Source organism: Camelus ferus, chromosome 16 (assembly GCF_009834535.1).
Source record: "Camelus ferus isolate YT-003-E chromosome 16, BCGSAC_Cfer_1.0, whole genome shotgun sequence".
Taxonomy (NCBI): domain Eukaryota; kingdom Metazoa; phylum Chordata; class Mammalia; order Artiodactyla; family Camelidae; genus Camelus; species Camelus ferus.
In genome coordinates this window covers 51,945,306-52,017,394 of record NC_045711.1, presented here as the reverse complement: position 1 = coordinate 52,017,394, position 72,089 = coordinate 51,945,306, and the positions used below count along the sequence as shown (strand labels likewise).

The window sequence follows — 72,089 nt, the reverse complement described above, 5'->3', positions numbered from 1 at the left end:
GAAGAAAAAGAATGAAGCTGCAGGAATAACCCTCCCAGACATCAGACAATACTACAGAGCTGCCATAATCAAAACAGCATGGCATTGTTTAAAAAAAAAAAGACATATGGATCAATGGAATAGAATAGAGAGTCCAGAAATGAACCCAAAAACTTTTGGTCAATTAATATTAGATAAAGGAGACAAGAATGTACAATGGAATAACGACAATCTCATCAGCAAATCATACCAGGAAACCTGGATAGCAGCATGTAAATCAATGAAGTTAGAATACTCCCTCACACCATACACAAAAATAAACTCAAAATGGATTTAAGACTTAAACATAAAACAAGACACAATAAACCTCCCAGAAGATAACATAAGCAAAACATAATCTCACATACATCTCAAAAATATTCTCCTAGTGCAGTCTACTCAAGCAATAGAAATAAAATCAAAAATAAACAAATGGGACCTAATTAAACTTACAAGCATCTGCACAACAAAGGAAGCCAAAAGCAAAATAAAATGACAACCTACAGAATGAGAGAAAATATTTTCAAAAGGTCAAACTGACAGGGGCTTAATTTCCAGAATATATAAACAGCTCATATGACTTAATAAGAAAGTAAAAACAATCAGAAAATGGAGAAAAGACCTAAACAACCAATTCTCCAATGAAGACATACAAATGGCCATTAGGCATATAAAAAACAAAAGTGGTTAATATCGGTAATTTTCAGAGAAATGCAAATCAAAACTACAATGGGGTATCACCTCACATCAGTCAGAATGGCCATCATTCAAAAGTCCACAAGTAATAAATGCTGGAGAGGGTGTTGAGAAAAGGGATGCTCCTACTCTGTTGGTGGGAATGCAGTTTGGTGCAGTCACTGTGGAAAACAGTATGGAGATTCCTCAGAAGACTAAAAATAGACTTACCATTTGACCCAACAATCACACTCCTGTGCATATATCTGGAAGGAACCCTACTTCAAAAAGAGACCTGAACCCCAATGTTCATAGCATCACTATTTACAATAGCCAAGACATGGAAACAACCTAAATGCCCATCAACAGATGACTGGATAAAAATGTTGTGGTATATTTTTACAATGGAATACTACTCAGCCATAAAAATGACAACATAAGGCTACTTACAGCAACATGGATGTCCCTGGAGAATATCATTTTAAAGGAACGGAGCCAGAAATAGAAAGAAAAATATCATATGATATCACTCATATGTGGAATCTGAAAACAAAACTAAAAAGGAAACAAATAAACATGTAAAACAAAAACAGACTCATAGACATCAAATACAGACTTGTTATTGCCAGGGGGAGGGAGAGGGAAGGGATAAACTTGGAGTTCAAGATTTGCAGATGCTTACTGGTATATATATAAAATATATAAACAAGTTTATACTATATGCACAGGGAAATATATTTGATATCGTGTAGTAGCTTATGGTGAAAAAGAATATGAAAATAAATATATGTATAGTCAAATATGACTGAAGAATTGTTCTATACATGAGAAATTGATGCAACATTGTAAACTGACTATAACTCAATAAAAAAAGAAGAAGAAACAAAACCCATCTACATGCTGCCTACAGGAGGCTCACTTAAGACCTAAAGACACATACACTAAATGTAAAGGAATTGAAAAAGATATTATATGCAAATGGAAATGAAAAGCTGGGGTATCAGTATTCATACCAGACAAATTAGACTTTGAAAAAAGTTTATGATAAAAGACAAAGAAAGGCATTATATAATGATAAAAATATCAATCCAAGAAAAAGATATATTGTAAACATATATGCACCTAATATAGGCACACCTAAGTACATAAAGCAGATATTAATAGACATAAAGGGAGAAATTCTCAGTAATTCAATAATAGCAGGGACTTTAAACCAGCTTTACATCGATGATCATCTAGACAGAAAATAAATAAGGAAACAATGGTCTTAAAAGACACATAGGGCCAGTTGGATTTAATGGACATCAACAGACCATCCCATCCAAAAACAGCAAAATAACATTCCTTTCAAGTGCACATGGAATGTTCTTCAAGGTAGATTATGTACTACACCACAAAACAAATCTCAATTAATTTAAGGAGATTGCAATTATATCCATCATTTTCCATCCACAAAGGTATGATATTAAAAACCAATTACAGGAAGAAAAATGGAAAAAATGACACAAGCATGTGGAGAATTTCTACTGAAAAACCAATGGGCTAGTGAAGAAATCAAAAAGGAAATCAGAAAATTTTCTTGAGGCAAATGAAAATTAAAACAAAATTTCCCCAAATCTTTGCTTTTTGACACAGCAAAAATTGTTCTAAGAGGGAAATTTCTAACAATATGAAGCTACCTCAAGGAAGAAGAAAAATCTCACATAAACAGCATAACTCTCCATCTAAAGTAATAAGAAAGAGAATAAATAAAACCCAAAGTCAGCAGAAGTAAGGAAATAATAATAAGAATAAAGCAGAAATAAAGGCCAAAAAGTAGAGAAAATCAATTTAAAAAGAAACAATATTGATAAAACTTTGGCCAGATTTATTATGAAAAAAGAGATGTCCTACATAAAAGTAGAACAGAAAAAAGTACAACTGATTTCACAAAAATTCAAATAATCATAAGAGAATGCTATGAACAGTTATACATCAAGAAATTAGACAACTAAGAAAAAATGGATAAGTTTCTAGAAACGTACAATATTCCAAGACTGAATCAGAAAGAAATAGAATATCTGAAAGGCTAATTACTAGTATCATAATGGAATTAGTAAGAAAAAAACTCACAACAAACAAAAATCCAGGACAGGACAGCATCACAGGAGAATTTTGCCAAACATACAGAAAAAAGTTAATACTTATATTTCTCAAACTATTCCCAAAAGTTAAATAAAAGGGAGCACTTCAAAATTCATTCTATGTAACCAGCATTATTGTGATACAAAAACTAGACAAAAACATAACAAAAAAGAAAATTATAGGCCAATTTTGCTGCTGACCTTAGAAGAAAAAATGCCCTGTATAATATTAGCAAATCTAATTCAGCAATAGATGAGTAAATTCATGCACTGTGATGAAGAAGGATTTACTCAAGGAATGCAAGGATTTTTCAATATTCACAAGTCAATCAATGTGACACACCACATAAACAAAATGAAAGGTAAAATTCATATGATTTTCTTAATATATGTAAAAAAAGCATTTGAAAAAATTCAGCATCCTTTTGTGATGAGAAAGCTTCAACAAAGTTGATATAGAGGGAATATATCTCAACATAATAAAGGCCACTTATAACAAACCCACAGCTAACATAATGCTCAATGGTGAGAAGCGCAAAGATTTTCCTCCAAGATCAGAAACAAGACAAGAATGCACACTGTCACCATTTATATTTAACTTTGTATTAGAAGTCTTAGACATAGCAATTGGACAATAAAAGGAAATAAAAACCATTTGAATGGAAGAGAAGTAAAACTCTTCCTATTTGCAAATGACATTACTATATAAATTAACCATTAATCTCCACTAAAAAAACTATTAGAACTAATACATGAAGTCAGTAAAGCTGTAAGATGTAAGGTTAGCATACAGAAGTCTGCTGCTCTTATACATACTAATAATTTCTATCAAATAGAAATAAGATAATCCAATTTACAATCATATTAAAAATAATAAAATTCTTAGGAATAAAATTAACCATGGAGGTGAAAGACCTGTACTCTAAAATGTATAAGACTTTGATGATGGAAATTGTAGATAATACATTTAAGTGGAAAGACCTTGTTTTCATGGATTGGAAGAATTAATAGTGTTAAATGTTTATAATACCAAAAGAAATCTAGACATAATGCAATCTCCATCAAAGTATCCATGACATTTTTCATAGAACTAGAACAAATAATCCTAAAATATGGTTGGAACAACAAAAGACCTCAAATAGCTAACACAATCTTGAAAAATAAGAATAAACCTGGAGGTATCATGTTCCCTGACTTCAGACTACAAACCTATAGTAATCAAAATAGTATGGCAGTAGCAAAATATTTACAAGGCAAAGACACATGGATCCATGGAAAAAAATAGACAGCCCAGAAAAAAACACAAACACTTAACTTCAACTGATCTGTGACAAAGGATGCAAGAATATACAGTAAGAAAAAGACAGTCTTTCAAATAAGTGGTGTTGGGGAGCTGGAGAGATACATGCCACAAAATGAAAGTAAAATTTTTTCTTATACCATATACAAAAATACACTCAAAACAGATTAAAGACCTACATGCAAGATGTGGAACTATAGAGATCCTAGAAGAAAATACAGGCAGTGCATTCTTTGACATATGTCTTAGCAATATTTATTTGCATCTGTCTCCTGAAGCAAGAGAAGCAGAAACAAAAATAAACAAATGCAACCTAATCAAACTTAAAAACTTTTGCAGGAAACCACCAATAAAACAAAAAGGTGACATACTGAATTATTTGCAAATAATATGTTTGATAAAGGATTAATATCTAAAATATATAAAGACTTCCTAAACAGAATAAAAATAAAAGAAAGAACCCAATTTAAAAAAGGGCAGAAGACCTGAATAGGCATTTTTACAAAGAAGACATACAATTGGCCAACAAGCACATGAAAAGATGCTCAATGTCACCTAATAATCAGGAAAATGCAAATCAAAAACACGATATATCATCCTACACCTGTCAGAATGGCTATCATCAAAAAGACAATAAATAGCAAGTGTTCCTAAGAAAAAAGAGAAAGGGGATCCCCGTACAATGTTGGTGGGACTATAAATTGGTAAAGCTACTATGGAAAAAATAAGGAGGTTCCTCAAAAAATTAAAACTAGAACTACTATGTGATCCAGCGATTCCACTCCTGGGCATATTAAAAAAAAAAAAAAAAACCTCAAATTAGTAGTTAGAAAAAGATATAGGCACCCCAAGGTTCATAGCAGCATTATATTACAGAGACAAAGTATGTAAACAAGTTAAATGTTCATCAACAGATGAATGGATAAAGAAGATGATATATATATATATATCAATAATATTGATAATAATTGATTGATATATATATTGATATATATATATATATCAATATTATTCAGACATAAAAGAATTAAACTTTGCCATTTGCAACAAAATAAATGGGCCTGGAGGATATTATGCTTAGTGAAGTAAATCAGGCGGAGAAAGACAAATGCTGTATGTTTTCGTTTATATGTGGAATCTAAAAAACAAAACAAATTAACTAGTATAACAAAACTGAAACAAACTGATAGATACAGAGAAAAAACTAGTGGTTGCCAGTTGGGAAAGGGGTGTGGGGAGGGGCTACATAGGTGATGAGGATTAAAAGATACAATCTACCAGATATAAATAAATCAGATACAGAGATACAATGTACAGTACAGGAATATGGCAAATATTTTATAATATTTTTATATGGAGTATAATCTATAGAAACATTGAGTCATTATGTTGTACTCCTGATATTATTTTAATATTTTAGGTCAACTATACTTTTTTAAAAAGCCTCTCCTTTATCTTGATATGTATAATCAACTGATTACCAATACCTGTCTTTGCATAAATGAGCCAAGATTCCCAACTTTTCAGATAAAATCTAAATTGTTATAAGGCAAGCAGAGAGGACAATATTGATCAGGGTGGTAATGGATTTCATCATTGACTAGAGATAGAATTTCATTAATCTGTATGTCAGTAAACAGGAACATATTAACTTGGAGTGTCAATGGTTTTAGCATTTAAAAATCATATGTTGAGATAATTAGAAGTTTCAGAAGTAACAAACACTAGGAGTTAGAAGAGAGAAAAGAAAGCAAAAAGTAATGCATAATTTATCTTTGTTCATACTTTACTATAAAAAAAAGTGAAAGAAAAGATCTTGAAAGGAGATTTAATTTTCCACCCTTGTCTTTCAAGTTCTTGTTTAGAATTTTGGTTGCATTGCTTCATTCTGTAAACATAAGGGACATAATCTTATCACCTAAGCACAACTTTGGCCTCTTAGTCTGCATGATTTTCAGCTGTTGCTATATTTTTCATGGATGACAGCAAGAGAGCAAGATAATATTCTCTTTGAACTTGGAAAATAACTGTCCCAGGGATTCAAAATGTAGACTGATTCACATTGTTTTTGCTATATGGCTCCATCTCTTATGCTGGTAAACAAGGAAATTTATAAAACCAAGGATTTTTCTCTAACTTTCTGTTTTAGAGGGATTTATGAGCTGTCACCTCACTAAATTAAGAATAGGTGCCAGGAGAGGCTGGAAGCAAGATGGTGGAGTAGAAGGACACTTGTAGCTCACCCTCTCCCACAAATACACCAAAACTCACATCTACAGACCCACTCAGCCAACCAGAGAACCTGCCGAACTCTGACAGAACATTGCCCTCTTTGAAAGACAAAGACACCAAAAATCTGTTAGGAAAAAAGGGAAAAAGAAAGAAGAGGCAAAACAGTGTGGGACCAGTCCTGTGGGGAGGGAACAACAATGGAGGACTGGCGCTTGTTCGCTGGGTCTCCCTCTCCAATGGAGAGGCCAGCAGGACGGAGAGGGAGACTCCAAGGCTCAGATCTACCCCAAGCACCCCTTGACCGACAGAACTGAGTTAAATGGGCACAAAGGGACCCTGCAACACCCAGCCTGAGACCTGAGCCAGTAGCTGGGGCTGGGACAGGCCGCCCAAGCACAGGCAGAGGACTGGGGTGGCTGCACTGAGGCGGCCCTGGGGGACTGCAGGGGGCTGCGCACTGTGGCTGGGGGGGCATATGGAGCAGAACAACCTCAGTCCCCTATAAATTGTGAAAAAAGCAAAGCAACATGGCTAGTGTGCCCTGGGGGGAGGGGCATCATTGCCTTTCTCTCCTCAGACCTGTGCCATCATTACTGGTGCTTCATGTGAGAAAAGAAGTAGGGCTCAGCCACAGCCACCATATTCTCCTGTGTGCAGTGCCTGGGTGGAGATGGGGCTGAGACCTGAATCCGCACCTGGGGGCTCTGCAACCTCCTAGGCAGGAATGAGATTTTATAGCTGGAGACAGATAGGATCTTTCTGCCCTGGCACCTCTGAGAACTTGTGCCAAGACAAACAAGGAGCTGAGATTTGGCACGGAGCATAGATGGGGCCATTCCGCAGTCTTCCCCGAGCCCACCTTTGGAACACTGACCTGAGATGGAGCAGGCAGCTGCACAGAGCAATGGAGCGACTGGCGCTGGGAAAGGGCAGGCAGCAACCCACTTTCCTGGCAGGAAAGCAGCACCTGACCATGGTGCTGGGAGGGGGGGCGATCTGCTCACCTGCCTCCCCCAAGTGCAGCATCTGACTGCAGCATTGGGAGGGGGAGTGACCCGTCCACCCAGCGGATAAGAGCTCAGCACCTGATCCAGTGTTGGGGGGGTGTGATCTGCTAGCTGACAACCACTGGGAGCAGCACAGAAGAGGGTGCCAACAGAGGGCCTCTGGAAACAGCAAGCTGAGTTTGCAAAACAGGGTGAAGACACAAAGGCCTCTCAATAAAATCATTAAGAGCACAGCATCTCCAGGAGAACTAGATAACTCCTTAAGCCACAGTGCCAGATAGATATGAGCAATATGAAGAAGCAGAGGAACCACTCCCAATTAAAAGATCAAGAGAAATCCCCTGAAAGCACAATCAAAGAAATAGACATTGATGGCCTACTAGATCAGGATTTCAAAAAAGGATTGATCAAATTACTGAAGGAACTAAAAGAAATAGTGTTAAGAGATATAAAATATGTCAAAAATGAAATAGAAGCTATAAAGAAGAACCAAGTAGAACAAGTAAACTCATTTGCTGAGAAGAGAGCTGACCTTAAGGCTGTACAAAAGCAGGCTAGATGATGCAGAGGAATGAATAAGTGACCTAGAAGACAGGACAACAGAAAGCACCCAATCAGAACAGCTGAAAGAAAAACAAATAAAAAACAATGAAAACAATATAAGGGACCTATGGGGTAATATAAAGCGTGCCAATCTACACATAATAGGGGTTCCAGAAGAGGAAGAAAGAACAAAGGGAATTGAAAAGGTATTTGAAGAAATCATGACTGAAAACTTCCCAAGCCTAAAGGAATCAGATATCCAAGTACAGGAGGCTCAGAGGGTCCCAGACAGGAAGAATCTAAACAGATCCACACCAAGACATATTATAATCAAGATGGCCAGATTCAAGGATAAAGAAATGATCCTAAAGGCAGGAAGAGAAAACCAAAGAGTGAGTTACAAGGGAACCCCCATAAGGCTCTCAGCTGATTTCTCTACACAAACACTACAGGCCAGAAGGTAGTGGCAAGATATATTCAAAGTCCTGAATGAAAAAAGATGCAGCCTAGGATACTCTATCCAGCAATGTTATCCTTTAGAATAGAAGGAGAGATAAAGAACTTCACAGACAAGCAAAAACTAAAAGAGTTTAGCAACACTAAACCCATGCTAAAAGAAATATTGACAGGTCTACTCTAAATAGAAAAGAAGCAGGATGCTACAAAAATGAGAAACTCATAACTGGAAAGGAGATAACTGCCATGAATTACAAAAAGAATAAACACAAAATTGTAAAAGAAGACATCTAAATCATTAAGAGTGGGAGGGGGAACTAAGGGAAGACATTGTGGAAAACAGTATGGAGATTCTTCAAAAGACTAGGAATAGACTTACCATATGACCCAGGAATCCCACTCCTGGGCATATATCCAGAAGGAATCCTACTTCAAAATGACACCTGCGCCCCAATGTTCATAGCAGCACTATTTACAATAGCCAAGACATGGAAACAGCCTAAAGTTCCATCAACAGATGACTGAGTAAAGAAGATGTGGTATATTTATACGATGGGATACTATTCAGCCATAAAAACCAACAACATAATGCCATTTGCAGGAACATGGATGTTCCTGGAGAATGTCATTCTAAGTGAAGTAAGCCAGAGAGAGAAAGAAAAATACCATATGAGATTGCTCATATGAGGAATCTAAAAACAAAACAAAACAAAATATAAATACAAAACAGAAACACACTCATAGACACAGAATACAAACTTGTGGTTGCCAAGTTAAATATAAATGGTGGGATTTTAAAATGCAGAATAGATAAACAAGATTATACTGTATAGCACAAGGAAATATAAATAAGATCTGTGGTAGCTCGTAGTGAAAAAAAACTGTGACAAAGGATATATATATGTTCATATATAACTGAAAAAATGTGCTCTACACTAGAATTTGACACAACATTGTAAAATGACTATTACTCAATAAAAAAAGTTTAAAAAAAAGAATAGGTGCCAGGAAAAATATATTAGCTCATTGTCCCCAAATTTCCACCTCTGAGATAATTTTGAGTATAGATTCAATAAGTATTATCTTACCAGGACAATTTTTAAGTCATGAAAATAAACTTTGTCTCTCTGGGCCTCCATTTCATTTATAGAGATTTCCCAAAATGTCCCTAAGGGCCTTTCCAGTTTTAACATTCCAGGATTTATAAGAAAAAGTACAAGTAGCATTGCACAAGTGATAAGTAAGGGACAAAATCCCTAATGATTTGTAGAAATAAAGAAGAATCAAAATCCAGTATTGTTGACTTTTAAATACCAAATAGTTTCTCATTTATTTATTGGTAAGGTACAAAACTTTAATATAGAATTCTTTAAAATTCTCTAGGTCATAGCTCATTTTCCCAATTCCTACTTGAAATACACTGCCTTTTAAAAACCTGAATAAGTTGTTAAATCCACTTCTGCATTTTTATTTTTAGTACAGTCAATTGAACTTAGCTGTATTTAATCTACAAGATCTGTCGGGCTTTCTGCTCTTAAGTGCTTTGTTTTGTTTTGTTTTCTTATGAGGTGGAAGTAGTTAAGTTTTATTCATTTATTTATCTTTGGAGGAGGTACTGGGGATTGAACATGGGACCTCATGCATGTTAAGCATCCACTCTACCACTTGAGCTATACCCTCCCCTCTCAAGTGCCTGCTTTGAACACTATAACTTTTGATGAGATGATATATAGGGTATACCTTTTTATAAATATGTCAATTTGTAGAGGTAAAGAAATTAGAAATCCTAATCTCACACTGTGTGAGCCAAAGGAAATCTGGCCTGATGTGTTTCAAACAAAACCTTTTCATCTTTGCAGATGCATCTATATCTCTATCCAACACAGGTCTTTTCCAAGACATTTACTCATAATCAGATCTTTTCATGCTCCTCCAGAGTGACAATGTCTTAAGCACAATTCCAAAGACTTATTGTTTCAAATACAGTTGCTTTCTCTCATTTCCTTGTTCCCTTTTTTCCCTTAATTTTACAGACAACCAGCATAATCAGAGTGTATACCTCCTCTACTTTTTTTTTCCCCCGAAGAAAGATGTGGGACATGGGTGAATTTGTTCTACTTGAGTGTTCCTGTGTTTCTCAGTGGAACAATTTGACTTAAAATATTTTTCCTGTCTTTCACTGTACCATTTTAGGTTTCCAAAAATAAAAGTGTGGATTCTAAACCCCATTCCTCTCTCCTCTTATATCTCACCCTCATTCATATGCTGACGTTTGTAAGGGTTATGTGTCTCTATTCCTCAGCATTTTCTTGTATTTTGTTTGTCTCTTGTTCTCTGTTTCTCATTTGTTTCACCAACAAAACATTAGCTCTAATTTCAGCTCTTTCTCTGAACTCTTACTAATGAAAAACTTAATTGCAAATGTCTTTCTCAATACTTTCTCAGATCTTCACTTCTGAGAGTCAGAAGAGCCAGAAGTGGGCCTCTGTGTACCTATTCAGTTATAGTGGCTTAGACAAAATTTATCTTCTGTTTTTCATTCACCTGTGAGATAAGTTTGCTCAGTAGAAATAAGATATGATTGGGGATGGGGAATATTTCATATAAAAAGAGAGAAACCTGGAAGAATTTTTAGAAAAATTTTATAAAAGAGAGCTTCAGCAAAGACCTTGGATCCCTCTAAAATGTCTTAAGAGACCCCCCTGTCACAGGCTTACACCTTTCAAAACTTCATTATAGTCCTAATCAGAGCCAACTATCTAAATGTCAAATCTAATTGGCATATGGCTATTAATATTTTCCATGCATCCCTCCAAACCTCCAAGGTAATGCCTTGGCCTATTAGCATGACATGCAAAGCCCTCCATGATCTGACCCTTACTAGTCCTCCAGCTCCATCTCTTTCCTCCCAGCTCTTTCTCCTAACTCCAACTTATAGCCTATGCTCCAGTCACATGCAATAACCTGCAGGTTACCAAATATATCTTGCTCAAACATCTCCCTCGGCTCAGAATAGCTTTCTTAAATTAACCTGCCATTGGATATCTCTTTATTTTTAAAAACTCAACTCATAGTATGAAACCAATTCTTAACAACTGTTTTCAAGGAAAATTGAAAACTCTTTTTAGAGTACAAATTTATCTTACATAGACATCTATAAAGATATGAGCAATGCTTCTCGGACTTACAGCAAAGAATCTCTTCTTTCCCAGGAAAGCTGTAATTTCTCTAAAGGCAAGAACATGTCTGCCCTGTTTATTTCTGACTCTCCAGGGTCTAACATAGTGCCTTCCATATAATAAGTGCTTAATAAATGTTAAACAAATGGAAAACTTAAAGCATTATTTTTCTTCTTAAGTCTGTATGAAAGAACACAACATTTTATCATCTAATCCAAAGGACCACAGCACACCTGGGGAAATTCTAAGTTAAATGTATCATGCACTATTTTTTTCTTAATTATGCAAATAAAAATCTGCTCAGATACCATCTGAGATTCATTTTCTGTGTATAATTCAGGATAAATGGGAAATTAGGAAAAGAGTGTCCTACTTTGTACCCATAAAAATCTGAGTGGCATCAGATTCACTTCAAGTTATGGAAAGTCTCAATTTTAATGGTGCATCTTTTCTCTTTGGACAGAATTCTAATTCTTTTAAATTGCATTTTTAACATCTGTTGTCAAATATTAAATGTCTTTCTGATTTAAATTCTAAATATTAAATTCCAAACATCTCAATTATGTAAATGGTGAAAGAAAGGGGCAGTTTTTCCTTAATGTGTTTTACCTTCCCTTTCTTCCAATTATGGTTATTCTTTGTGCCCCCAGCAAGGCAGCTAAGTTTGCTGGATTACCCTAGAAGTTCATTTTTGGAAATGAAAAGGATGACTACATTCTGGCAATGTGTTTTCAAGAGAGCAAAAAAAAAAGTCAAACAAACTACCATTTATTCATTATATTATTTGCTGGTCACCATGCTGGATCCTTGAAGCAAATTTTTGATATATTTCAATCCTCACAATTGTACAATTTCACATATCTCTTTTAAGGAAATTGAGGCTAAGATACACAAGAAACTTGGCCTAGCTTATATAGCTAGCAAAGGGTGATTTAGAATTCAGCATAGATAAATCAGATTCTGTATAATCTCTTTACTACATTGCTTATCTCCAAACACCAATCTTAATGTTCTCTTCCAGGACACAATGTTGGAAATTTTCTGAAAAATTGAATTTAGCAAGGAACATTTTGATTAAATGGACAGAGAGACATGGAGAAGGGAGCTTTAATACAAAAAGTAAAATAATATAAAGAGTACATAATGTCTGTGGCCAGCATTTTTTTAAGTGTATTTCATGCACACCAGTATGAGATTGGTAGGAGATACAATCAGGAAACTCAGTCTATTGAAGGCCTTAAGGACCTCACCTTTCAGCTTCAGACCAGCTTCAGTGTTTCCACTCTGTTCTACCTTCCTCCAAACCTGCTCCACCTGATTCTTACATAGAATGGTTTTTACCATGGTTTAAAACTACAATTCTGTTCTTGGATGTTTCTGATTCCTTTTCTCTTTCCTCATTTGTTTCCCCTATACTCAAATATTCCCCTACCCACTGCTAAAGTGTTTCTAACAACCATAAGTAAGCATTCTACACCCTGAGCTGTCTACTCATTTTATCATGATACAGCAATTGTGTAGCAATCACATAAATATTTCTCCTTGCCAGACTGAAGCTGCATGTTTTTTTGTAAAGAATCTGCAACAGATTGTTTGTATGACCTTAGTCAGCATATTTAAGTTCTTTGGATTTCAGCTTATACATCTGTGAAATGAAAAGAGTAAAAATTTACAGTCCAAAACTCAGTGAGATTAATTAAAATAATATGTATGAGAAAGCTTGTGACACAAATCAAGTGCTCTGTGGATTGTATGTATTCACAAATGTTGAAATTGTTCTCATTTCCAGGCACTTGAATACACTGGTGAATTAGTAAAATTCTGGAGCTTTATTCTAAAATGCTGAGTCATATTATAAACAACAGAAAAATTCATAAAGTATACACTATTTTATATAGTGATAAATGTTATGGATAAAATCAAAGAGGAGGTGAAGATTAAACAGGTGCAGGAGTGCAGGAAAGAATGAGAGAGGTGTAGACTGGAATATTAAAGAGGATGATGATTGGGAGGGTATGAAACTTAGTCAAGCAGATATCTAGAAGAAGAGAGTTCTGGTCAGAAAAGACTTCACTGCCAGTGGATTCAAGAAAAAATTTAGAGGACTGTGATGTTGGAGCTGAGCTCTGGAGAGGGAGCTTGTTGAGGGCCAAGCTCAGAGAGGTGAGAGGGATCAACTATGCATACCAGGAGGCCATTGTAAGGACATGGAGTTTTACCCTGAGTGAGATTAGTTGCCTTAACTTTCATCTGAAGCTTAGTATGATGATTATTAGAAATTTTTTCCTATTCTTGTACATCATCAGTGTGATGCCTTCAGTGAACTATGGAAGTTTCTATGAGAGCAGTGAGGTGAGTCTTGCAAGATTAATAGAATTCCAACACATAGAGGTAAAGGGAACAGCTACTCTAGGCAAGAAAATCATCATATAGTTCTGAAAGGACTTGAAACATATACAGTTGAGAATAGCTCTGTCTGACTAGGTCAAAATGAACATATTTGGAGAGAGGAATAATACTGGGAAAATGGAAAGAGATAGGCTGGATGTGTTGAATAAAACCAGATTGTAAAAAGAATTTTTCTGCTGCAGATTTTAAATTTTCTACGAAGAAATAGAGAGCTACAAATATTTTAAAGAAAATATATGAGATATGCATGTTGGAGATTTTTTTTTAATTAATTTTGCCAAATAGATGAAAAGGAGAGGTAGAAACACATCTCCTGAAGTATGGCTATCTACCTTCTGTATCAGACTAATAATATTTTCCTTAGACCATGCAGTAATCACTGATTCTTCATACTTAATCATGCTTCCATGCAACAAATATTTATTAAAATTTCCTCATTGTACTAGATCTATGGGGCACAATGTTGAACAAGACAAATATATTTCTGGTTCTCATGGAGTTTACAGTCTACTGGGAAGATAAACATTAAATGCATAAAAGAGACAATTATAGCACTCACTGACACTGTTACAAAGCATAACAGAGCTCACAGAGGTCACTGATACTGTTATAAAGATTTCAGATTGGGTTCACCCTCATCATCCACATAAAATGTCTGTGGAAGTTACCTTTTTAAAAGAATAGCAGAATTATATTCTCCTTGTGAGTCATGGCATTTGTCAGTGAATTGGGAGTTAAGTAACTGGTCCATCACAAACCACTGTAGTATCTGCAAGGTTTTTAGTGTTTGTTTGTTTGTTTTTGCTACTTGAAACATTGAAAAATTACTGGAAATTTTATATTTTGCTAGAGAGTAGAAATAGTCAAGATTTAAAATGTATGATTTCACTGTTAAAAAGGTCAGATGGCTGAGATAATTTTAATAACTACAGAGGAAAAAAAATTCACTTTGACCTGAAACTTCAACAGAATTATTTCTTTATAAAATTTTGGTGACTTTTTGCTTAACGTTCTAATTATTACAAAATTGAGAGAGTAGCTAACATCAGAAACTTTCCCTAAGAATAAGAATATTGGGTCATTTCTCTACGTGTGACTTTTTGTCCACTTACTTGAAGATCTTATTTGGTCTATGGAACACTTGAAAATTTAGTTAAATGCTCATATTTAATTACAAGTATGAAGGTAAAGTTTAGCCTTAGTTAAAAAAAGTAACTGAACAATCTAATATATATTCCTATGAGATTACATTTTTCTCTAAATATTTAAATTTCTTTTTTCTTTACTTTTTATTGAAAGATAATTGATTTGTAATATTGTATTAGTTACAGGTACACAATAAAGTTATTTGATATATCTATAAATTACAATCAATCTAAAGTTATTATAAAATATTTGCTATATTCCCTGTACCATAAATTAAATTATATCCTTGTATCTTATATATGTTCTAGCTAGTAGTTTGTAACTCTTAATCACCTTCCCCTTTTGTGACTCTCCTTCATTCTTCTCCCAGTGGTAATCACTAGTTTGTTCTCTGTATCTGTTTGTGAGCCTATTTCTGTTTTTAGAAACAGAATAGGAATTAATTCAAAAAGATACATACACCCTGCTATTAACAGCAATATTCTTTATAATTGCCAAGATATGGAAACATCCTAAGTGCACATCAATAGATGAATGGGTAAAGAAGATGCAGCATATAAATGGAATACAATTCACCCACAAAAAAGGCTACCTTGCATTTGTGGCCCTTCATTCACTTTCCTTTTTTCCACTTCAAAAACCAGAAATTTATAACTGATATAAACATTTCCTTTACATCAAAACAAGATACATAGAAATAAACTTAACCAAGGAGGTTACCTATACTCTAAAAACTATAAAACATTGATGAAGTATATTGAAGATGATACAAAGAGATGGAAAGATATCTTGTGCTCTTGGATTGGTAGAATCAACATTATCAAAATGGCTATACTGCCCTAAGCAATCTACAGATCCAATGCAACCCCTTTCAAAATATTCATGACATTTTTTACAGAAGTAATATAAACAATTTTTATGGAACTGTAAATTTATATGGAACCATAAAAGACCCTGAACAACCAAAGCAACCTTTCGTAGGTCTTTTTGTTTTACTTATTTGGTGCTTTTATTTTTTAGAGTCTGCATATAGGTGAAATCATACAGTATTTGTTTTCTCTGCTTGAATTGTTTGACTAAACATATCTTTAAGGTCCAAAAATTTTGTTGCAAATGGCAAAATATTATGCTTTTATAAGACTGAGTAATTTTCCATTATATATGCATGTACATAATTATTTAATTATCAGAGAAATGCACATCAAAACTACAATGAAGTATAACCTCACACCAGTCCGAATGTGATCATTAAAAAATCTACAAATAATAAATGCTGGAGGGTGTGGAGAAAAAGGAACCCTCTCAAACTGTTGGTAGGAATGCAAACTGGTGCAACCACTGTGGTAAAGAGTATGCATGTTCCTTAGAAAACTGAAAATAGATTCAGTATATGATCCAGCAATCCCACTGCCAGGCATGTATCCAGAGAAAACCTTATTTCAAAAATATACATGCACCTCAGTGTTTATAGCAGCACTTTCTGCAATAGCCAAGACATGGAAACAACCTAAATGTCCATCAACAGATGACTGGATAAAGAATTATACAAGGATTATATTAAGAATTTTATATATATCTTAGAATACTATTTTATATATATTAAAGTACTATTCAGCCATAAAAAATTAATGAAATAACATCATTGGCAGTAACATGGCTGGACCTAGAGATTTTCATACTAAATGAAGTAAGTCAGAGACATCATTTAAAGCTGACACTGAATTTTTTGAAACCTTTTTGACCAATGAAAATAAATAAATGCACATAGAAAACTAGAAATAGATTTTCAACATAATTCAATTTAAGGAACTGGTGTCTTAGCTTTAACCTTGAAAATATCATTTGATGATTTGAATGAGAAAATGGAGACTGAATGTAGTATGTCCATCACAAAAGCCTTGGTAGCTGCAAAATTAATAGAAGGTATTGCAGATAAAATCAACTGTAGATCTTAAAATAAGGAGTCCATTGATTGTTTCAGGTAGACAGCTGTTACAAAATCACCTATCTTGCTGCCTTTGTGGCTTAAGTTAAGAACTACATAGAATACTGGAAAAAAGAAAGAGAGGGTGGAGATAGGAAGAGCTGAAATAAATATGTAGTGGACAGCTTCCACTAATTTTTTTTTTTTCATATGATTGTAGGAGTAGATAGAGTAGTTCACTGTGATTTTGTAGTCTGGTCTCAGATTTACTGCTGGAATTGATGCATATACTTTCTACTATTTTAAAAATAATTCTAATGAATTTTTGCTCTAGCTTAAATGGGAATGATAAAGAGGAGTTGATAGGCTCTGAATTTTTAGAACAACTTTCAACAAGATTAAAGCCATAAGGCATCCCAAGTCCACTCTTCTAAAAACAGAAAATAACCATCTGCTGTGACTGCAGTTATTTTACTCTAATATACTATGTAAACAAGGATTTAGTTTATAGCACATGGAAGAATATTCAATATTTTGTAATAAACTATAAGTAAAATAATAAAATATAGATAGATACATATAAATGTATAACTGAATCACTTTGCTGTATGCCTGAAACTAACACAATATTGTAAATCAATAAAAAATAAAATGCTGTGTGTTTCAATAGAGTAGACACAGCTCACAGTATACTCCGATACTAAACTGATACTTGGACAGAGTCATGGCCTTTTGCATTTTCAAGAAAATATATTTACAAGGCTTATTTAAAATATCCTTCATTTCTATTTGACAGAACTATAGAAAACAAAGAGGCCATTCTTAATTTTTCCATACCTGTAAGATGTAGATACCTGTAGTGAATTTACTAGTAATTTTATAGACTAGCTCGATAGGACCCAAGTGGGGCCAGGGAGGAAGACTGCCTTGAATGGAAAGAAGATTAAAACTATTTTAACTTTGTTCATTTTGTTTTGTTTTGTCATTGAGGATTTTGCTTTCTTCTGAGACCTCTTTCTTGTTTCTAAAACTTCTCCTGTCAACATTCGTTTTGTGTTTAGCTTTCTACACTGTACTTGTAGTGGAATCTGCATTAGAAAGCTACTTCTCAGGGATCCCCCTTCTTCCCTAACATCCTTGGTAAGCTTTTAATGAATGTATACTCTCAAAGGCAAAGTATGGAGTAAGAATAATTTTTGCCACAAAATGCAGACATTTATGATCTTTACTTAAAACATATTGATATCTGAAGGAAAGATTAGATATCTAAAGACATGCTGACCCTTAATCATCCCTAATAAGGAATTCTTCCCAACTGGAATGCTTCTTTGAGAATACAATGTGGTGTTTGTTTGCACAACAAATGATTGAAAACTGAGATGTTCAAGAAAATGTTTGATAAGTACTGTTGCCTGGCAAGCTCAACATCTACTCTCAAGCTCCTTCCTTGCCCAACTCTGTTATAAAGGCTGAGGAAGCTAAACGTTTTCCCAGTTTTTCATGCAACTTGAAGTGATCAGTTAGTTCCAAGCTGAGATGAGAGCAGAGGCTCCTGGAAAAAAGTAAGCAGAAGCTTCTAGCAGTAGCATCTGTTGGGGGCCTCTAGAAATGCTTGTATTTTCCTAATGAAAACAACAAGTGAGGCATGTGCTTCCTCTCTTATCTACTTTCTTTCTACCTTGAATGCAGATGTGTCTGTAACTGCTGCAGCCATTTTTGAAGCAAGAAGCATAAAGACAAAAGCCAATGTGCTCAAGATGATGGAATTAAAATCAGAGACAGATCTTTAGTCCCTGATGGCATTATTGCACCAGCTGAACAAATATTTTCCTTTGTATTTCTTGTTGATAAGAAAAATTGGCTTCTGTTTCTTAAGTCAATGATTTTTCTGGTTTTATTTCTTGCAATTAAAATCATTTCAAAGGATAAAGAAATTGTATTTTCAACATCTGATAAACAATTTTTCTGTGATGATCAAAGTACCTTGCATTTTGGCTATTTACATTATTTGAAATAGCCAAGACATGGAAACAGCCTAAATGTCCATCAACAATGACTGGATAAAGAAGATGTTGTATATTTATACAATGGAATACTACTCAGCCATAAAAACTGACAACATAACGCCATTTGCAGCAACATGGATGCTCATGGAGAATGTCATTCTAAGTGAAGTAAGTCAGAAAGAGAAAGAAAAATACCATATGAGATCGCTCAAAAAAAAAGCATAAATACAGAACAGAAATAGACTCATAGACATAGAATACAGACTTGTGGTTGCCAAGGGGGTGGGAGGTGGGAAGAGATAGACTGGGATTTCAAAATTGTAGAATAGATAAACAAGATTACACTGTACAGCACAGGGAAATATATACAATATCTTATGGTAGCTCACAGAGAAAGGAATGTGACAATGAATATATATATGTTCATGTATAATTGATAAATTGTGTTCTACACTGGAATTTGACACAATATTATAAAATGATTATAAATCAATAAAAAATGTTAAAATAAAAAAACCTTGCATTTTATAGCATTTCCAATTTACAAAAGTTGTTTTGTTATACATGACCTCACAATAAATTGGTAACTTAGAAATTGTTATCCTAACTTTAATAGTGAGCCAACTTAAACTCAGAGAAATAACTTACTTAAACTCAATGAAAGAAACTGTGGTAGAATCCAAGACTTCAACCCTTATCCTCTGGCTCTGATTCCCAACTGAACCAAGTTTGTTTATGTTGGAAGCCAAATTTATTGTATTCACATATTCATTACATTCTTACAACACTATGAAGAGCTTCTGTGTAACAGTCTTTAGAAAATAAGAAAGAAGAATTGGATAAAAATTACTGAACTCATAGTCTGGAGTGAATTAAGTCACTTTATTATTAACCTTGTGATTTTAAAGATTAATACTATAAGATATCCTACTCTGAGAATTTTACAGGCCACTAAGGAATACAAATGTGAAAATACCTTATTCTACATATGATACAGAGTGGGCCATAAATGCATGTATGTTCATTGTAGAAAAGGAATACTAATTCATGCTTTGAAGGAAGTTGGGGTGAAGGGTGGGTGGAGGAGAGTGCCAAGGTAATATAAATGAGTCTCAGCTGTTTTGTATGACTATACATTTGGGGGAGTTAAGATTTATGGAGCTACAAATCTGACCATATCTAGATCATAAAAGGTTTTTGTTGGTCCTGATGTTTTGTATCCATGTTTTTAAATTTTTTATTTATTTTATTTATTTATTTATTTATTTATTTATTTATTTATTTATTTATTTATTTATTTATTTAAAATATATTTTTATTGCAGTATAGTCAGTTTACAACAATGTGTTAATTTCTGGTGTACAACACTGTAATTCAGTCATATAGGAACATCCATATATTCATTTTCATATTCTTTTTAACCTACTATGTTACTTTTTAACTTAACATATGCTACTACAAGATATTGAATATAGTTCCCTGTGCTATACAGTATAAACTTATTATTTATCTGTTTTATGTATAGTATTTAGTATCTGCAAATCTAGAACTCCCAATTTATCCCTTCCCACCCATTTTCCCCCTGTTAACTATGTTTGTTTTCTATGTCTGTGAGTCTGTTTCTGTTTTGTAAATAAGTTTTTCTATTTTTTTAGACTCCACATATGAGTGATATCATATGGTATTTTTCTTTCTTTCTGTCTTGCTTCACTTGGAATGACATTCTCCAGGTCCATCCATGTTGCTGCAAATGGCATTATTTTTTTTTTCTGGCTGTGTTTTATTGCATTGTATAAATATACCACAAATTCTTTATCCAGTCATCTGTCGATGGACATTTAGGTTGTTTCCAGAATCACATTCATATTGATAGATAAGATCAATAGATTTCAAACATGGTTATAATATATATAGAATTATATTTCTGAATACTGATCTGGAAACAAGCAGTAAACTGGAAGTAAATAAGATTGGAGACAGGGTGCAAGAAGAATCCTGGGCAATTTTCCCAGCAAGATATAAATCCAATGCAAGTGATGCCTGACAATTGGGTAGGAGGAATCAGATTGCAGAGATATTTAAATGTTGACATCTATAGGAAAAAGTAATAAACTAGATATGATTGGAGATGTGGTTGGGTGCATAAGAAGGAAGAAAATATGATTCAAACCAAGTTTCTGTCTTGAGCTTCTAAAGAGGTAGTAAATGCATTCATGATAAGATGTACTAAAGGAGTGGATGGATAGAGAGGCATAACAAAGGAGATAAATTCCTCACTTCATGTATTGAGTTCAGCAGTCCTTTGGAACACCTAAGATGGAGATGCTCATTAAACAGTCAGAAATAAAACCCTATACAGACAATTCTCAACTTAAAATGATTCAACTTAATGAGTTTTCAACTTTATGATTCTGAAAAGCTATGTACACTTGATAGAAACCATATTTCTTCACATAAATAACACTTAATACTTCTTCATTTCCCTTCTTCCATTTTCCCCCATATCTTTTCCCAGCTCTCTTCCTTTCTAATTTTCATATATGTATATATGCAGGATGGTCACAAAATTTATTGTCCAATCTCTGAAACTTTATATGAAAAAGCCCATTTTTTAGGATGAAACTAGGACAACAAGTCAACCTGGGACTAATTTGGGTTAACCTGACCTCATGCTCTCACAATAAAACCAACAAAAAAATGGATGAGGAAAGAAGGCATTCAGAACAGGACCCTTTAGTTCTAGGAAGAGAGAAAATTGAGGAAAATGGAGAAAAGACTGGATATAAAAATAAAAATATGATTATTTTTACCATCAGAATTAAGAAGACACCTTTTTCAGCTTATCTAGTTAGAAGAAACCGGATCCGATCTAGTACAACCTACTTATTTTATGATTCTTCCACTTGAAGCCATATTTTTTTTCATATTTGTATACTGTTTTGTCTGCCATCAAACATTCACCATTTGTGTGAATAAGCATAAATCAAATCAAGAAGTAGCTGTGGAGAGCTTACTGTGTCAGTTACTTTGCTAAATGTTAAATACACAGAAATGAGTAAGATACAGTCTGTATCTCAAATAATTAAATTTAATAAGAGAGAGAAGTAAGCAAATCATAATGCCCAATAAATGCATCAATACAAGTATATATAGGAGACAAAATTAATCTCAAGGAGGAAGTGATTACACAAGCAATACGTTTTCAATGCTTTCAAAAAGAGATGATTACTGAAATGGATTTAAAGGATGAATAGAACTTCCCCAGGCATGATATTATGAGGAAAAAGCATTTTAGTCAGAAGCATGGAAGACATGGAAGCTATGAAAAAGCACAATTGTGGATGGATTCCATTATAAGTCATTTGGACTTAATTCTATATGCAACAAGGAGCCATAGAAGTTTTAAACAGAAGAACAATGTGATGGATGTATATTTTTGAAAGATCACTTTGATAACTGTGTGGAGAATATTTTGTATTGCTTTTTGTCAAGAGAGGTAGAAACTGGAGAAACAGCCCTAAAGTGAGTTGAGTTAACAACAAATACTATAGATTAGTGAGGGTTCAAAATTCAGCTTACAGCTCAAGAAGACATTTTTGCAGAGGGACTTCAGATTTTACAAGCAGACTTTGGGGTAAAATAAAGCTTGCACATAACGTCAAAACTATCTTCCTGTTTCAGCTCAAATTAAATACATTTACTTTTGAAAGGTTAGCAAGCTTGGGTTTTGCTGAAATATTCCTTCTCCACACTTTGTTTTAATATTACACTAACAAGCTGCCTTCACTTGGAGGATTTAGCTCCCTTTAGATGTAGTTTACCAAACAGTAGTTGTAAAGTACTGCATTTCAAGGGGGTGATTAGTGGTAATGGGTAGAGTTTGAGGGGATGGGGGAAAGATTGTGTGCAGTGCCATGTCAGGAAAAGAAAGCTTCTCAACCTCCAAGCCATCTGAAAACATCTTCAATCCAAATTTTCAAGGGATCATAAGCTCAGACTGTGGTTTCTTACACCCCTGGGGAGGGGCAGTTTGTCATGGGTTTTATTGAACTCCAAGAAGGAATCACAGGTAAGCACATTTTTCAGTAGGCCTATGGACTTCTGGCTTGGGAAACGTGGCTATACAACTTCCCTTTTAGTCCTGGAATTCTACCTCTGGCACTATTTGTTTCCTCTTCTTTTGCAAAAGGTAATCTGCTTCATTGACATAGGGCCTAGGTCTCCTTCTTCCCCGTGAAGGATTTAGGCCTTGGGAATCTGGTCACTTTTTCTCTCACTGGTCTTTGCCTGTTCCTTGACTAAACCAAAGGAGCCACCTCAGGCTCACAAACATGACATCCTAACCAAAATGAGGACAACTACAAATATCCCAAATAATTCCCCATTAGGATGCTTATTAATTAACTGGGAAAAGTTTAGACAGGATAGTTTGAGGAAAAAGGAATTAACTTTCCTTTGCAATACTACATGGCCCCTATACAAGCTAGGGGAACAAGAAGTCTGACAATAAACAGACAAAAAAAAACCAAATCATTAAATTACAGTATCATCTTGTAGCTGGACATATTTTGTAAAAGAGGAGGTAAATGGGGAGAATTTCTATACATACAAATTTTCTGGACCCTATTCCAAGACCCAGGTTTAAGGAACTCCTGCCAGGTATGCCTGGGTCATATCCCTTCAAAGACTCTTCCATGACAGGAGCTCGATGTTTTATTTTTTTTCTTTAGTTACAGTCAGTTTACAGTCTGTGTCAAATTATGGTGTACAGCAAAATTCTTCAGTCATACATGAATATACGTATATTTATTTTCATAATCTTTTTCACCATGAGCTACTAAGAGATCTTGAATATATTTCCCTCTGCTATACAGTATAAACTTGTTTATCTATTTTATATGTATCAGTCAGCATCTGCAAATATCAAACTATCTGTTTACCCCTTCCCACCCCCTCTCTCTTGACAGTCACAAGTTTGTATTCTATGTCTGTGAGTCTGCTTCTGCTTTATAAATAAGTTGCTTTGTCTTTTTTTATTCCACATATGAGTGATATCATATGGTATTTTTCTTTCTATTTCTGAATCACTTCACTTATAATGACATTCTCCAGCGACATCATGTTGCTGCAAGTGGCATTATGTTCTCATTTCTTCATGGCTGAATAGTATTCCATTGTAAAAATATACCACGACTTCTTTATCCAGTCATCTGTTGATGGACATTTAGGTTACTTTCATTTCTTGGTTATTGTAAATAGTGCTGCTAAGAACATTGGAATGCAGGTGTCCTTTTGAAGTAGGGTTCCTTCTGGTTATATGCACAGCAGTGGGATTGCTGGGTCATATGGTAAGTCTATTTTTAGTGTTTTGAGGAATCTCCATACTGTTTTCCACAATGGCTGAATCAAACTGCATTCCCACCAACAGAGTAGGAGGGTTTCCTTTTCTCCACACCCTCTTTAGTATTTATTATTTGTAGACTTTTGAAAGATGGGCATTCTGATTGATGTGAGGTGATACCTCGTTGTAGTTTTGATTTGCATTTCTCTGAAAATTAGTGATATTGAGCATATTTTTCATGTGCCTAATGGCCATTTGTATGTCTTCATTGGAGAATTGGTTGTTTAGGTCTTCTGCCCATTTTTGGATTGGGTTGTTTGTTTTTTTTTCTTATTAAGTCATATTTACATACTGCTGTCCAGTCTTCCCAACACCATTTGCTGAAGAGACTGTCTTTATTCCATTGTATGTTCTTGCCTTCTTTGTCAAAGATTAATTGACCAAAATTTGTGGGTTCATTTCAAGTGGGACCCAATTAAACTTAGAAACTTCCACACAGCAAAGGAAACCATAAGTAAAACAAAATGACAACCTACAGAATGAGAGAAAATTTTTGCAAATGATGAAACTGACAAAGGTTTGATCTCCAGATTATATAAGCAGCACATACAACATAATGAGAAAAAAACAAACAACCTAATCCAAAAATAAGCAGAAGACCTGGACTCGCTATTCTGTTCCATTGATCCATATGCCTGATTTTTTACAAACACTATGCTGTCTTAATTATGGTAGCTCTGTAGTATTGTCTGAAGTCTGGGAGGGTTATTCCTCCAGATTCATTCTTTTTTTCTTCAGTAATGCTTTGGAAATTCTGGGTCTTTTGTGAGTCCATATAAATTTTATCATGATTTGTTCTAGTTCTGTGAAATAAGTTTGGGGTAATTTGACAGGGATTGCATTAAATCTTTAGATTGCCTTGGGCAACATGTCTATTTTTAACAATATTATTTCCTCCAATCTAAAATCATGGAATAGCTTTCCACTTTCTTAAGTCTTGTTTAATTTCCTTAATCAATGTTTTGTAGTTCCCCATGTGTAAGTCTTTAACCTCCTTGGTTAAACTTATTCCTAGGATTTTATTACTTTGGGTGTTATTTTAAAAAGGATTGTTTCTTTAATTTATTTTCATGTTGTTTCATCCTTACTGTAGAGAAATGAAGCTTATTTTTGTACATCAAACTTGTATCCTGCTACCTTACTGAATTATTTGGTTAGTTCTAGTAGTTTTTGTGTGCGTGTGTGTGTGGACCTTTCAGGGTTTTCTATATATAGTATCATGTCATCTGCCAATAGTGACAATTTTACATCTTCTTATCCAATTTCAATCCCTTTTATTTTTCTTCCCTGATTGCTGTGACTAGGACTTCCAAGACTATGTTGAATAGAAGTAGTGAGAAAGGAAAACCTTGTCTTGTCCCAGAATTTAGTGGGATGGTTTTGAGTTTTCCACCACTGAATACTATGCTGGCTGTATGTTTGCCATAAATAGGTTTTATTGTGTTGAGATATGTTCCCTCTATACCCACTTTGATGAGGGTTTTTATCATAAATGGGTATTGAATTTTATCAAATGCTTTTTCTTCATCTATTGAGATGATCATGTGGTTTTTGACCTTTTTCTTGTTGATGTGATGCATTACATTGTTTGACTTGCATAGATTGAAACTCCTTTTGTCCCTGGGGTGAACCCAACTTGATCATGGTGTATTATCTTTTTTATGTGCTGAGGGATTCTGTTTGCTAATATTTGGTTTAGGATTTTTGCATCTATGTTCATCAGTGATATTGGTCTCTGATTTTCTTTTTTGGTAGTATCTTTGTCTGTTTTTGGTCTCAGGGTGATGGTGGATTCATAGAATGAGTTTCGGAGTACTCACTCATTTTCAATCTTCTGGAAGAGTTTGAGAAGGACCAGTATGAGTTCTTTGTACATTTGGTAGAATTCCCCAGTGAAGCCATTCATTCCAGGACTTTTATTTGTAAAGAGGTTTTTTATTGTTATTTCAATTTGATTTCTAGTGATCGGTTTGTTTAAGTGATCAATTTCTTCTTGATTCAGTCTTGTGGACTGTATGTTTCCAGAAACTTGTCCATTTCTCCTAGGTTATCCATTTGGTTTCTATGTAGTTGTTCATAGTATTCTCTTATGATATTTTGTGTTTCTGTCATATTGGTTGTAATTTTTCCATTTTCCTTTCTTATTTTCTTTATTTGTTCTCTCTCTTTTCTCTTTGTGAACTTGGTCAGAGGTTTATCAATTTTGTTTACTCTTTCCAAAAATCAGCTCTTGATTTGATTGAATTTTTCTATTATTTTTTAATCTCTATTTAATTTATTTTCTCTTTGATATTTATCATTTCCTTCCTTCTGCTGACTGTTTTTTTCTGCTTTACTTTTTCTAATTCTTTTACTGGTATGCTAGACTTTTTATCTGAGATTGTTCTTTTTTGAGGAAGGCCTGTATCACTATAAACCTCCCTCTTAATACTGCCTTTGCTGCTTCCCATAGATTATGAGTGGTTGTATTTTCATTGTCATTTGTCTCAAAGTATTTTTAAATTTCATTCTTTATTTCGTCATTGACCCGTTGTTTTTTTAGTAGCATGTTGTTTAATCGCCACCTTGTCATTTTTTCTCTTTTGTTTTTCTGTAGTTGATTTTTAGTTTCATGGAATGGTGGTCTGAAAAGATGCTTCAAATTATTTATATTTTCTTAAAATTGTTGAGGTTTCTTTTGTGCCCAAGTAAATGATCTTCCTAAAATATGTTCCATGTGCACTTGAAAAAATGTATATTATATTTTGGGGGAATGTAATATTCTGAAAATATTAACTAAGTCTAATTGTTCTATTGTTTCATTTAACTTCTCTGTTGCCTCATTAATTTTCTGTCTGGAAGATCTGTCCAGTGATATAAATGGGATGTTAAAGTCTCCTACAATTGTTGTTCTCCTATGAATTTCTCCCTTTATTTCTGTTAGTATTTGCTTTATGTATTTATGTGCTCTTATATTGGGTGCATAGATGTTAATAAGTTTAATATCCTCATCTTGTATTTTTCCTTTAACCATTATAAAATGTCCTTCTTTATATTTCCTCATGGCCTTTGTGTTAAAGTCTATTTTGTCTGAAATCAGTATTGGTACTCCTGCTTTCCTGTCATTTCCATTTGCATCAAATATATTTTTCATCTTCTCACTCTCAATATATGTGTTTCTTTCTCCATAAAGTTGTCTCCTGTATGTAGCATATTGAATGTCCTCATTTTATTATCCAGTCTGCCAATCTATGTCTTTTGATTGGAGTACTTAGTCGATTGACATTTACAGTAATTATTGATAGATGTGTGTTTATTGCCATTTTGAACTCAGTTTTGCAGTTAATCTGGTGTTTTCTCTTAGTTCCTTTCTTTTTCTTTGTGTGGTTTGATAATTTTCCTTTATATTATCTTGGTTTCTTTATAGCTCTTTTGACTCTGTTGTAAGGTTTTGGCTTGTTGTTACCCTGTTTTGTAAGTATGTTAACCCATTACTATATCTGTTGGTTTTAAACAGATAGTATTATGAGCTCAAACCCATCCTACCAATAACAAAAAAAGAAAAAAGGAAAAAAGTCTATGTTTTCTTGCTCCCCTTTCCCACTCTTAATGATTTAGATGTCCTTTTCACAATTTCATGTTTATTATATTGTAATTCATTGTAGTTATCGCTTTCCAATTATGGTTTTCTCCTTTCTGTAACATCCTGCTTCTTTTCTATTTAGAGTAAACATCACAATGTTTCTCTTAGCATAGGTTTAGTATTGCTAAATTCTTTTAGTTTTTGCTTGTCTGTGAAGTTCTTTATATCTCCTTCTTTTCTAAAGCATACCCTTGCTGGATAAAGTATCCTAGGTTGCATCATTTTCTCATTCAGGACTTTGAATATATCTTCACACTGTCTTTTGGCCTGCAGTGTTTATGTAGAGAAATCAGCTGAAAGCCTTATGGGGGTTCCCTTGTAACTCACTCTTTGCTTTTCTCTTGCTGCTTTTAGAATCATTTCTTAATCCTTAATCCTGGCCATCCAGATTATAATATGTTTACTGTGTGTCTGTTTGGGTTCTTCCTATTTGGGACTCTCTGATTTTCCTGTACTTGGGTATCTGGTTCCTTCTTTAGGTTTGGGAAAATTTCAGTCATGATTTCTTCAAATACCTTTTCAATCCCTTTTACTCTTTCTTCTCCTGGGACCCCTATCATGTGTAATTCAATATGCTTTATATTATCCCATAGGTCACTTATATTGTTTTCACTGGTTTTGTTTGTTTGTTTTCCTCTCAGCTGTTCTGATTAGGAGATTTCTGTTTTCTTGTCTTCTAAGTCACTTATTCATTTCTCTGCATTATCAAGCCTACTTTTTATAGACTTTAGCTCAGCTCTCACCTCAGCAAATGAGTTTTCCAGTTTTAATTGGCTCCTCTTTATATCTTCAATTTCCTTTTTGACATATTCGCTGTCTCTATACACAAACTCTTGGTTCCTTCAGTACTTTGGTCACTCCTGTTTTGAAATCATGATCTAGTAGAGTATCAAGGTCTATTTTATTGATTATTCTTTCAGAAGACTTCTCTTGTTATTTTAATTGGGAGTAGTTCGGCTTCTTCCTTTTACTTATATGTCTCTGGTACTATGGCTCATGGAGTATCATTCATCTACTGTGGTCCTTAAATGGTTTGTTTGTTTATTTACTTATTTATTTAAAGCAGATGCAGAAATAAAACTAAAAAAGAAAAGAAATTCAAAAGAGGAAAAGATTTGAAAACAGAGTATAATAAATAACAGAATAACAAATTGAAGATAAAAATCAAGTTGAGACAAATTTTTTAAAACTTAAAAGAAGAAAAAATATTTGATAACAGTATAATCAATAACAGAATAACAACACAAAGAAATAGAAATCAAATTGATAGACATTTAAAAGTAATTAAAAGAAGAAAAAATATTTGAAAACAGTTTATAATTGATAACAGAACAAAACAAATAAAAATGAAACTGAGACAAGAAGAAGCAGCAGAAGCAGCAGCAGAAGAAGAAGAAGCAGAAGCAGCAGCAGGAAGAAGAAGAAGAAGAAGAAGAAGAAGAAGAAGAAGAAGAAGAAGAAGAAGAAGAAGAAGAAGAAGAAGAAGAAGAAGAAGAAGAAGAAGAAGAAGAAGAAGAAGAAGAAGAAGAAGAAGAAGAAGAAGAAGAAGAAGAAGAAGAAGAAGAAGAAGAATTTTTAAAGGAATAAAATAGAAACAAAAAATTTGTAAAGTAAAAATTTAAAAAGAAAAGAAAAAAAAGTGGATGTGTTCCCCTGGAGACTGTGCACTCTTAATAATTTTGTTGAGAGGTTCTTCTTAAGTAAGGTCCTTCTTGGTAGTTGCCACGTCTTCCTTCCCTGCTTTTTGCCTGTTGTCCCTTCAGTTGGGGGTGTGGCCAGTGATCTGGTAGCCAGAACCTGCCCTGTCTATTGAACCTCCTTTTTTTTTTTGTGGTTGTCATCACTCCTGTACTCACCCTACTGTGTGAACTCTGCTCAATGTTTCCAGAGGCCTTCTTGTCACACTCCTGGTCTGTGCTGTTCCCAGTTCTGGTCAGAGGGTGGTTTGCATCTCCTCCCAAAACTATATCTGGAGGTGTCACTACTTCATGGTAGGTGGGCAGGTCATGCCCCTTCCCTATGCCAAGGTCTGACACTGTCCTCATGCCTGGTAGGTGGGCACATCACTCCCCATTTGAGTGCCACTCTCCACACCACATAAGGTCCAAGCTCTGTAGGTGGGCTTGGACAACATGGCTGCACCAGCACTTGCCCCTGCTCTATGCCAGAACTCAGCTCCTTATTTGTCTTAGAGGCAGGAGTTCACAGAGGCACCAGGGCAGAGCATTCCTATCTTCCTGGGGCTGTAAACAAATCTTAGTTTCGCTTATGGGCACCTAGGTAAGTATTCAGATTTTGACACCCTCCTCTGAGTGAGGATTTGGTGGCTGTGGTTGCACCCCACCTCTCATCTCCCCAGAACACACCAGTAATGGTGCCTCAGGCCTCAGAGACTAAGGCTACTGCACCTCTTCCCCCAGAGCACATCAGTATTGCTGCTTTTCTTTTTATTCCTATTTTATGGGGGACCCAGACTATTCTGTTCTGTATACCCTCTGAGCCATGGCACATAGCACACTGCAGTCCCCCAAGGTTGCCTCTGTACAGTTGACCCAAGTCGTCCAACTGGCTTAAGCAATCTGTCCCATCCCACACCTACTGGTTCATGCTTAGAACTGGGGGTCATGGAGACTCTTTGCATCCATTTAACATAGTTTTATTGGTCAAGGGCTATTCCATACAGATATGAGCCTCAGAGTTTCACCCTCCATCTTGCTGGCCTCTCTGTTGGAGCAGGGGTGACCCAGTGAATGACCACTACTCCTCCTTTGCTGCTCCCTCCTTCCAGGACTGGTCCCACACTACTTTCCTTTTTCTTCCTTCTTTTTTCTTTTTCTCCTTCCAGATTAGTGGCATATTTTGTCTTTTGAAGAAGGTGATGTTCTGTCAAAGTTCAGCAGGTGTTTTGATTGGATGGGTGGGTCTGTGGATGTTAGTTCTGGTGTCTTGTGGGAGAGGGTGAGCTATCAGTATCCTTCTACTCTGCCATCTTGACCCTCCTCTGGAGCTCGATGTTTAAGATGACCCCTTATGGGTCCACCTCCACAAAGTCCACAGCCAAGAACTTTTACCTCCCCTGACTCTAAGGGAGAATATTCTTCTCAATCATTAAGCCCTAATACCATTCCTGGGCAGCTGGAGACCCCAGGCCACCATGAATCATCTCATGGATCTGGCATTTGGAGTATTTAACAATAGAGACAGGGTTCAATAGGCAAAAGGGAATCAGGGACAACAGCAAAAGTCACAATTCTCAGCATCAGCCCTAACCCCTGCACCCCCTCAGGGTTACCCTTTCTTGTGAAGACCCATGACAAAGACAGGATCAAGGACTCTTAGATCTGAGCCACATCTTCCTCAAAAAAGACCTGATTTAAGTACAGCCAGGAGAGCCACTGGAAAGACAAGTGCCCTATCTTGGTTCCACTGGGAACCTGCCCAACATGAAAACCAAAATACCACTGGAAGCGAGGCTGACAATTGTCCCAAGGGATTTGGGTCTCCCCTGCCCATGGGGCCCCTAAATTAGGCATTTAGAGATTTTTTTACTCTCTGATAGTCAGGGTCAATGCTCCTACTCAGCCCTGAAGCAGTTTTGGAAGACAGACCATCATCCATCTGCACCCTCATAAGATTATGGGAGTAAAATCTCTGAGGGAGGAATGAGACAGGAAGGAAGGGGGTAGGTCAGAGTCATTCAAAAAATAACTCAGCAATTAACACCAAAGTGGTGAAAAATTCATCTCCCAACAGGCCTTGAGGCCCAAGATGATAGGATATTTGACTTCTAGTAGACCTTCAGATTCTCTGTAATATATTAGCATGGTAAATGACACTCCCACAGGTATCATGACAATTTCAAGGTTAATCATAAAAGGTAAAAAAGTGGGTAGTGGGCCAATTCCTGAGAATCTCAGTCCCTTCCCCAAAGTAGTTGGAATAACCCTCCCACTTGTTAGCATATGAAGTTACTGAGCCCAAAAAATTTAACAATCCCTACACCTTGTGGCCACTCTCCCTTCTGAGTAAGATGACCTGCACCCTGTCTATGGAGTGTGTAACTACTTTTGTTTTAACCAAGCACCAGGAAGTGGCCAAGATGGTGGAGAAGAAGGATGTTGTTAGCTCACCCTTTCCCATGAATACACCAAGAAAGACATACATGGACCCACCCATCCACTCAGAACACCAGCTGAAATTTGACATAACATTACCTTCTTCAAAAGACAAAATTCATCACAAATCTGGTAGTAGAAAAAAAAAGAAGAAGGAAATTATTGCAGGACCTGTCTTGTGGGGAGGGAGTGATAAATGAGGTATACTGCTCCTATAATGGGATTCCCCCTCTCCAATGTAGAGGTCAGCAGGGACAAAGGGATAACCTCCAATTCTTGGATCTGTGCACAGCAGACTTTGGCTGAGAGAACTAAGTGAAATAGGTATAAAGGCTCCCTGTGATCCTCAGCCCTAGATGCAAGCCAGTGGTGGTGGGCCAGAACTGACTGTCCAAACTAGGTGGAGGACTTGGGCTGACTGTGCAGAGGCAACATCAGGCACCATGAATAAAAGTGTATACAGAACAGAATAACCTGGGTCCCCCATAAAAAATGGGAAAAATCAACACTGCCATTGCATGTTGTGGGGAGAGGCACAATGCGGCTGGGCTGTACCTTTGTCTATGCAGAGCTGCAGCACCATCACTGGTGTGTTCTCAGAAGAAGAGAGGTGGGGCTCGCCCTAGCCACCATATTCACAGGTGCACAGCTGTAATGTGGAGGTAGGGTTGATATCTGAATCTTTACCCAAGGGCTCCACAAGTTCATAAGCAAGACTGAGGTTGCTTTACAGCCCCAGGCAGAGGGAAACATTTTGCAAAGTGAGTGCCTTTCTGGACATGCAACTATATGACAAAGGATCAAAGAGCAGAGTCCTGTCACACAGCAAGGGTTAGGGCTGGTGCAGCTGTTTTCTGTAAGCCTGCCTACCACACACAGACATGGTTCTGGGAACTATGCTGACCCCATTTTGTGGTCTTTGGGCCTCTGGAATGAGTAAGCAGTGGTCATGCAATGGAGTGAATGAAGGGGCAGCTTGTGGTGCTGGAGATGGCAATGACCCAATAGCATGAACTTCAAGTCACTGAGGGCTAGGGGCCCTAATGACACAGGCCTCTAAGATGAGTAAGCAGAGATCATGCAACAAGGCAAGTAAAGGAGAGGTGATTAGTGCTGGGTATGTCACAGACCTGATAGTGTACCATGATCCAGGTGTCCAACCCAGATGTTAGTGGAAATGTACTGGTACCCTGAGGGCAGAGAACCTGGGGGACACCAGTGCAGTGCACTGACATTCTTATGGCTAAAGCAAGGGAAAAGGTACAGTCAACAAAGTGTACTTAATGAGCTCAAAGACACCTACTATGAACTGCAGCTCAGAAACAGATCTGGAAGTTGCCATTGCAACAAAAAAGGAACAGACTCAAAACCTATCAATACTGGGACAACCACAGAACAAAAAGGAGGCCCTGCCCAACAACCAGGTCAGGCTCTGTTCACAACACCAGCCACACCCAAAATCAAAGGGATAACAGTCAACACACACAGAAGAAAGACATGGAAAGCATCCATACTAAAAACAGACCTCAAAACAAAATTATTAGGGGTACACAGTTTACACAAGAATGCATCCTCTTAAAAAAAAAAAAAACTTCAAGACCACAGTAGATAAATAATACTCCACAATCCACTGAAAGAATAATTAATGAAATAGCCCTCAATAGTCTACTAGGTCATAACTTCAAAACAGGAGTGATCAAAGCACTGAAATCACTAAAAAAGACTATGAATAGAGACAGAGAAAACTTTAAAAAGGAAATGGGAAGTATAAATAGGAGCCAACTTCTGTTAAAAATAGAAAACTCAATGGCTGAGATAAGAGGCACATTAAAAGCAAACAAAAGCAGACTGGACAACACAGAGGAAAAAATTACTGACTTAGAAGCCAAGATAAAAGAAGTCTCCCAATTAGAACAGCAGACAGAAAAGCAAATAAAAACCAATGAAAGTGATATAAGGGACCTATGGGATTATATAAAGTGTGCCAACCTACACATAATAGGGATCCCAGAAGGAGAAGTAAGAGCAAAGGGGATTGAAAAGGTATCTGAAGAAATTATATTTGAAAATTCACAAACCTAAAGAAGGAATCAAATATCCAAGTACAGGAAACACAGAGGGTCCCAAACAAGAAGAGCCCAAATAGACTTACGCCAAGACATGTTATAATTAGGATGGCCAAGGTTAAAGATGAAGAAATGATTCTAAAGGTAGCAATAGAAAAACAAAGAGTGAGTTACAAGGGAACCCCCATAAGGCTTTCAGCTGGTTTCACTACACAAATACTGCAGACCAGAAGGGAGTGGCAAGTTATATTCAAAGTTCTGAATGAGAAAAAGTTGTAATCTGGGAAAATTTATCCAGCAAGGCTATCCTTTAAAATAGAAGAGATAAAGAATTTCACAAAGAAGAAACTAAAAGAATTCAGCAATACTAAACCTATGCTAAGAGAAATATTGAAATGTCTACTCTAAATAGAAAAGAAGCAGGATTCTATAGAAGGTAGAAAACCATAATTGGAAGTGCGATGACTACAATGAGTTGCAACAGAATAAACATGAAAATGTAAAAGAGGATATCAACATCATAAAGGGTGGAAGAGGGGAGCAAGAAAATATAGATTTTCTCCTTTCTTTTTAGGATGTGGTTGTGCTTATATAATTATCAGTTTAAAGTAAATAGATATACTAATGGGTTAATATATTTGAAAAATAGGGTAACCACAAGTCAAAAGCATACAATATAATCACAAAAACCAAAAGGAAAGCAAGATAATACAAAAGAAAATTATCAAACCACAAAAAGAAAAAGAAAAAAGAGGAAATACCAAATCAACTGAAAAACTATTTAAAATGGCAATAAACACACATCTATCAATAACTACTTTTAATGCCAATGGACTAAATGCTCCAATCAAAAGACATTGAGTAGCAGATTGGATAATAAAAGAACTTACAATATAATGCATACAAGAGGTACACTTTAGGGTGAAAGACACACATAGATTGAAAGTGAGAGGATGGAAAAAGATATTTCGTATAACTGGAACTGACAAGAAAATGGGAGTAGCAATACTGATATCAGGCAAAACGGATTTTAAAATGAAGGCCGTAAAGAAATATAAAGGACAATATACAATGATAAAAGGAGTAATATAAGATGAGGATATTACACACATTAACTTATATGCACCCAATATAGGTGCTCAATATAAGAGCACCTAAGAACATAAAGTAAGTACTAACAGATATAAATGGAGAAATTGATGGGACCACAATCATAGTAGGAGACATTAACCCCCAATTAACATCATTGGACAGATCTTCCAGACAGAAAATCAATAAGGCAATAGAGAAACTAAATGATACAATAGAGCATTCAGACTTGACTTTTCAGAACATTGCATCCCTCTAAAATAGAATATACATTCTTTTCAAGTGCACATGGAACATTTTCTAGGATAGATTATGTGCTCGGGCACAAAAGAGTTCTCAACAAATTTAAGTAGACAGAAATTATTTCAAGCATCTTTTCTAAAACAGTGCCATGAAACTAAAAGTCAACCACAGGAAAACAAAGGGAAAAAATGACAGCATGTAGATTAAACAACATACCATTAAAAAATAAATTAGAAATTCATTAAAAATTACTTTGAGACAAATGACAATGAAAACACAACCACAAACATCTATGGGATGAAGCAAAATTGGTCCTAAGAAGAAAGTTCACTGTGATACAGGCCTTCCTCAAAAAAGAAAAACATCTCAAATAAACAATCTAACTCATCATCTAAAAGAATTAGAAAGAGAAGATCAAGCAAAACTAAAAATCAGCAGAATGAAGGAAACAATAAAGATCAGGGTGGAAATAAATGAAATAGAGGCTAAAAAAATTTTTAAAAATCAATCAAACCAAGAGCTGTTTTTTTAAAAATAGTAAACAAAATTGACAAACCTCTAACCAGGCTCACCAAGAAGAAAAGAGAGAGAACACAAATCAAATTTAAAAGGAAAATGGAGAAATTATAACCAATACCACAGAAATATAGAATATCATAAGAGAATTCTATAAACAACTGTATGGAAGCAAACTGAATAACCTAGAAGAAATGGACAAATTTCCGGAAACATGCAGTCTAGTAAGACTGAATCAAAAAGAAATTGACCATTTGAACAGACAGATAACTAGAATTGGAATACAAATAACAATTAAAAAAAAAAACTTGCAAACAAAAATCTAGGACCGGATGTTTTCACTGGGGAATTCTATCAAACATATGAGGAAGATCTCCCACTGGTCTTTCTCAAACTCTTCCAAATGATTGAATAAGAGTGAGTACTCCCAAACTCACCATCACCCTGAGACCAAAACCAAAGACACTATCAAAAAATTAAATTACAGGCCAATATCACTGATGAACATAGATGCAAAAATTCTCAACAAAATATTAGCAAACAAAATCCAACAGCACATAAAAATATCATACACCATGATCAAATTGCATTCATTCCAGGGACACAAAGATGGTTCAGCTTATGCAAATGAATCAATATGATACACCACATCAACAAGAGAAAGGACAAAAATCACATGATCATCTCAATAGATGTAGAAAAAGCATTGGACAAAATTCAACATCCATTCATGATTTAAAAATTACTTATTACCGAAAAGGATATAGAGGGAATATATCTCAACATAATAAAAACTATGACAAGCCTACAGCCAGCATGATATTTAATGGTGAAAAACTGAAGGCCTTCTCCTGAAAACCTGGAACAAGACAGGATGTCCACCTTCACCACTTCTATTAAACATAGTCCTGGAAGCCTTAGCCACAGCAATAAGGCAATAAAAATAAATAAAAAGGATTCAAATTGGAAAAGAAGAGGTAAAATTGTCATTATATGTGGATGACATAATACGATATATAGAAATCCCTGAAGACTCCACACAATAACTATTAGAGCTGATAAAAGAATTCAGCAAGATAGCAGGATACAAGATTAACATACAAAAATCAGTTGCATTTTTTTACACTAATGATGAATTATTAGGAAAAGAAAGTAAAGAAACAATTCCTTTTAAAATTGCATCCAAAACAATAAAATACTTAGAAATAAATCTGACCAAGGAGGTAAAAGACTTTTACATGAAGAACTGAAAAAAAAAAAAAATTCCTAATGAAATTAATGACTTAATAAAATAGAAAGATATCCCATACACTTGGTTTGGAAGAATCAGTATTATTAAAATCGCCATACTGCCCAAGGCAATCTACACATTTAATATGATCCCTATCAAATTATGCAGGATATTTTTCATAGAACTAGAACAAGACATCTTAAAACTTGTATGGAATCACAAAATATCCAAAATTTCCAAAGCAATATTGAAGAAAAAGAACAAAACTGAAGGAATAACCCTCCCAGACTTCAAAAGTGCCACAGAGCTACTATAATCAAAAGGTCATGGTTTGGGCATAAAAACAGACATATGGATCAAAGGAACACAATAGACAGCCCAGAAATAAATCCACAGACCTATGGTCAATTAATCTTTGACAAAGGAGGCAACAGCATATGACAGAGGAAAAACAGTTTCTTCAACAAGTAGTGTTGGGGAAACTGGATAGCAGCATATAAATCAATGAATTTAGAACACTCCCTCATACTATAAACAAAAATAAACTCAAACTGGCTTAAAGACTTAAATATAAGACAAGACATAGTAAATCTTCTAGAATAAAACATAGACAAATCATTCTCTGACATAAATCTTAGCAATGTTCTTCAATGGCAATCTACTCAGGCAATGGAAATAAGAGCAAAAATAAACAAATGAGACCTAGTTAAACTCATAAGCTTTTGCACAGCAAAGGAAACCATAAGCAAAACAAAATGACAACTTATAGAATGGAAGAGGATATTTTCAAATGATGCAACCTACAAAGGCTTAATTTCAACAGCTCATACAACTTTACAACAACAAAATAAACAAAAAACTCAACCCAATCCAAAAATGGGCAGACGATCTAAGCAAGCAATTCTCCAACGAAGACTAAAAATGGCCAATAGGCACATGAAAAGAGGCTCAATATCTCTAAATATCAGAGAAATGCAAATCAAAACTATAATGAGTTATCATCTCACACCAGTTAGAATGGTCATCATTAAAAAGTCCATGAATGAGTAATGCTGGAGAGGGTATGGAGAAAAGGGAGCCCTCCTACTCTGCTGGTGGGAATGTAGTTTGGTACAGTCATCAGGGAACAGTATGGAGATACTTCAATAAACTAAAAATAGACTTACCATTTGATATAGCAATCCTTCTACTGGGTGTATATCCACAGGGATCTCAAAAAGGTACATGCACCCAAATATTCATAGAAGCATTATATACAGTAACCAAGAAATGGAAACAACCTAAATGTCCATTGACAGATGACTGGATAAAGAAGTTGTGGTATATTTACATGGTGGAATACTACTTAGCCATAAAAAATAAAATAATGCCATCTGCAGCGATGTGGATGGACCTAGAGATCATCATTCTAAGTGAAGTGATCCAGAAATAGAAAGAAAAATACCATAAGATATCACTCATTTGTCAAATCTTAAAAAAAAAAAGACAATATGAACTCATCTATAGAACAGAAACATTCTCACAGACATAGTAAATGTTCTTATGGTTACTGAGGAAAGAGGGTAGGAGGGGATAAATTTGGGAGTTTGACATTTATAAATGTTAGCCACTAAATATAAAAATAGACTTTAAAAAAGTTTCTGCTGTATAGCACAGGGAACTATGTTCAGTATCTTGTAATAACCTTTGATGAAAAAGAGTATGAAAACAAATACATGTATGTATATGAATGACTGGGACATTATGCTGTATACTAGAAATTAACACATTGTATCTGATGGTGCTTCAATTAAAAAATAAAAGCAAAGTAAGCACACAACACCCACACCTCATGGCCTTTCTCTTGTCTTCTGAAATAGCCTACATTCTATGAAGTACGTATCTCTCTAAATAAATCTCCTTTTACACAATTGTGGCTCACTCTTGAATTCTTTCCTGCATGAAGCTAAGGATCCCCACTTGCTGGGAAACATCCCAAGTACTCAGCTGAGACCTGGGACATGGCTATCTTCTCACCTAACATTCAATTTTTCTGTATTGCTAGCAGTGATCTTTTGTCTCTCAAGTTGTCAAGCAACTGTAGGTCTACACCAAGTTTGGAAGGAAGAAGAAAATAGTCCCAAAGGAAAAAAGCCTTTGGCAGCTGCTTAGGTGATTTTCCTCAGCTCCCATTCTCCCACCTCAGAGTCCCAGCCATTGATAATGGCCACTGGAGTGGCTCAGATACAGGTCCTCTCCTGTTATTGATTGCTCCGGTGATCTGGCCTTGCTGAGCTCCCCCTAACCCTCTGCTCTCCCAAGGAAGGCTGGTGCAGGGGTTGCCTTTAGGGTGTCTGATAAAGCCAAGGTGTCCAGGGGTAGGAAAAAGGAAAGGAAAGTCAAGACCCATGTTGGGTTGACAAGGCTGTTGCCACAAAACCAGCCTTTGCACCCCAAAAGCCAGATTGAGACTCAGAGGCAGAGTTTTGGGAGAAAAAGAACAGCTTTATTCCTTTTCCAGTGAAAAGGGAGTCACAGCAGGCTAATGCTTTAAAGACTTGGGATTGGGAACTTGAAGTTTTATAGAAAAACTAGATGGAACAAAAGATGATAACAATCAGGGCATTTTAGAAGAGAGAAGATGGCGGAGTAGAAGGACGCTTGTAGCTCAGTCTCTCCCACAAATGCACCAAGACTCACATCCACAGACCCACTCAACCAACCAGAGCACCTGCAGAGCTCCAACAGAACATCACCCTCTTCAAAGGATAGAGACGCCAAAAATCTGGTAGGAGAAAAGGAAAAAAGAAAGAAGAAAAGGCAAAGCACAGCAGGACGGGCCCCGTGGGGAGGGAGTGGCAAAGGAGGACTGGCGCTCATTCGCTGGATCTCCCCTCTCCAACTAAGATGCCAGTGGGATGGAGGGGGAGCCTCCAAGGCTCGGATCTGTACAGAGCAGCCCTTGACTGACAGAACTAAGTTAAACGGTCACAGAGGGTCCTTGTGACACCCAGCCTGAGAAGCAGGGCAGCAGCTGGTGGCAGGGCCGGGCTGCCCAAGCCGGGTGAGAGATGGGGGCATCTGCACTGAGGCAGCGCTGGGGGACTGCAAGGGGCTGCATGCCAAGGCTGTGGGTGCACAGGGCAGAACAACCTCAGCCCTCCATAAAACAACACAGTTGATGTGCTCTGGGGGGAAGGGTGCATAGCCCCATCCCTGAAAACCCACGGAAAGTTTTTGGGGGAAGAGAGATGGGGTCAGGAACAGCTTCCATATCCTCTGGCACTTAGCATCCAGGCAGGGGCTGGGCGAAACCTGCATCCAGACCTAACGGCTTAGCAGCCTCAAAGGCCAGACAGAGACCTGTCTACAGCCCGAGGCAGATAGGATCCCTCAATACTGGTCCCTCAGAGAACTTGCTCTGCCAAGACAAACAAGGAGCTGGGTTTTGGCCAAGAGTAGGGACAAGGCTGTTCCTCGGTCTTCCCCGAGCCCACCTGTGGAGCGCCAACCTCAGCTGGGGCGTGCAGCTGCACAGAGAAGCAGAGTGACTGGCACCAGGAGATGGAGGGCGGACTCCCACCTTTTGGGCAGGAATGCAGCCCCTGACCAAGGTGCTGGGAGGGGGCACTACCCGCCCTCCTAACTGGCCAGTCTGAACCATCTGACTGCGGCATCAGGAGGGGCAGTGACATGCCCGCCCACAGCAAAGGAGAGCTATACCTGACCCAGCTTTGGGAGGAGGCTTGACCTGCTTGCTGACAGGTACTGGGAGCAGCACAGAAAAGGGCGCCAACGGAGGTCCTCTGGAAACAACAAGCTGAGCTTCCAAAACAGGACAAAGACAGAAAGACTTCACATTAAAAGCACACAGACTCCAGGAGAACACTGACCCTTTTTTTTTTTAAATCTGTTTTTACCTGTTCTATTTCCTATTACCCAATTAATTTTTAGTTCTTAATTCATTTTTACTTCTCTTGGGTTTTGACGTCCTGTTATTGATTAGACACAGGTTTCAAATACATCTTTTCATCTTTTCCCCTTTTTTTAAACGTTTTAAAAGGACATCAAACCCAATTGCTATTCTGCTTCAACTTGCTCTTCTATTATTCATTATACACTGTTTTAAAACCATTTTTTCTCCGTTCTTTTAAAATTGTTTCTCTCTTTCTCTTATTTTTTCTTTTTTTCCTAAGTCTTATTCCTACATAGGCATTAGATAGATAAACTCGTTAAGGACCGCAATAGATGACTCATCCTCCATAAACCACAGTGCCAGAGAGGTATGAGCAAGATGAAGAAGCAGAGAAACCATTCCCAATTAAAAGAACAAGAGAAATCCCCTGAAAGAATGATCAATTAAATAGACATTGATAGTCTACTAGATAAAGATTTCAAAAAAGGAGTGATCAAGTGCTGAAGGAACTAGAAGAGATAGTGCTTAGAGATATAAAATATGTCAAAAATGAAATTGAAGCTATAAAGAAAAGCCAAGTAGAATTGGTAAACTCATTGACTGAGGTGAGGAATGATTAAAAGCTGTGCAAAGCTGACTAGATAATGCAGAGGAAGGAATTAGTGACCTAGAAGACAGGACAATAAAAAGCACCCAATCAGAAGAGCTATAAGAGAAACAAACAAAAAATAATGAAAATAGCATAAAGGATCTATGGGATAATATAAATCATGCCAAACTTTGCATAATAGGGGTCCCAGAAGGGGAAGAAAGATCAAAGGGGATTGAAAAGGTTTTTGAAGAAATCATGACTGAAAACTTCCCAAACTTAAAGAAGGAATCAGATATCCAAGTACAGGAAGCTCAGAGGGTCCCAAACAGGAAGAACCCAAACAGACCCACACCAAGACAAATCATAATCAAGATGGCCAGAGTCAAAGATAAAGAAATGATTCTAAAGGCAGCAACAGCAAAGCAAAGAATAAGTTGCAAAGAACCCCCATAAGGCTCTCAGCTGATTTCTCTACACAAACACTATAGGCCAGAAGGGACTGGCAAGATATATTCAAAGTCCTGAATGAAAAACAAGATGCAGCCTAGGATACTTTATCCAGTAAGGCTATCTTTTAGGATAGAAGGAGAGATAAAGAATTTCACAGACAAGAAAAATCTGCAGGAGTTTAAAAACACTAAACCCATGATAAAAGAAATATTGAAAGGTCTATTCTAAATAGAAAAGCAGCAGGATGCCACAGAAATGAGAAACTCACAACTGGAAAGGTGATAACTCATGAATTACAAATAAAATACACACAAAATTATAAAAGAAGACATACAAATCATTGAGAGTGGGAGAGAGAGGAAGGGAAATATAGAATATATTTTTTTCTTTTAAATATTTTTTTCTTGGTAGGTTGGGTTTGAGATCATTTTACTATCACTATAATAAAAACAGTTACAGTAATGAGCTAATAGATTTATGAAAAAGGGTAACCACAAGCCAAAAACTTACAAGGGAGTCACAAAAATTAACTAAAATATATGATAATACAAAGGAAAATAACCAAACCACAAAAGGAAGAAGAAAGGAACAAAGATGAAACATCAAATCAACTGCAAAGAGAAGTTCAAAATGGCAATAAACACACATCTATCATTAATCATTGTAAATATTAATGGACTAAATGCTCCAGTCAAAAGACATAGAGTGGCAGACTGGATAATAAAGCAAGAACCTTTAATATGCTTCATACAAGAGACCCACTTTAGGGAGAAGGACACATATAGAATGAGAGTGAAAGGATGGAAAAGGATATTCCATGCAAATGGAAAAGTCAAAAAAGCAGGGGTTGCGGTACTGATTTCAGACAAATTAGACTTTAAAACAAAGGCCATAAAGAAAGATAAAGAAGGACATTTTATAATGATTAAAGGAGTAATACAAGATGAGGATATTACACTCGTTAATATATGTGCACCCAATATAGGAGCACCTAAGTACATAAAACAATTACTAACAGAGATAAAGGGGGATATTGATGGGAATACAATCATAGTTGGAAATTTTAACACTGCATTAACATCACTAGACAGATCTTCTAGACAGAAAATAAATAAGGCAACAGAGAAATTAAATGATACAATAGAAAAATTAGATTTGGTGGATACTTTTTGAGCATTACATCACCAAAAAATGGGATATACATTCTTTTCAACTGCACATGGAACATTTTCCAGGATTGATCATGTACTTGGGCACAAAAGATACCTCAACAATTTCAAGAAGATAGAAATTATCTCAAGCATCTTTACTGACCACAATGCCATGAAACTAGAAATGAACAACAGAGAAACAATGGAGAAAGAAAGGAAAGCATGGAGATTAAACAATATGTTATAAAAAGAACAATGGGTCAATGAGGAAATCAAAGCTGAATTTAAAAAATACCTTGAGACAAATGACAATGAAAGCACAAGCACTCAAAATCTATGGGACACAGCAAAGGTAGTGCTAAGAGGGAAGCTTATAGTGATACATGCCTTCCTCAAAAAAGAAGAACAATCTCAAATAAACAATTTAACCCACCACCTGAATGAATTAGAAAAAGCAGAATAAAAAGCCCCAAAAGGTAGCAGAAAGAAGGAAATTATAAAGATCAGGGAAGAAATAAATAAAATAGAGATTAACAAGACCATAGGAAAAATCGACCAAACTAAAAGCTGGATTTTTGAAAAAGTAAATAAAATTGATGAACACATGGCAAAACTCACAAACAAGAAAAAAAAGAGAGCACAAATTAGCAAAATAAGAAAGGAAAAAGGAGAAATTACAACAAACAAAATATAAATATGGAATATCATACAAGAATATTATGAAAAACTATATGGAATCAAAACTATATAACCTAGAGGAGATGGACAAGTTTCTGCAATCATACTGTCCACCAACCCTGAATCAAGAAGAAACTGACCACTTGAACAATCCAATCACTAGAAATGAAATAGAAATAGCAATTAAAAACCTCTCTACAAAGAAAAGTCCAGGACCAGATGCTTTCACCAGGGAATTCTACCAAACATACAGAGAAGAACACATAGCAGTCCTTCTCAAACTCTTACAGATGATTAAAAAGGAGGGAATACTCCCAAACTCATTCTATGAAGCCACCATCACCCTGACATCAAAACCAGGCAAAGGCACTACCAAAAAAACAGAATTATAGGCTAATATCACTGATGAACATAGACATCAAAATCCTCACCAAAATATTAGCAAATAGTAACCAACAGCACATAGAAAAGATTATACATCATGACCAAGTGGAGTTCATCCCAGGGACAAAAGGGTAGTTCAAAATACACACATCAATCAATGTAATACATCACATCAACAAGAGAAAGGACAAAAACCACATGATCACCTCAATAGATGTAGAAAAAGCCTTTGATAAATTTCAACACCAACTTATGATAAAAAAAACTCTTACCAAAGTGGGTAAAGAGGGAACATATCTCAACATAATAGAAGCTATATATGACAAACCTACAGCCAGCATAATCCTCAACAGTGAAATACTCAAAAGCTTCCCACTAAATTCTGGGATAAGATAAGGCTGCCCACTTTCACCACTCCTATTCAACATAGTCCTGGAAGTTTAGACACAGCAATCAGGCAACAGAGAGAAATAAGAGGGATCAAAATTGGAAAAGAAGAGGTAAAAGAGTCACTATATGCCAAAGACATGTTACTATAGCAATTTTCCAAGGAAGACATACAAATGATCAAAAAGCACATGAAAAAATGCTCAATATCACTAATTATCAGAGAAATGCAAATCAAAACTACAATGAGGTATCACCTCACACTAGTCAGAATGGCAGTCATTCAAAAATCCACAAATGACAAATGCTGGAGAGGCTGTGGAGAAAGGGGAACCCTCTTACACTGCTGGTGGGAATGCAGTTTGGTGCAGCCACTATGGAAAACAGTGTGGAGATTCCTCAAAAGACTAGGAATAGACTTACCATATGACCCAGGAATCCCACTCCTGGGCTTGTATCCAGAAGGAAATCTACTTCAGGATGACGCCTGCACCCCAATGTTCATAGCAGCACTATTTACAATAGCCAAAACATGGACACAGCCTAAATGTCCATCAACAGGTGACTGGATAAAGAAGAGGTGGTATATTTATACAATGGAATACTACTCAGCCATAAAAACCGACAACATAACGCCATTTGCAGCAACATGGATGCTCCTGGAGAATGTCATTCTAAGTGAAGTAAGCCAGAAAGAGAAAGAAAAATACCATATGAGATCACTCATATGTGGAATCTAAAAAACAAAAACAAAAACAAACAAACAAAAACATAGCATAAATAAAGGACAGAAATAGACTCACAGACAGAGAATACAGACTTGTGGTTACCAGGGGGGTGGAGGGTGGGAAGGGATAGACTGGGATTTCAAAATTGTAGAATAGACTACACTGTATAGCACAGGGAAATAAAAATAAATAAATAAATAAATAAAAAGAAAACCCTAAAAGGTCCACACAAAAACTACTAGAGCTGACCGAAGAATTCAGCAAGGTAGCAGGTTACAAGATTAAAGTTCAAAGATCAGTTGCATTTCTTTACACTAACGGTGAATCAACAGAAAAAATAAGTAAAGAAACAATCCCCTTTAAGATAGCACCCAAAGTAACAAAATATCTGGGAATAGATCTAACCAGGGAGGTGAAAGAATTATACACAGAAAACTATAAACCATTGATGAAGGAAATTAAAGAAGACTTTAAAAAATGGAAAGAAATCCCATGCTCTTGGGTTGGAAGAATCAATATTGTTAAAATGGTCACACTGCCCAAGGCAATCTACAGATTTAATGCAATCCCTATCAAATTACCCAGGACATATTTCACAGAACTAGAACAAATCATAATAAAATTTATATGGAACCATCAAAGACCTAGAATTGCCAAATCATTACTAAAGAGAAAGAAAGAGGATGGAGGAATAACTCTCCCAGACTTCAGACAATGCTACAGTCATCAAGCAGCATGGTATTGTTACAAAAACAGACATATAGACCAATGGAACAGAATAGAGAGTTCGGAAATGAACCCACAAATTTTGGTCAACTAATCTTCGACAAAGGAAGCAAGAATATACAATGGAATAAAGACAGTCTCTTCAGCAAATGGTGTTGGGAAAACTGGACAGCAGCATGTAAAATAATGAAGCTAGACCACTCCCTTACACCAGATACAAAAATCAACTCAAAATGGATCAAAGACTTAAACATAAGACAACACACATTAAGCCTCGTAGAGGAAAATATAGGCAAAACATTATCTGATATACATCTCAAAAATTTTCTTCTAGTAGGAATAAAAGCAAGAATAAACAAATGGGACCTAATGAAACTTACAAGCTTCTATACAGCAAAGGAAACTATAAGTAAAACAAAAAGATAACCTATGGAATGGGAAAAAAATGTTTGCAAATGAAACTGACAAAGGCTTGATCTCCAGAATATATAAGCAGCTCATATGACTCAATAAGAAAAAAATAAACAACCCAATCCAAAAATGGGCAGAAGGCCTAAACAAGCAATTCTCCAAGGAAGACACACAAATGATCAATAGATACATGAAAAAAATGCTCAATATCACTAATTATCAGAGAAATGCAAATCAAAACTACAATGAGGTATCACTTCACATCGTTCAGAATGGCCGTCATTCAAAAATCCACAAATGACAAATGCTGGAGAGGCTGTGGAGAAAGGGGAACCCTCTTACACTGCTGGTGGGAATGCTGTTTGGTGCAGCCACTATGGAAAACAGTGTGGAGATTCCTCAAAAGACTAGGAATAGACTTACCATATGACCCAGGAATTCTACTCCTGGGCATATATCCAGAAAGAACCCTACTTCAGGATGACACCTGCACCCCAATGTTTATAGCAGCACTATTTACAATAGCCAAAACATGGACACAGCCTAAATGTCCATCAACAGATGACTGGATAAAGAAGAGGTGGTATATTTATACAATGGAATACTATTCAGCCATAAAAACCGACAACATATCGCCACTTGCAGTAACGTGGATGCTCTTGGAGAATGTCATTCTAATTGAAGTAAACTAGAAAGAGAAAGAAAAATACCATATGAGATCACTTATATGTGAAATCTAAAAAACAAAAGAACAAAACAGACAAAAAAAAGTGTAAATACAAAACAGAAACAGACTCATAGACATAGAATACAAACTTGTGGTTGCCAAGGGGGTGGAGGGTGGGAAGCGACAGACGGGATTTCAGAATTGTAGAATAGATAAATATTATACTGTATAGCACAGGGAAATATACACAAAATATTATGGTAGCTCACTGAGAAAAAATGTGACAATGAATATATATATGTTCATGTATAACTGAAAAACTGTGCTGAACACTGGAATTTGACACAACATTGTAAAATGATTATAAATCAATAAAAAATGTTTAAAAAAACAATCAGGGTGTTTTACAGGATGCTACATTCTACTTATCCTATTTGATCTTCCTAATGTCAGGGAGGAATTTTGTAGGGTCTGTCCATTCTTCTGAAATTATCAGCACATTACCTCTTCCTAGTTAAAGCTGTTGAATGGGGGTTGTTGAGCATAAAAAGCAGTAAAGGAGAGAAAGCACGTTGCAGGATTTCTTAGTCAGGGAGAATTAATATTAGGAAAGTTAGTTCTTTTCCTACTTCACATTTAGAATCTAGGAACTGCAAGCTGCTTTCTAATTCAGCTCTGGGCTTCTAAGGACTTTGTCTTGACAGCCACTAGGTTCTTGTGAATGAAAAGTGAGCAAAGCAGCTTTAATGCAGAGCAAACAGTGCCTTGAGAAGTCTGACTCTAGGAAAAAATAGTCTGTCCTATTTTGATCCCTGCTCATAAACACCCGTGGCACTAAAGTTTCCAAAGTATTTCTGTACTTGCAGCGGGCACTGGCCCTTCCAATTCATTGAGAAGGAAGCCTAGAGAAAAAAAAAAAACAGTTATTTTAGGGTACAGAGGAAGAGATGATAAGGTGAAAGTCTTAGCAAGATGGTTGATTGAATAAGCCTTCAATTAATGTTAGTTGTGTGTGCAGGATTGTTGGTGTTTCCTTCTTAGTGGGAGGATACATTCAATCAACTAATATAAAAAGATTCCATTAGGCAATCATAAATTCACAGAGACCAACTGTGGAGCAAAATATTCCTTTACTTTTTTCATTTAATTATCTATTAGTTTAAATAATGTGTATCCAAGTGTCTCTTTAATCCCTGGTCTCTCATTCTTCCTCCTTACAATCCTTCTTTCTTTCTACACCTCTACACTCTCTCAAGGGTAAGAGCTTCATCCTGGAGAAAGGGAAATGGAAATTTTGTCAGACTTAACACTCTAAGTAGTGACAGCAGACCCTTCTGCTAAAGAGGGAATCTTATTCAAGCCAATCTCTCTATATTATATTACCTTTCTCTCAGAGCATAAATTTAAAGTATTTATTATTATTATTATTATTATTATTATTATTATTATTATTATTATTATTATTATTATTAATTATCATCGTCATCTTCATCATCATCAAAATATTGCTTATGTTTGTCATTTTTCTTATTGAACACCTTTAATCCTATAAAGAATAAGAAAGAGCAGAAAAAGATGAGTGGAATAGAGAAAATATGTTCTGATACATAGTGTTGCTCCTGTGGATTTTATTACTATTATTGCTATGCCATAAAAACTGACAACATAACGCCATTTGCAGCAACATGGATGCTCCTGGAGAATGTCATTCTAAGGGAAGTAAGCCAGAAAGAGAAAGAAAAATACTATATGAGATCGCTCATATGTGGAATCTAAAACAAACAAACAAACAAAGCATAAATACAGAACAGAAATAGACTCATAGACATAGAATACAGATTTGTGGTTGCCAAGGGGGTGAGGGGTGGGAAGAGACAGACTGGGATTACAAAATTGTAGAATAGATAAACAAGATTATATTATATAGCACAGGAAAATATATACAAGTTCTTATGGTAGCTCACAGAGAAAGGAATGTGACAATGAAAATATATATATGTTCATGTATAATTGAAAAATTGTGCTGAACACTGGAATTTGACACAATATTGTGAAATGATTATAAATCAATAAAAATTTTTAAAAAAAGAAATAACAATTTTAATGGAAAGATGAAAGAAAAACTATCATTTTGTAGTGCAGTAGCCAGAATCAAAAATAATGGAAACAGTACCAACAAAATAAAAAGGATTGTTTGAAAAAACATTAAACCCAAGCATTAGGAGGGATGAAAGAACAAATTAAGAACTCGATCTCTGGGAATCTGATTCCAAATTTTGATTTAGAATGAAAGCAATATAAGTCAAATCTGAGACAAAAAGTAAATTACATGGAGCTCCTATCACCGTTGCCAGTAAGTAGGACTGATTTGGAATCCAGGGTATCCTGAGTTGCAGGCAAAATTAAGGAGAAATAGTTACCCTAGTTGGAAGCTACAGGAAGAGAGCTGATGTTCCTGTCATCTGTTACTAATAATTTATTATTCACATTTGATATCAGGAAGAAATCTCTCAAAAACAAGAATAAAATCTTTTAAACTCTGAATATTTCCAATAGTGGTGGAGTTACTGAATTAAACGTTATAGACACTGCTTAGGCCCTAAACCAGCTAAGGTTTGTTGCCTCAGCGTGGGATAGTTCTTTTTTTCTATTTGGGTTCCAATAAGTGAAAAACAAAACTGAAGTTGAGATCAACACAGTAGAAGCTTTATTCAGTCGTCAAAGAATGGAGGAGTGGGAACAAAGTTCCCAGATCAATGACTTACCAACATGGTGAGAGTGATTTGATTTTGAAGAGTAAAGACCAAAGAAGCAAGATGAGGCTAATGATGGGGAAGCATATGCATTAGTATATGCAGGGCTTTTTCAAGGAAGTGGGGTGCCATTTTTTTTTAATTTCTTTTTTTATTGATATAGAGTCAGTTTACAATTTTGTGTCAATTTCTAGTGTACAACTTAATATTTCAGTCATACATGTACATACATATATCCTTTCTTATATTCTTTTTCATTATAGGTTACTACAAGGCATTGAATATAGTTTCCTGTGATATACAGTAGATCCTTGTTGTTTCTTAATTTTATACATAGTATCTAACATCTGCCAAACCCAAAATAACTATCTCTCTCCACATTTTCCCCCATTCAATAACCAAAAGTTTGCTTTCTATGTCTGTGAGTCTGTTTGTTTTGTAAATAAGTTCATTTGTGGCCTTTTTTAGATTCCATATATAAGTGATATCACATGGTATTTTTCTTTCCCTTTGTGGCTTACTTCATTTAGTATGACAATCTCCAAATACAAGCATGTTGCTGCAAATAGCATTATTTTCTTATTTTCTATGGTTGAGTAGCATTCCATTGTATAAATGTTCCACAAATTCTTATTTTAACTATTTTATTTATTTATAATCATTTTACAATGCTGTGTCAAATTTCAGTGTAGAACACAATATTTCAGTTATACATAAACATATATATATAATTCATTGTCATATTTTTTCTCTGTGATCTACCATAAGATCTTGTATGTATTTCCATGTGCTCTACAGTATAATCTTGCTTATCTATTTGATATTTTGAAATCCTAGCCTATCCTTTCCCACCCACTGCCCTATTGGCAACCCAAGTATGTATTCTATGTCTATGAGTCTGTTTCTGTTTTGTATTTATGTTTTTTGTTTGTGTGTTTGTTTGTTTTACATTTCACATATAAGTGATCTCATATGGTATTTTTCTTTCTCTTTCTAGTTTACTTCAATTAGAATGACATTCTCCAAGAGCATCCACGTTACTGCAAGTGGCGATATGTTGTCGGTTTTTATGGCTGAATAGTATTCCATTGTATAAATATACCACCTCTTCTTTATCCAGTCATCTGTTGATGGACATTTAGGCTGTGTCCATGTTTTGGCTATTGTAAATAGTGCTGCTATAAACATTGGGGTGCAGGTGTCATCCTGAAGTAGGGTTCTTTCTGGATATATGCCCAGGAGTAGAATTCCTGGGTCATATGGTAAGTCTATTCCTAGTCTTTTGAGGAATCTCCACACTGTTTTCCATAGTGGCTGCACCAAACTGCATTCCCACCAGCAGTGTAGGAGGGTTCCCTTTTCTACACATCCTCTCCAGCATTTGTCATTTGTGGAGTTTTGAATGATGGCCATTCTGACTCATATGAGGTGATACCTCATTGTAGTTTTGATTTGCATTTCTCTGATAATTAATGATATTGAGCATTCTTTCATGTGCCTATTGATCATTTGTATGTCTTCCTTGGAAAATTGCTTGTTTAAGTCTTCTGCCCATTTTTGGGTCGGGTTGTTTGTTTTTTTCTTGTTAAGTCATATAAGCTGCTTATATATTCTGGAGATCAAGTCTTTATCGGTTTCATTTGCAAACATTTTTCCCATTCCATAGGTTGTCTTTTTGTTTTACTTATGGTTTCTTTTGCTGTGCAGAAGCCTGTAATTTTCATTAGGTCCCATTTGTTTATCCTTGCTTTTATTTCTATTGCTTGAGTAAACTGTTTTAGGAGAATATTTTTGATATGTATGTCAGATAATGTTTTGCCTACACTTTCTCCTAGGAGGTTTATTTTATCTTGTCTTATGTTTAAGTCGTTGATCCATTTTGAGTTGATTTTTGTGTATGGTGTAAGGCGGTTTTCTAGCTTCATTGTTTTACATGTTGCTGTCCAGTTTTTCCAACACCATTTGCTGAAGAGACTGTCTTTATTCCATTGTATATTCTTGCTTTCTTTGTCGAAGATCAGTTGACCAAAAGTTTCTGGGTTCATTTCCAGGCTCTCTATTCTGTTCCATTGGTCTATATGTCTGTTTTTGTACCAGTACCATGCTGCTGATGACTGTAGCTCTATAGTATTGTCTGAAGTCTGGGATAGTTATTCCTCCATCCTCTTTCTTTCTCTTCAGTAATGATTTGGCAATTCTAGGTCTTTGATGGTTCCACATAAATTTTATTATGATTTGTTCTAGTTCTGTGAAATATGTCCTGGGTAATTTGATAGGGATTGCATTAAATCTGTAGATTGCCTTGGGCAGTGTGACCATTTTAACAATATTGATTCTTCCAACCCAAGAGCATGGGATTTCTTTCCATTTTTTAAAGTCTTCTTTAATTTCCTTCATCAATGGTTTATAGTTTTCTGTGTATAATTCTTTCACCTCCTTGGTTAGATTTATTCCTAGGTAGTTTATTACTTTGGGTGCTATTTTAAAGGGGATTGTTTCTTTACTTTCTTTTTCTGTTGATTCATTGTTAGTGTAAAGAAATGCAAGTGATTTTTGAACGTTAATCTTGTAACCTGCTACCTTGCTGAATTCTTCGGTCAGCTCTAGTAGTTTTTGTGTGGACCTTTTAGGGTTTTCTATATATAGTAACATGTCATCAGCATATAGTGGCACTTTAACCTCTTCTTTTCCAATTTGGATCCCTTTTATTTCTCTCTCTTGCTTGATTGCTGTGGCTAGGACTTCCAAGACTATGTTGAGTAGGAGTGGTTTTAGTGGGTAGTCTTGTCCAGTCCCAGATTTTAGTGGGAAGCTTTTGACTTTTTCACCATTGAGTACTATGCTGGCTGTAGGTTTGTCATATATAGCTTTTATTATGTTGAGATATGTTCCCTCTTTACCCACTTTGGTAAGAGTTTTTATCATCAAAGATATTAACTTTTATCAAATGCTTTTTCTGCATCTATTGAGATGATCATGTGGGTTTTGTCCTTTCTCTTGTTGATGTGATGTATTACATTGATTGATTTGCATATGTGAACTACCCTTATGTCCCTTGGATGAACCCCACTTGGTCATGATGTATAATCTTTTCTATGTGCTGTTGGATATTATTTGCTAATATTTTGGTGAGGATTTTGGCATCTATGTTCATTGGTGATATTTGCCTATAATTTTCTTTTTTGGTAGTATCTTTACCTTGTTTTGGTATTGGGGTGATAGTGGTATCATAGAATGAGTTTGGGAGTATTCCCCCCTTTTCAATCATCTGGAAGAGTTTGAGAAGGACTGGTATGAGTTCTTCTCTGTATGTTTGGTAGAATTCCCTGGTGAAGCTGTCCAGTCCTGGACTTTTATTTGTGGGGAGGTTTTTAATTGCTATTTCTATTTCATTTGTAGTGGTCGGTTTGTTTAAATGGTAAGTTTCTTCTTGGTTCAGTCTTGGTGGACAGTATGCTTCCAGAAACTTGTCCATCTCGTCAAGGTTATCCATTTTGGTGCCATATAGTTTTTCATAATATTCTTGTATGGTCTTCTGTATTTCATAATATTCTGGTATGATATTCATTATTTGCTGTAATTTCTCCTTTTTCCTTTCTTATTTTGCTAATTTGTGTTCTCTCTTTTTTCTTCTTTGTGAGTTTAGCCAGAGGTTTATTGATTTTATTTACTTTTTCAAAAAAACAGCTTTTGGTTTGATTGATTTTTTTCTATGATTTTTTAATCTCTGTTTTATATTTCCTCCCTGGTCTTTATTATTTCCTTCCTTCTGCTGAGTTTTGGGGTTTTTTTTGCTCTGCTTTTTCTAACTCTATTAGCTGGTGGGTTAGATTGTTTATTTGAGATTGTTCTTCTTTTTTAAGGAAGGCCTGTATGAGTATAAACTTCCCTCTTAGCACTGCCTTTGCTGTGTCCCATAGATTTTGAGTGGTTTTGTTTTCATTTTCATTTGTCTCAAAGTTTTTTTTTTTAATTTCAAATTTGATTTCATCATTGACCCATTGTTTTTTTTTCAAGTATGTTTTTTAATCTCCATGCTTTCCTTTTTTTTTTTTTTTTTCCTGTTCCTCTGCAGTTGATTTCTAGTTTCATGGCATTGTGGTCAGTAAACATGCTTGAGACAATTTGTATCTTCTTAAAACTGTAGTGGTTTCTTTTTTGCCCAACTACATGATCAATCCTAGAAAATGTTCCATGTGCACTTGAAAAGAATGTATATTCTATTTTTTGAGGGTGCAATACTCTGAAAATATCCACCAAGTCTTATTTTTCTATTGTATTATTAATTTCTTTGTTGCCGTATTTACTTTCTGTCTGGAAGATCTGTGTAGTGATGTTAATGCAGTGTTAAAATCTCCAACTATGACTTTATTCCCAACAATATCCCCCTTTATCTCTGTTAGTAATTGTTTTATGTACTTAGGTGCCCCTCTTTGGGTGCATATATATTAATGAGTGTAATATCCTCATCTTGTATTACTCCTTTAATCATTATAAAATGTGTTTCTTTATCTTTCTTTATGGATTTTGTTTTAAAGTCTAGTTTGTGTGAAGTCAATACTGCTACACCTGCTGTTTTGGCTTTTCCATTTGCATGGAATATCCTTTTCCATCCTTTCACTCTCAATCTATATGTGTCCTTCTCCGTAAAGTGGGTTTCCTGTATGAAGCATATTGAAGGTTCTTGCTTTATTATCCAGTCTGCCACTCTATGTCTTTTGACTGGAGCATTTAGTCCATTAATATTTACAGTGATTAATGATAGATGTGTGTTTATTGCCATTTTGCACATATCTTTGCAGTTGATTTGGTATTTCTTCTTTGTCCCTTTCTTCTTTTTGTGGTTTGGTAATTTTTCTTTGTATTATCATGGATTTTATTTAGTTTTTCTGACTCACTTGTAAGTTTTTTCCTTCTGGTTACCCTTTTACGTAAGGCTATTAACCCATTACTATAACTGTTTTTGTTAAACTGATAGTAACATAATCTTAAACCCATCCGAATGAGAACAAAAATTTTAAAAAGAAATAAAAAAATACTCTATATTTTCTTGCTCCCCTCTCCCAATCTTATTGATTTAGATGTCTTCTTTTACAATTTTGTGTTTATTTTATTTGTAATTCATGAGTTATCACCTTTCCAGTTATGAGTTTCTTGTTTCTGTAGCATCCTGCTGCTTTTCTATTTAGAGTAGACCTGTCAATATTTCTTTTAGCATGGGTGTAGTGTTGCTAAACTCTTTTAGTTTTTGCTTGTCTGTGAAATTGTTTATCTCTTTATCCTAAAGGAAAGACTTGTTGGATAAAGTATCCTAGGCTGCATTTTTTTTCATTCAGAACTTTGAATATATCTTGCCACTCACTTCTGTCCTGTAGTGTTTGTGTAGAGAAATCAGCTGAGAGCCTTATAAGGGTTCCCTTGTAACTCACTGTTTGCTTTTCTCTTGATGACTTTAGGATCATTTCTTTATCCTTGACTCTGGACATGTTAATTATGATATGTCTTGGTGTGGGTCTGTTTGGGTTCTTCCTCTTTGGGACCCTCTGAGCTTCCTGTAGTTGGATATCTGATTCCTTCTTTAAGTTTGGGAAGTTTTCAGTCATTATTTCCTCCAATACCTTTTCAACCCCCTTTGATCTTTCTTCCCCTTCTGGGACCCCAATTATGTGAAGATTATCACTCCTTATATTATCTCATAGGTCCCTTATGTTGTTTTCATTTGTTTTTATTTGTTTATCTTATAGCTGTTCTGATTGTGTGCTTTCTGTTGTCCTGTCTTCTAGATCACCTATTTATTCCTCTAAATTATCTAGTCTCCTTTGAACAGCCTTTAGATAAGTTCTCATCTCAGCCAATAAGTTTACTGATTCTACTTGTCTCTTCTTTATAGCTTCCATTTCACTTTTGACATATTTTATATCTCTAAACACTATCTCTTTTAGTTCCTTCAGTACTTTGATCACTCCTTTTTTGAAATCTTGATCTAGTAGGCTATCAATGTCTATTTCATTGATCATTCTTTCAAGGGATTTCTCGTTCTTTTAATTGGGAATAGGTTCTCTGTTTCATCTTGCTCATATCTCTCTGGCATTGTGGGTCCTGGAGTATCAGTTATCTATTATTGTCCTTAAGGAGATTGTTTATTTATGTATCTAACACCTATGGAGAAATGAAACTTAATTTAAAAAAAAAAGAGAGAATGAGAGAGAAAGATAATTTTAAAAGAAGGGAGAAAAAAGGTTTGAAAACAGTGTATAATCAATTATAGAAGAGCAATTTGAATCAGACTAGCAATCAAGTTGAGATATCTTTTTTAAAACTCTTTAAAAAGAAAGGAAAAAGATTAAAAAAAAAAACAATATTTGAAACCTGTGTATAATAAAACCAAAAGAAATGAAAATGAAATCAGGTGGCTTTAAAAAAATAATAATAATATAATTACTTTAAAATAAGAATTAAAAGGAATTAAAACTAGAAACATATACAATTGTTTAGAAAGTAGAAATTAAAAAGGTAATAGAAAAAAATTAAAAAAGATAAATTAACGAGAGAATTCTAAAGAAGGGATAAAAAGTTTTGAAAACATTGTATAATCAATAATAGAAGACCAAGTTGAAGCATAATAGCAACCAGGTTGAGACGTCTTTTAAAAACCTTTTTAAAAAAGGAGAAAGGAAGAAAAAAATATTTGAAACCTGTATATAATCAATAACAGGAGATCAAAACCAAGATAAATAAAAATGAAATGATGTGGATTTTTTTAATATAATAATAAGAAAAATATTTTAGAAGAAAAATTTAAAAGGGATTAAAACTGGAAGCATATATTATTGTTTTAAAAGTAAAAATTAAAAAGCTAATAGAAAATAGAACAAGTGAAAACAGATTAAAAGAAGGTGGGGGGATGTTCTCCTGGGGACTATGTTCTCTTAACAAGAAGTCTTTCTGTCTTCACCCTGTTTTGTGAACTCAGCTTGTTTTTTCCAGAGGCCCTCTGTTGGCGTCCTCATCTGTGCTGCTCCCAGTGCCTGTCAGCAAGCAGATCACACCCCCTCCCAACATTGGGTCAGGTGCAGCTCCCCTTCACTGTGGGCGTGCAGGTCACTCTCCATCTCTATGCCCTAGTCAGATGTTGCAGGCTGGCCAGATAGGTGGGCAGATTGCACCCTGTCCCAGCACCATGGTCAGGTGCTGCACTCTTTCCAGGAAGGGGGATGGGCACCCACCCTCTCCCAGCACAGGTTGCTCTGCAGCTCTGTGCCACTGCATGCTCCACCTCTGATCTGGACTCCGAAGGCAGGTTCAGGGAAGACCACGGAATAGCCTCACCCCTGCTCCAAGCCAAAACTCGGCTCCTTGTTTGTCTTGGTGATGCCAGTTCTCTGAGGTACCATGGCAGAAAGTTTTTATCTGCCTTGGGCTGTAGACAAATCTCCGTCTGGTCTGGCCTTTGAGGCTGCTAAGCCCTTAGGTACGGATTCAGGTTTCAACCCCGCCCTCACCTGGATATGGCAGTTGTGCCTGAGCCCCACCTCTCTTCACCCAAAAACCTTCCACAGGTTTTCAGAGATGGGGGTATGGCACCATTCCCCCCAGGGCACATCAGCCAAGTTGTTTTATGGAGGGCCTAGGTAGTTCTGCCTTGTGCACCCACTCAAACATGACACATAGCACCCTGTAGTCCCCTGAGGCTGCCTCAGTGTGACTACCTCATTTCTCCACCCAGCTCAACCTGTCCTAGCCCCCAGCTGTCAGCTTGCATCTCAGGCTGAGGGTCGCAGGGGCTCTCTGTGCCCATTTAATTTAGTTCTGTCAGTCAACTGGTGCTCCATAGAGATATGAGCCTCAGAGTCTCCTCCTCTGTCCTGCTGGCCTCTCCATTGGAGAGGGGGAGACCCAGCAAACAAGCACTAGTCCTTCTTTGATGCTTCCTCCCCACGGGACACGTCCCAGACTATTTTGCCTTCTATTCTTTCTTTTTTCCTTTTCTCCTACCAGATTTTTGGCATCTTGTTCTTTTGAAGAGGATGATGTTCTGTCAGAGTTCTGCACAGGCTCTGGTTGGCTGAGTGGGTCTGTGGATGTGAGTCTTGGTGCATTTGTGGGAGAGGGTGAGCTACGAGTGTCCTACTACTCTGCCATCATCCACAAATTCTTTATCCAATCATCTGCTAGTTGACACAGATTGCTTCCATGTCTTTGCTACTGTAAGCATTCTTGTTATGAATATTAAGGTGCATGTATCTTTTTCAATTAGATTTTCCTCTGGATATATGCCCAGGAGTGGGATTGCTGGATCATATGTTAAGTCTATTTTTAGTTTTTTTAAGGAATCACCATACTGTTTTCCATAATGGCTGTAGCAAACTACATTCCTAACAACAGATTTTTTGTTGCAAAAACTAAAAGAATTTAATGATACTAAACCTATCCTAAAAGAAATATTTAAAGGTCTACTCTAAATAGAAAAGCAGCAGGAAGCTATAGAAGTGAGAAAACCATAATTAGAAATGTTATAACTAAATAAGTTGCAAGAAAATAGACATGAAGAAGAAAAAAGAAAGAAAAAAAGAAAAAGGAAATCAAAATCATAAAAAGCAGGAGAGGGGAGCAAGAAAATATAGGGGCTTTTCCCTGATTCTTTTTTTCTTTTTTCTTGTTCTTTTTAGAATGTGTTTGAACCTACATGACAACCAGTCTAAAGCAAATAGATATATTAATGGGTATAAATACTTAAAAAACAGGGAAACTACAAATCAAAAGCATACAATAGAATCACAGAAATCAAAAAGAAATGTAGATAACACAAAAGAAAATTATTAAATCACAAAAAAAAAAGAAAAGAAAAAAGGAAGGAACAAAGAGGAAATGCCAAATCAACTGGAAAGCTAAGTTCAAAATTGCAATAAACACACATCTGTCAATCATTACTATAAATGTCAATGGAATAAATGCTCCAATAAAAAGACATAGAGTGTCAGGTTGGATAATCAAACAAGAAACTACAATATGCTGCCTAAAAGAAACTCACTTTAGAGTGAAGGGCACACGCCGATTAAAAGTGAGACAATGGGAAAAGATGTTTCATGCAAATGAAAATGACAAGAAATCAGGAGTAGCAATATTCATATCAGACAAAAGAGACCCTAAAAGAAAATCCATAAAGAAAGATAAAGAATGACACTATATAATGATCAAAGGAGCAATATAAGATGAGGATATTATACTCATTAACATATATGCATCAAATATAGGAGCCCCTAAATATATAAAAAAATACTAACAGACATAAAGGGAGAAATTGATGGGGATACACTAATAGTAGGAGATTTTAACAACCAACTAACATTACTGGACATGTCTTCCAGAGAGAAAATCTATTTAAAAAATGGAGCTACTAAATGCCACAACAGAGCATTTGGACTTGGTGGATATTTTTAAGCCATTACATCCCTTAAGAACAGAATATACAATCTTTTCAAGTGCTTACATGACTTTCCCTAAGATAGACCACATACTTGGGCACAAAAGAAGCCTCAACATATTTAAAAGGATAGAAATTATTTCAAGTATCTTCTCTGACTGCAATAGCATGAAATTAGGAATCAACCACAGAAAAACAAAGGGGGAAAAACAGCATGGCAATTAAACAACATGCTACTAACAAAAACCCAATGATTCAATGATGAAATCAAAGAAAAAATTTAAAAATACCTTGAGACAAATGACAATGAAATCCCAACCACACAAAATCTATGAAATGCAGCAAAAGCAGTGCTAAAAGGGAAGTTTATAGTGATACAGGCCTTCTGCAAAAAAAGAAAAGAAAAAAAAATCACAAATAAACAACCTAAAGTAAAACCTAAAAAAAAAAAGTAGAAAAAGAAGAACAAACAAATCCTAAAGTCAGCAGAAGGAAAGAAATAATAAAGATCAGGGAGTAAATAAATAAAATACAGATTTAAAAAACAAAAGAAAAAAAATCAATCAAACCAAGAGCAGGTTTTTTGAGAGTAAACAAAACTGACAAACTGCTGGCCAGGATCACTAAGAAAAGAGAGAGAATGCAAATATACAAAATAAGAAAGAAAAATGGAGACATTACAACAAACATCACAGAAATACAAAAATTCAAAAGAGAATACTATGAAGAACAATATGGCAATAAACTGAACAACTTAGAAGAAAACATACAGCCCACCAAAACTGAATCAAAAAGAAATAGATCATTTGAACAGATCAATCACTAGAAACAAAATAGAATCATCAATTAAAAAAAAGAAACTCCCTGAAAACAAAAGTCCAGGACCAAATAGCTTCACTGGGAAATTCTATCAAACATACAAAAAAGAGCTCATATTGACCATTTTCAAACTCTTCCAAAAGATTAAAAAGGAGGGAGTATCCCCAAACTGATTCCATTAAGCCACCATTACCCTGATACTAAAGACATACAAAGACACTAACAAAAACAAAACTATAGGACAATATTCTTTATGAACATTGATGCAAAAATGCTCAACAAAATATTAGTAAACAAAATCCAGCAACACATAAAAAAGATTATACACCATGATAAGGTTGGTTCATCTCATGGACAGAATGATGGTTCAAAATACAGAAATCAATCAACATGATACACCACATCAACAAGAGTAATGACAGAAAAACACATAATCATCAAATAAATGAAGAAAAACAATTTAATAAAAATTCAACATCCATTCATGATAAAACTCTAGCCAAAATATGTATACAGGGAACACATCTCACCATATTAAAAATTACTTATGACAAGCTACAGCTGGCATAATACTCAATGGTGAGAGGTTGAAACCCCTATAATCTGGAACAAGACAAGGATTCCACTCTCATCATTTCCAATCAATATACTATTGAAAGTCCTAGCCATAGCACTTGGAGAAGAAAAAGAAAAAAGGGATAAGAATGGGAAGAGAAGAGGTAAAATTGTCATTATATGTGGATGACATGATACTATATATAAAAAATCTTACAGTCTCCACACAAAAACTACTAGAGCTGATAAAAGAATTTGGCAAGTTAGCAGGATATAGTTGACATACAGAAATCAGTTGCATTTCTTTACACTAACAATACAGTAGCTGTAGAGCTACAGTCATCAAGACAGCATGGTATTGGTACAAAAACAGACATATAGACCAATGGAACAGAATAAATATCACAGAAATGAGCCCACAAAATTTTGGTCAACTAATCTTCAACAAAGGAAGCAAGAATATACAATGGAATAAAGACAGTCTCTTCAGCAAATGGTGTTGGGGAAACTGGACAGCAGCATGTAAAACAATGAAGCTAAAACACTCCCTTACACCAGATACAAAAATCAACTCAAAATGGATCAAAGACTTAAACATAAGACAACACACAATAAACCTCCTAGAGGAAAATATAGGCAAAACATTATCTGACATACATATCAAAAATATTCTCCTAGAACAGATTACTCAAGCAATAGAAATAAAAGCAAGAATAAACAAATGGGACCTAATGAAAATTACAAACCTGCACAGCAAAGGAAACCATAAGTAAAACAAAAAGACAACCTATGGAATGAGAAAAAAATGTTTGCAAATGAAACCGACTAAGGCTTAAGCTCCAGAATATGTAAGCAGCTCATACAACTCAATAAGAAGAAAATAAACAACCCAATCCAAAAATGGGCAGAAGGCCTAAACAAGCAATTCTCTGAGGAAGACATACAAATGATCAATAGACACATGAAAAAAATGCTCAATATCACTAATTATCAGAGAAATGCAAATCAAAACTACGATGTATCAACTCACACCAGTCAGAGTGGCCATCATTCAAAAATCCACAAATGACAAATGCTGGAGAGGCTGTGGAGAAAAGGGAACCCTCCTACGCTGCTGGTGGGAATGCAGTTTGGTACAGCCACTGTGGAAAACAGTGTGGAGATTCCTCAAAAGACTAGGAATAGACTTACCATATGAACCAAGAATCCCACTCCTGGGCTTATATCCAGAAGGAACCCTACTTCAGGAAGACACCTGCACCCCAATGTTCATAGCAGCATTATTTACAATAGCCAATACATGGAAACAGCCTAAATGCCCATCAACAGATGGCTGGATAAAGAAGAGGTGGTATATTTATACAATGGAATACTACTCATCCATAAAAACTGACAACATAACACCATTTGCAGCAACATGAATGCTCCTGGAGTAGGTCATTCTAAGGGAAGTAAGGCAGAAAGAGAAAGAAAAATATTATATGAGATTGCTCATATGTGTAATCTAAAAAACAAACAAACAAACATACAAACAAGCAAAGCATAAATACAGAATAGAAATATACTCATAGACATAGAATACAGTCTTATGGTTGCCAAGGGGGTGGGGGGTGGCAAGAGATAGACTGGGATTTCAAAATTGTAGAATAGATAAACAAGATCATGCTGTATAGCACAGGGAAATATATACAAGATATTATGGTAGCTCACAGAGAAAGGAATGAACATATATATGTTCATGTATATTTGAAAAATTGTTCTTTATGCTGGAATTTGACACAACATTGTAAAATGATTATGAATCAATAAAAATTAAAAAAAAACAATACAGTATCAGAAAAGTAAAGAAATAATCCCTTATAAATGGCATCCAAAACAATAAAATACTTAGGAATAAATCTGACCAAGGAAGTGAAAGGCTTATATACAGAGAACTACAACTCATTGTCTAAGGAAATTAAAGATGATGTAAAGAAATGGAAAGATGTACCATGTTCTTGGATTGAAAGAATTAATATTGTTAAAATGGCCATAACACCCAAAGCAATTTATAGATTTAATGTGATCCTATCAAATTATCCAGGATATTTTTCACAGAACTAGAATAATATTCTTTATATTTATATGGAATCACAAAAGACCCAGAATTGCCAAAGCAATACATAAGAAAAAGAATGAATTTGGAGGAATAACCTTCTGAGACTTCACACAATCCTACAGTGCTACAATAATCAAAACAGCATTGTATTGGTGCCTAAAGAGACATGTTGATCAATGAAACATAATAGAGAGCCGAGCAATAAACCCACACGTTGTTGGTCAATTAAATTTTGACCAAGGAGGCAAGAACATTGAATGGAGTAAAGATAGTCTCTTCAGAAAGTGGTGTTGGGAAAACTGGATAGCAACATGTAAATCAATGAATTTAGAATACTCCCTCACACCATACACAAAAATAGACTCAAACTGGCTTAAATAATTAAAAACATAAGAGAAGACACTAAAATTCTTAGAAGAAAACACAGGCAAAACATTCTCTGACATAAATCTCAGCAATGTTCTCTTAGGGCAGTCTACCCAGACAATAGAAATAAAAGCAAAAATAAACAAATGGTACCTAATTAAACTTATAAGTTTTGCACAGCAAAGGAAGCCATAAGCCTAACAAAAAGACAACCTATGAAATGGGAGAAAATATTTGTAAAAGATGAAACTGGCAGGGCTTATTTTCCAGAATATACAAGCAGTTCATACAACTTAATATTAACAAACAAGAAAAAATCCAATCCAAAAATGTGCACAAGTCCAAGCAAGCAATTCAATGAAGACATAAAAGTGGCCAATAGGCACATGAAAAAAATACTCCATATTGCTATTTATCAGAGAAATGCAAATCAAAACTACAATGAGATATCACTTCACACTAGGCAGTATGGCCATTATTAAAATGTCCTTGAATGATAAATGTGGGAAAGGGTATGGAGAAAAGGGAATCCTCCTACCCTGCCAGAAAGAAGGTAGTTTGGTGCAGCCATTATGGAAAACAGTATAGAGATTTCTTAAAAGGCTAAAAATTGACTTACCATATGATCCAACAATTTCACTCTTTGGCTTATCCAGAGGGAATCTTAATTCAAAAAAAAAATGTACCCCAATGTTCATAGCAGCACTATTTACAATAAGCAAGACATGGAAAACAACCTAAATTCCCACAACAAATTACTGGATAAAGAAGTCTGGTATATTTATACAATGTAATACTACTAAGCCATAAAAATGACAATATAATGCCATTTCAGCAACATAGGCGGACCTGGAAATCATCATCATAAGTGAAGTAAGCCAGAAAGAGAAACAAAAATGCCATATGATATCACTCATATTTAGAATCTAAAAAAGAAAAATTAACTTAATTGAAAAACAGAAACAGACTCAAACATAGAAGACAAACTTATAGTTATAGGGTGGGGGTGGAAGGGATAAATTGGGAGTTCAAGATTTGCAGATACTAACTGATACATATAGAATAAAAAACAGGTTCATACAGCATAGCACAGGGAACTACATTCAATATCTTGTATATCTTACGGTGAAAAAGAATATGAAAACCAATATATGTATGTTCATATATGACTGTAGCATTGTGCTATATGAAAGAAATTGATACAACATTGTAAACTGACTATACTTCAATAAAATACATATACAAAAAAAACCATCTTAAAAAAATATAATAAGACTCATGGTCTGTTGGTGGTCAGAATCATTGTCGTCTTGATCATAGCTGGTTCCATGTGGGGTGTGTGTCTGTGTGTGTGTGTGTTTGTTTGTATACATAGCTTCCTTCCTTATCTCTGGGTCCTTAAACTTAAGGCTAAATGTTGGGGAGGGGTGTCAGGTTTTGAGTAAGGTCACTTCTGCTAATGGTGGGGATTGGATGGTTGAGAACAAAGATATTTCTCTTGTGGGGGTAGATTGGTTTTGAGTGAAGATATGAAGCAACCCTGGCAACAGCAGCAATTTTTTAAAAATTATTGGATATACAGATCAGCCAAGATGACAGTAGAAGGACACTCATAGCTCACCCTACTCTACAAATACACCAAGACTGACATCCACAGACCCATCCAGCCAATCAGAGAACCTGCTGAACTTTGACAGAACATTGCCTTCTTCAAAAGACAAAATACACCATGAGCCTAGTAGGAGAAAAGGAAAAATGAAAGAAGTAAAAGCAAAATAGTACATGACCAGTCCCATGGGTAGGAAGCAGCTAAGGAGGACTAGTGTTCATTCACTGGATCTCACCCTCTCCAACAGAGAGGTCAGGGAATGAAGGGAGAACCTCCAAGTCTTGGATATGTACAGAAAAGTCCTTGACCTACATAACTAGGATAAATGGGCACAGAGGGTCTCCATGACCCCCAGCTCAAGAGGCAAAGCAGTAGGTGAAGGAATGGGACAGGCTGCCCAAGCCAGGTACAGGACTAGGGCAGGCTGTAAAGAGCAACCCCAGGGGACTGCAGTGTGCTGTGTGCCATAGCTGGGAGGGTATACAGATCAGAATAACCTGGACCCTCCATAAAATATGAAGAAAAAAAGCCACATGGCTGGTGTAACCTGGGGGGAAGGGTACCATAGACTTTGTCTCTGAAAACCCACTGAACCAGTACTGGCATGTTCTCAGGAGAAGAGAGATGGATTTCAACCACAGCCCCATATCCTCTCTGGTGCTTAGCACCCAGATGGGGGTGGGGTCAAAACCTGAATCCATACCTAGGGGCTTAGCAACCTCATAGTTGGGACTGAGACTTGTTTACAGCCCAAGACAGATAGGATCCTTCTGCCTTGGTGCCTCTGTGAACTCCCACCTCTAAGACAAATGAACAAGTAGGAGAATTCTGGCACAGGGCAGAGGTGAGTGCTGTTCCACAGTTTTCCCTGAGCCACCAAAGAAGCACAGACCCAAGGAGGAGCTGGGAGCTGTGCAGAGCAGGGGAGTGATCATGGCACTGGGAGAGGGCATCACCTGCCCGCCTAACATGAAGGAGTGCAGCACCTGACTGCAGTGTTGAGAGGGAGTGTGAACTGCCTACAGACCAGCACTGGAAGCAACAGAGACTAGGGGCGAGAATAGAGGGCTTCTGGAAACAGCGAGCCAAGTCCATGCAGCAGGGTGAGGGCAGGAGTGGTGACAACCACAAAACAAAAAGGAGGCCCAATTCAATAACATGGGCAGGCTCTGAGTATCAGGTCAATGGCCACCCTCCTAAACAAAGCAAAGTAAGACTTGGCAACCACTCATACTTAAGAAGGACCTCTTGACAAAATCGTTAAGATCACACAGTCTCCACAGGAATATATCGACTATTTTCTCTGTTCTGTTTTATTTTACTTTTTAATTTTTACTTGTTATACAATTGTATATGTCTCTATTTTTAAACAGTTTTAATTTTTTCTTTTAAAATATTTCTATTATCATTATTTTAAAAATTGGCCTCAATTTCATTTTAATTTCTCTTGGTTTTGTTCTCCTATTATTGATTATACTCAGTTTTCAAATATTTCTTTTCTCTTTTAAAGTTTTTAAAATATGTTTGAACTCGACTTTTATTTTGCTTCCATTTGTTCTTCTGTTATTGATTATATACTGTTTTCAAAACTTTTTCTTTCTTGTTTTAAATTTCTCTTTTTTAGCTTCATTTCCACATACACTGTAGATAGATGAATAAATAAACTCCTTAAGGACCACAGTAGATAACTGATACTCCATAAGCAATAGTGCCAGAGAGATATGAGCAAAATGAAGAAGCAGATGAACCATTCCCAAAAAAAGAAAAAGAGAAATTCCCTGAAGAATGATCAATGAAACAGATATTGATAGCCTACTAGATCATAATTTCAAAAAAGGAGTGATCAAAGTACAGAAGAAACTAAAATAGATTGTGTTTAGAGACAGAGAATATGTTAAAAATGTAATTGAAGCCCTAAAGAGGAGGCAATTAAAGTTGGAAAACTCATTTACTGAGATGAGAGCTGATCTAAGGGCTGTACAAAGCAGGCTAGATAATGCAGAGGAATTAATAAGAGACAGAAGACAGGACAATACAAATCACCCAATCAAAATAGCTGAGAAGAAAAAAATAAAAACCAATGAAAACAATATAAGGGGCTTATGGGTAATGTAAAGCATGCCAATCTATGCATAAGAGGGGTTCCGGGGGTGGGGAAAGAACAAAGGGGATTGAAAAGGTATTTGAAGAAATCATGACTAAAAGTATCCCAAACTTAAAAAGGAATCAGACATCCAAGTACAGGAAGCTCATACCGTTCCAAAGAGGAAGAACCCCAAACAGACCCTCAGTAAGACATATTATAATCTGGATGGCTAGGGTTAAGGATGAAGAAATGATCCTAAAGGCAGTAAGAGAAAAGCAAAGAGTGAGTTACAAGGGAACCCCCATAAGACTCTCAGCTGATTTCTCTAATCAAACAGTGCAGGCCAGAAGGGAGTAGGAAGATATATTCAAAGTACTGAATGAAAAAAAAAATCCAACCTAGGATAATTTATCCATCAGATTATCCTTTAGAATAGAAGGAGAGATAAAGAACTTCACAAACAAGCAAAACCTAGAAGACTTCATCAACACTTTATGCTAAAAGAAATATTGAAAGATCTACTCTAAACAGAAAAGAAGCAGGATGCTACAGAAACAAGAAAACTATAACTGGAAAGATGATAACTACTGTGAATTAAAACAGAATAAACATGAAATTGTAAAAGAAGATATCTAAATCATTAAGAGTGGGAGAGGGAAGCAAGAAAATATCAAATTTTTTCTTTTTAAATTTTTTTTTGTTCTCAGTAGGATGGAATTGAACTTATATTACTATCTGTTTAACACAAACAATTATAGTAATGGGTTAATATACACAAAAATAAAAAGGGAACCACAAGCCAAAAACTTACAATTGAGTCACAAAAACTAAATAAAGTCCAAGATAATACAAAGGAAAATAATCGAACCACAAAAGAAAAAAGAAAGGAAAAAATAGGAAATGCCAAATCCACTGCAAATCTAAGTTCAAAATGGCAATAAACACAAATCTACCATTAATTACTGTAAATGTCAATTGACTAAATGCTCCAATCAAAAAACATAGAGTGAGAGACCAGAAAATAAAACAAGAACCTTCAATATGCTGTATACAAAAGACCCACTTTATGGAGAAGGACACATATAGATTGAGAGTGAAAGGATGGAAAAGGATATTCCATGCAAATGGAAAAGCCAAAAAAGCAGGTGTTGCAGTACTGATTTCAGACAAACTAGACTTTAAAACAAAATCCATAAAGAAAGAGAAAGAAACACATTTTATAATGATTAAAGGAGTAATACAAGATGAGGATATTACACTCATTAATATATAGGCACCCAATATAGGAACAACTAAGTACATCAAGCAAATACTAACAAAGAGGGGGAAATTGATGAGAATACAATCATTGCTGGAGAATTTAACACCGCATTGACATCACTGGACAGATCTTCCAGAGAGACAATAAACAAGCCAATAGAGAAATTAAATACTACAAAAGAATTAGACTTGGTTGATATTTTCAGAGTATTGCACCCCCAAAAATAGAATATACATTCTTTTCAAGTTCACATGGAATATTTTTTAGGATTGATCATGTACTGCACAAAAGAAGCCTCAGCAATTTTAAGAAGATAGAAATTAAATCAAGCATCTTTACTGACCACAATGCCATGAAACTAGAAATCAACTACAGAAAAACAAAGGAGAAAAATAATGACAGCATGGAGATTAAACAACATGCTACTAAAAAACCAAAGTGTCAACAATAAAATCAAATTTGAAATTAAAAAATACCTTGAGACAAATGAAAATGAAAACACAACTACACAAAATGTACGGGACACAGCAAAGACAGTGCTAAGAGAGAAGTTTATAGCAATGCAATTCTTCCTCAGAAAAGAAGAACAATCTCAAATAAACAATCAACTCACTGTGTCCCATAGATTTTGAGTGGTTGTGTTTTTGTGTGGTTGTGATAACTCATGAATTACAAATAAAATAAATATGAAATATAAAAGAAGACATACAAATCATTGAGAATGAGAGAGGGAGGCAGGGAAATAAAGAATTTTTTTTCTTTCTTTTTCAAATTTTTTGTTCTCGGTAGGATGGGTTTGAGATTATGTTGCTATCAGTTTAATAAAATCATTTATAGTAATGGGCTAATAGATTTATGAAAAAGGGAAACCACAAGCCAAAAACTTACAAGGGAGTCACAAAAATTAAATAAAATCCATGATAACACAAATGAAAATTACCAAACCACAAAAGGAAGAAGAAAGGAACAAAGAGGATATACCAAATCAACTGCAAATATAAGGCAAAGGCAGTGCTAAGAGGGAAGTTTATAGCAATACATGCTTTCCTCAAAAAAGAAGAACAACCTCAAATAAACAATTTAACCCACCAGCTGAATGAATTACAAAAAGAACAAAAAGCCCCAAAAGGTAGCAGAAGGAAGGAAATTAAAAAGATTAGGGGGGAAATAATACAAAAGAGATTAACAAGACCATAGAAAAAATCAACCAAACCAAAAGCTGGTTTTTTGAAAAAGTAAATAAAATCGACAAACCTCTAGACAAACTCACAAAGAAGAAAAAACAGAGAACACAAATTAGCAAAATAAGAAAGGAAAAAGGAGAAATTACAACAAATAAAATAGAAATACAAAATATCATACGAGAATATTATGAAAAACTATATGGAGCCAAACTATATAATCGAGAGGAGATGGACAAGTTTCTGGAAACATACTGTCCACTAACCCTGAATCAAGAAGAAACTGACCACTTGAAAAAAACCGATCACTACAAATGAAATAGAAATAGCAATTAAAAACCTCCCTACAAATAAAAATCCAGGACCGGATGACTTCACTGGCGAATTAAACCAAACATACAGAGAATACATACTAGTCCTTCTCAAACTCTTCCAGAAAATTGAAAAGGAGGGAATACTCCCAAACTCATTCAATGAAGCCACCATCACCCTGATACCAAAACCAGGCAAAGATACTGCCAAAAAAGAGAATTATAGGCCAATATCACTGATGAACATAGACACCAAAATCCTCACCAAAATATTAGCAAATAGTATCCAACAGCGCATTAACAAAAGTATTCATCATGACCAAGTGGATTTCATCCAAGGGACACAAGGGTGATTCAACATATGCAAATCAATCAATGTAATACATCACATCAACAAGAGAAAGGACAAAAACCACATATCATCTCAATAGATGCAGAAAAAGCACTTGATAAAATTCAACACCCATTTATGATAAAAACTCTTGCCAAAGTGGGTATAGAAGGAACATATCTCAACATAATAAAAGCTATATATGACAAACCTACAGCCAGCATAGTACTCAATGGTGAAAAAGTCAAAAGCTTCCCACTAAAATCTGGGACAAGACAAGGCTGCCCACTATCACCACTCCTATTCAACATAGTTCTGGAAGTCCTAGCTACAGCAATCAGGGAACAGAGAGAAATAAAAGGGATCCAAATTGGAAAAGAAGAGGTTAAAGTGTCACTATATGCCGACAACATGTTACAATACATAGAAAACCCTAAAAGATCCACACAAAACATACTAGAGCTGATCAACAAATTCAGCAAAGTAGCAGGTTACAAGATTAACGTTCAAAAATCAGTTGCATTTCTTTACACTAATGATGAATCAACAGAAAAAGAAAGTAAAGCAACAATCCCCTTTAAAATAGCACCCAGAGTAATAAAATACCTAGGAATAAATCTAACCAAGGAGGTGAAAGAATTATACACAGAAAACTATAAACCATTGATGAAGGAAATTAAAGAAGACTTTAAAAAATTGAAAGAAATCCCATGTTCTTGGATTGGAAGAATCAATATTGTTAAAATGGTCACATCTACAGATTTAATGTAATCCCTATCAAATTACCCAGGACATATTTCACAGAACTAGAACAAATCATAATAAAATTTATATGGAACCATCAAAGAACCGAATTGCTATGACATTCCTGAAGAGAAAGAAAGAAGCTGGAGGAATAACTCTCCCAGGCTTCAGACAATACTATAGAGCTACAGTCATCAAGACAGCATGGTACTGGTACAAAAACAGATGTATAGACCAATGGAACAGAATAGAGGGCCTGGAAATGAACCCAGAAACTTTTGGTCAACTAATCTTCGACAAAGGAAGCAAGAATATATAATGGAATAAAGACAGTCTCTTCAGCAAATGGTGTTGGGAAAACTGGACAGCAGCATGTAAAGCAATGAAGCTAGAACAGTTCCTTACACCATACACAAAAATCAGCTCAAAATGGATCAAAGACTTAAACATAAGACAAGATACAATAAACCTCCTAGAAGAAAGTGTAGGCAAAACATTATCTGACATACATATCAAAAATATTCTCCTAGAACAGTTTACTCAAGCAATAGAAATAAAAGCAAGAATAAACAAATGGGACCTAATGAAAATTACAGGCTTCTGCACAGCAAAAGAAACCATAAGTAAAACAAAAAGACAACCTATGGAATGGAAAAAAATGTCTGCAAATGAAACCGACAAAGGCCTGATCTCCAGAATATATAAGCAGCTCATATGACTCAATAAGAAGAAAATAAACAACCTAACCCAAAAATGTGCAGAAGACCTAAACAAGCAATTCTCTGAGGAAGATATACAAATGATCAATAGACACATGAAAAAAATGCTCAATATCACTAATTATCAGAGAAATGCAAATCAAAACTACAGTGAGGTATCAACTCACACCAGTCAGAATGGCCATCATTCAAAAATCCACAAATTACAAATGCTGGAGAGGTTGTGGAGAAAATCGAACCCTCCTACACTGCTGGTGGGAATGCAGTTTGGTGCAGCCACTGTGGAAAACAGTATGGAGATTCCTCAGACGACTAGGAACAGACTTATCATATGACCCAGGATTCCCACTCCTGGGCATATATCCAGAAGGAACCCTACTTCAGGATGACACCTGCACCCCAATGTTCATAGCAGCATTATTTACAATAGCCAAGACATGGAAACAGCCTAAAGTTCCATCA

At 35.6% G+C, this 72,089-nt stretch overlaps 1 long non-coding RNA gene across 1 annotated transcript; it reads left to right on the top strand.

Moving 5' to 3' along the window:
• The first annotated feature begins 27,722 nt into the window (after positions 1 to 27,722).
• On the top strand, positions 27,723 to 55,181 carry LOC116656858. Its single transcript, XR_004311865.1, has 3 exons — positions 27,723 to 27,973; positions 30,240 to 30,241; positions 55,149 to 55,181. It is a non-coding gene; the product is annotated as an uncharacterized LOC116656858 (long non-coding RNA).
• Positions 55,182 to 72,089: the final 16,908 nt, after the last annotated feature.